General features: G+C 43.9%; 1 protein-coding gene and 1 gene segment (V, D, J or C); one reads left to right on the forward strand and one right to left on the reverse strand.

Annotated features, from left to right (window-relative positions):
• Nucleotides 1–1,656: 1,656 nt before the first annotated feature.
• On the reverse strand, nt 1,657–2,578 carry LOC121645185. The segment is given in 2 exon segments: nt 1,657–2,128; nt 2,413–2,578. Coding segments are annotated over 2 exon segments (426 nt in total).
• A 35,984-nt stretch (nt 2,579–38,562) lies between these two features.
• Nucleotides 38,563–50,757, forward strand: LOC121645013 (zinc finger protein OZF-like). The gene is made up of 3 exons (XM_041993286.1): nt 38,563–38,594; nt 42,257–42,432; nt 49,598–50,757. Exons 1-3 carry the CDS (start codon nt 38,563–38,565, stop codon nt 50,755–50,757), a joined length of 1,368 nt encoding a protein of 455 aa, XP_041849220.1.
• The last annotated feature ends 21,332 nt before the right edge of the window (nt 50,758–72,089 follow it).

Raw genomic sequence — 72,089 nt, forward strand, 5'->3', positions numbered from 1 at the left:
CCAGCATTTTTTCTTGCCTTTAGATTCCTGTGAAGGACCCTGTTTTGGCCCTCGGGTCCCCTTTTGCCTGATTCCAAGTCGGACTTTTCCTGCCCTTTGCTTTCTGGACATTAACCCTGTTTTGGAAAGACCTCTGAGCCCTGCCCGACCCTGATAAGTAATCTGACCTCTGCCTCTTTGTGAATGGCCCATGCCTGTCTGAGTACTATGCCTTTGGACTGTGGATCCCCACTGTTTATGTCTGGAATTGTTTTAGGAGTTCGTGTTCCACTGCAGCTCAGGAACCTGCCGCCAGTCTCTGTCGGACTTCATCTGGATTATTCCCTGCTTTCTCCCTGCTTCAATAAACCATCCCTTGTTTCAATCTCCATCACTGTGTGTGTCCTCCGTGATAACTCATGACACTAGTCTTAACTTCCAATCACACATAAAGAAAATGACCAAAAGAATCAAATACAACCTGGTAAATTATTATTAGATCGTTTCTCCCTACGGACGTAGCCTAAATATTTATGCATGCTCTGATGTTTTCACACATCTCGTACTGCATCACCTGTTGGGAAAACATCAGTGAATCTGCCATCAGACCTCTAGAGCCACCATACAAACAAGCTATAAAAGTGAGTATCCTCAGTGAGAGGCCACTAGCAGTACGGGTCGGTAATAACACCTCGAGCAGCATCACACTGGACCCAGGAGCCCCGCAGGGATGTGTGCTCAGTCCCCTGCTCTTCACCCTGCTGACCCATGACTGCACACCAACATTCAGCACCAACCACAGAGTGAAGTTTGCAGATGAGACGACTGTGGTGGGTCTCATCTCAAACATGGATGAGACAAACTACAGGAAGGAGGTCAGCCATCTGTCCATGTGGTGCAGCAATAACAGTCTCCTTTTAAATGTGGACAAGACAAAGGAGATTGTTCTGGACTTCAGAAGAGGCCACACCGAACCCCCCCACTGACCATCAATGGTGCTGCTGTGGAGAGACTGAGCAGCACCAGGTTCCTGGGGGTCCACATCTGTGAGGACCTGTCCTGGACAGCCAACTGCACATCACTGGTGGAGAAAGCCCAGCGGCGCCTCTACTTCCTCCACAGACTGAAGAGAGGGAGAGCCCCCCCACCCATCATGTGCAGCTTTTACCGAGGCAGCATTGAGAGCATCCTGACCAGCTGGGTCACTGTGTGATGCTGCTGTTGCCACACAATCACCTGCTTGTGTATTTTGGACAGTTTTTCTTTTCTTTAAATGATTCTTTGTGTTTTTACACCGTGGGATGGAGAGAAACGTCCTTTTAGATTCCTGTGTATGTACTCACATACTGCAGAAACTGACTATAAATTCAATCTTGAATACGTAACCATGACACCTGAGGAAACCAATCAGTTCCTCAAACTACTTAGAAGTCTTAAATACATAAAGGCCTGGATAACTCAGAGTTTTCTCCTTCCCCTAAATAAAGGAGTAACAGTAACCTATAAAAAAACCCTTTTTTATTGAAATTAGAAAATATCTCATTTTGGTGTTTTAATGCAGTAAAATCACTAATTCTTTCTCTTAATTTTTCATTCATCATTATGTATTTACTATTTTCTGATGCTTATACTAAAGTAATAAACAGTGTAACTTCATTAGAGTTAAATGATGTAGAAAACAGTGATGTTTACTTTATTTACACCTGTACAAAGAACCCAGACTGAATCCTGACAAACCATAGAAGTGTAACAGTGTGTGAGGCCCTCTAGTGGACGTTGTGGAGTATTGCGTTGTCTTTGCTCCAAAGGTTTTTGTACAGAGTTTTGCTGTTTCCTGTCACTGTGGGCTGCAGAGCACAGTAGTACACAGCAGAGTCAGACACATGAAGCTTCTGGATCTTCAGAGGAACTGATGATTTGTCTTTGATCTCAGCATCAAATCTGTTTTTGCTGAACTCTGGATCATTATCTTCTGATGTTGAGAAACGTTTCAGCATGTACTTTGGAAAACTATTTACTTCTTGTTTGTACCAGAATAATCTTGGAACTGCATCACTGGTAGTAAAATTACAGCTGAGTGTAACATGGTCTCCTTCAGCAGCAGTAACATCATCTCTTGGCTGGGTCACTGTGTCTTCTCCTTTACACTCTGAGGAAGAACAGAACATGCAGAGGAAGAGATGAATCAATAAAGATGATTGATTAAAGGAGAAGAATGAGCAGCTTTAAAGAGTTCTATTCCATGTAGAATATATGTCATTTCCACTCATCATTGTCACTTTGAAGCATAGAAGGTGTTTTTACAAGGTAACAAATGGCAGCAGAAATGATGTGCTGTGATTTTCTGTAGAATGAACATTAAAAGCTCTTCATGTACAGCTCAGTAATGTGTTCAAGTGTTTGAAGAGGAAACATGTTGAGTTTCTGTCTTACCAAAGAAAAGAGCAGCCAGAATAATCCACAGCCAATGTTCCATCTGTACAACAAGGTTTCAATCAGCAGGAGAAACTAGCTGATGTTCAACATTCAGTCTGACAATTGTTCTCTTCACAGCAGCTCTTCTTATTGACAGAAAGCTTGAACACAGTGCAGAAGTAGAGCCCCGCCTACATCATCATGTGGCCTCTAGTGGAGGAAAAAGTTCACTTCAACAGGGAGGAAAAAGTCAAAGTCAGCTTTTACTTTTAATTCTGCAGCATCTACAGGACAAATATAGAAATTAAATTACGGTTTTCTCAAACCCTATGCTCGAAATACAAGAATGTAAACCAATAAACAAACAAACAAACAAGTACTATCACTAAGTAAATAAACATGATAATAAATAGAAAAGGAAACTTACAGTCAGTGTTTATATGTTCATGGTTACAGATTAATAAAAACAGACTGAGTTAGAGTCTGGTCTGGTTAAACTGGTTAAAGTGGTTAAACTGGTTAAAGTGGTTAATCTGGTTAAAGTGGTTAAACTGGTTAAAGTGTTTTTGTTCCTGAGGGGGTAAAAAGTGATGATGGGGGGCGTCAGAGTCCAGTGTGGGTGGAAGGGGGGCCGAGCAGGAGGAGAGTTCAGTATCCTGACAGCCTGGTGGACCAAGCTGTCCCTCAGTCTGCTGGTCCTGGTCCTGGTCTTGGTCCTGGTCCTGAAGTCTCCATCCTGATGGCAGCAGGCTGAAGAAGCTGCTGCTCTCATGATGGTAGTCATGGAAACAGGAGGACGACTTCTTCAGGACAGGGATGATGGTGGTGGTTTTGAGGGATGTGGGGACGACAGCCTGGCTCAGCGACATGTTGAAGATGTCCATGAAGACATCCGTCAGCTCCCCGACACAGTCCCTCAGCACACGACCAGGTCTGTTATCAGGACCAGAAGCTTTGCGAGCATCGATCCTGCTGAGTGTCCTCCTCACACTGTCCAGCATCAACACCTGTTCTCCAGGAGGGGGTGGAGACTTCTGTACAGGTGTGCTGTTGTGTGCCTCAAAGCGAGTGAAGAAGTGATTTAGCTCGTTTAGCAGAGAGGTGGAGCTGTCACAGGTCTGCAGGGGGTCTTGTAGTCCATGATGGTCTGTATCCCTCACCACAGGCTCTGTGTGTCTCTGCTGTCTCTGAAGTGATGAGCTTTCCTCCTGCAGTCCTGCTTCTTTACCTCTCTGATGCTGCATCACTGGTTGGTCCTCGCTGTCCTCAAACCCTCCTCATCTCCTGCTCTAAAGGCAGCGTTCCGAGCCTTCAGCAGCCTCTGGACCTCCCCTGTCAGCCTTGGCTTCTGATTGGCCCAAACAGTGATGGCCTAAAGTTCTGTTACATCATCAGTACACTTGGTGATGTAGGCAGTGACGACGTTGTTGTACTCCTGGAGGTCTGTGTTGTTGTTGCAGGGGGAGTCCTGTTTAAACACAGTCCGGTCTGTGGTGTTCAACAGTCCTTAAGTACCTCCAGGGACCCTTCCAGCCACACAGGTACCTCTCTGAGAACTGGTTTGGTGACTTTAACCAGTGGTCTGTATGCTGGCGTTAACATGACAGTGATGTGGTCAGAGAAGCCGAGGTGTGGGAGGGGAAGGGCCTCGTAAGCTCCTCTCTGGGTGGTGTAAACTAGTGATGCGCGGGTCGGCTTTTTTTCCGACCCGCGGGTCCCGCTCTTTTAAAAAAATTGGACCGCACCAACCCGCCCCGCACCTCCGCTTCTATTTTTTTAACCCGCCCCGCCCCATTAAAACACATGTTATGATATTGACGAATGCTTTTATTTAGTCTGAGAAAGGTGCATATGGTCTCCTAAATTGGCACTGGAACCTGGCAACACAAAATGTATTTTCATTTGAACGTTAAGTCTATAAACATAAATAGGCAAACAAATAAAGTGTTTTAAAGCGTTTAAGTGTTATAAAGCCAATGCTGCTGCTGTTGTCTGCACTGATTACCTCGTTGAACCTGTCCCAAACCTGTGATTTAGCCATTTGACCCTCTTTCTTCTTTTTAAGGACGTAAACTCCCGAACGAATGTTATTCAACACTTCTTCCATCTTTTGTTGCTTGTCTGCTTGGCGCTTTCTGCACGTAGCCTGCGTAGCCTACTACGCGCCTACGTGGACATTACGTTACAAAACGTGACCTGTGTTTAAATAACTGATAAATATTTTGTCTTACATATTATAGTAACAAAATGTAGACACTGATTAAGGTCTTTATTTTCAGTTTGACAAAAAATAAAATTAATAGATAGAACTAGATATTTCAGAATATTAAACCCCACCAACCCGCCCCGCAGTGAAGCGAAAATTCTTTGACCCGCCCCAACCCGACCCGCGGGTAACCCGCGGGACCCGCGGGTTAGGAGGCGGCCCGCGCATCACTAGTGTAAACCCAGAAGAAAACCAGCCGTCCAGCAGCGCCTCAGTGAGCTGTTCACAGCTGACACCTAAAGGAAGAGAAAACTCGTTTCCATCACAGCATTTCTGGCTGTGAATCTGGGGAAACACTGTATTGTTGGGGTATTTCAGAAATACATGTAGATGTGTCAGATCAGATTATTACAGTAATCTGATTACTCCCAGATAGCTGATTTTGATTGTCAAGTAAATGGACTCAGTGTTTTATAAAAATAGTTGTCTGATAAAGTCTCTAATATTCAATAACAAAAGGTGGTGTTACACAATTAGCTGTAAATTAATGGATATTGAATCAGATTTAATCCAAATTGAATAAAAACAGGTCGTTGTGAATGGAGTGGATTCAGGAAATTAGTGATGATACCAGCCCTGTTGGCTGGTAGTTTAGGTTTTCTCCGTTTTCTCTCTGCTTTCCTGCAGTTTCTTTTCAGCTTTCTAATTTCTCCACGCGTTTTGGATTTTCCTCTGAAAGTTTTGTTTTCAGTGGAGCTGCTGAGTCAAAGCCGACTTTAGTCTGTGGTTAAAATGGTTAACGATAAAATGACATGATGCAGGTAAATCTGAGCAGGAGTTTGCTCTAAAAGATTTGCTCGACAGTCATCGGACATTTAAAAGAGCCATGCTGAGCGATGCAGGAAAGTTGGGTTGGGAGATTGTTGATGTGGGTTTTGTACATTGAGCTGTATAAATGTGAAGGAGACGTGTGACAGTAGAAGTGTATGGATATGGAGAGGGAGGCTTATAATGTCTGCTGGTGATGTGCACTGGTATATGATGAGTCAGAGAGGAGGGGCTGACTGGGGAGATGTGTTCTGGCTGGACCATCAATCAGAGAGAGCTTTGCAGGAGTGGAGGGTGAGTTCAATGTTCAAGGTGAGAAGATGAGAACCTGTTTGATTTGGTGTGAGCCGTCGGCTTTGAAAAGGTGTGGTCTGTTGTAGAAATAGGTGAAGTTGTCATGGTATGGAATATTGATGGTGTGACAGTAACCTTTGAACCAGACGTGAAGATGTCGGATGCGACTGATCTCAATGTCTCCAGAACGGGGTGAAGGTAGTGGACCGGAAATTATGCAGTGTTTATTTAACTGTTTGATGTTGTTGATGAGGTTGATGAAATTCATCTTTAACGTCTCTGACTGTTGGAACTTGAGGTCATTTGTGTCTGCATGTATTACCAACATGGAAGCTGAGGGGTGGTGATGAGAGAGTTGGTGGGCGGAGCTGCTAACACCTGAGTGGCAGGATGTGCGGCACCTGTTCACATGGACATGTGGGACAACTGAATCCCCCACGATGAGCATGTGAAGACCAGCTCCAGCTGCCGAGAGTCTCCAGGTAGAGGGACCTGCAGCACCAGAGGGCAAAGCGGTGGCCTCCATGATGGCAGCTGCAGCAGTGGATGCAGGAGGAGAGGGGGAAGCTCCAGCTTGAATGGAGGTGCATTCTTCGCCACGACCACGACAAGTCTCTGCATGTCCCTTTACCAGGAGCTTTCAATGCCTCACCAATGAGGCACGCTGGGATGACCGTCAGGACTCGACCACCCTGGTCAACGCCGAGCCTGCAGCCCAGGTAAACACAGAATCACAGCTGGGCATCCTCCCCTCAGACAACACCTGGAAATGGTTGGATAAAACCAGGCCAGAACCGTTGGAGACTTTCATGGGGCAGCAGACAACCTTCAGACCAAGATGGTGGATGTTGATCGTGGAGCTGGAAGAAGGCTGGGGCGAGGTAGCAGGATCCCAAGGTACGGTGTCCTGGAGAGCAGCTTTCAGTGATGCTGTCGACTGCTATCGCCACGTCCATCAGGAAGTTCAGCTGCTCATTCTTAGACCTCAGGTCTAAAGATGGGATTTATGGATCTTTGAAGGGAGCCGGATTTTAAGGAGTTGTTCTTTTCAAAGAGCCATTCAAAAGACTGGTTCGTTTTCACAATATCTTACAAAATTTCACTATATATAAGAATGACAATCAAAATATGTACCTACAGGGTGTGCAGAATTATTAGGCAAGTTGTATTTTTGAGGAAAAATTTTATTATTGAACAACTACTATGTTCGCAATGAACACAAAAGACTCATAAATATCAAAGCTGAATATTTTTGGAAGTTGGAGTGGGGCGTTTTTAGTTTTAGTATCTTAGGAGGATATCTGTGTGTGCAGGTGACTATTACTGTGCATAATTATTAGGCAACTTAACAAAAACCAAATATATACCCATTTCACTTATTTATTTTCATCAGGGAAACCAATATAACAACTCAAAATTTACAAATATACATTTCTGGCATTCAAAAACAAAACAAAAACAAATCAGTGACCAATATAACCACCTTTCTTTGTGAGGACACTCAAAAGCCTGCCATCCATAGATTCTGTCAGTGTCTTGATCTGTTCACGATCAACATTGCATGCAGCAGCAACCACAGCCTCCCAGACCCTGTTCAGAGAGGTGAACTGTTTTCCCTCCCTGTAGATCTCACATTTGATGAGGGACCACATGTTCTCTATGGGGTTAAGATCAGGTGAACAAGGAGGCCATGTCATTATTTTTTCTTCTTTTAGACCTTTTCTACTTCACGCTTGATTTTCCTCAGTTCATAGAAAGATTTCAGTGAGTGTTTTTATTCTTATGTTTTTAATCATGTAAAGAACTTTGTGTTGCCTGTGGCATGAAAAGTGCTTTTAAAATAAAGTTTGATTTGATTTGATGAATGCAGTGTCAAAAATTTATATATAAAAAGAACGGCTCACAGCTGTGAATCAGTTCCCATCGTTCATTTAAAAGAGTTGTTCAAAAGAATCGATTCTTTCATGAACGTCACATCTCTACTCAGGTCCTCGGACAGCTTCCGGATGTGGTCTTTACGGTTGGTGATCTGTTTGTTTGTTAGTTCCAGGTCTGCCGAGGCAGCCGTTTCAACCCTTCTCTGCTTTTAGGCTAAAACCTTTCTTTATTAAAACTACAGGATTAAAAACCAGGGTTAAAAATAGAGTGGACGTAGAGTTCAGCTCTAAAAAAGGGTTAAACAGGTAAAACCAATAAAACCAGTAAAACTGGTGAAAAGTTTGGCAGAGCGTCCAGTACAGCATCTGTAGCACATGAATCATTAATCAGTCCGAATAAAACCGTCTCTACATTACAATGCCAACTAAAATAACAAGGATCAAACTGGTGAAAAAGCAAGTAAAACCAGTTAAAAACCATAAGAAGTGTAAAATTCAGTCAGAGCGTTTTACCAGCATCATACACAGAGCATTACCCAGAAGTCCAACAAACCCAGTTTGATGCAGTAGAACTGGTTGCAGAGAAGGTTTGTGACAACACAATAGTTTCTAGTGACAAATGAAAACTTTCAGCCAAAGACATAATGAATAAATAAACGTGCGTCCTGTGGCAGCTTTCATTACCACGAGGTTCGCTGTGTTCGCTAACGAGGGCTCTTTGCAGCACACACACTGCAGATGGTCAGAGCTGTATCTGAGCTGATGATGGTCATTAATGCCCTTCAGAGAGCGATGGAAGATGGGGTAGAGGTGGTGGTGAGGGCTCTGAACGCCAGCAGACCCAGAGCACAGCAGCAACAGCCCATCCTACCAAACAGCATTCAGCAACCCCAAATGGACCAACAAAACCACATGCCCCACACCTCTGAAGAGCTTCTACACCTGGTCTGGTTGGAGGTTTTCATGAAACAAAGTTCTTAACAGTTTTGGCTCCAAACACATCTCAGATTTTCTGGCATGTTCTGACTTCTTAGATCATCTGGAACAGTTTTACCTGCAACTTTGGGGACATGTTTGTGTATTTTATGCTCCAGAAATGTGGAAGAATATTGTATATTTTGGGTAAATGGTGACGTCTGTCTTACTCTACTCTCCTAACACTGCTGATTCACTCTGCATCATTGTCTATAAAACCTTATAGGTTTGAGATTTTATTTGTTTGTTATAAGTGGAAATATAAACTCTGCTTTTCAGCGCTCTGCAACCTCTGCTTGGTTTTCTTCATTTTATCTTCTCTATAACACATTTTAAAACATTTTCTATTCTTTCCAAAGCTCTATGAAGCACATTGTTGGTGAGTTTTTCTATTAGTGGCCCAGGTATAGATGTTTTTCACTGGTAATATCCTTCTGGCTAGGTCCAGTAGTAGAGGCCAGGTAATATCCACAAGCTCAGTTCTAGCAGTAGTAGCCTCAGTGGTATCCTGCTGGCCTCGGTCCAGCAGCAGTAGATCCGGTAATAGTTGGCCGGCCCAGGTCCCGCAGTAATAGTATTACCAAGAGTCTGGAACGAGTAAACGTATAAAAAAGTTTATTACAGGAGAAGTATTTAATAAAGAATTACTTGCAAGTAATGAGAGTGGTCGTCCCGACCCGCGTGAAGTGGAGAGAGACTCTGGGGAGACAAGAGGAAAAACAATAGTTGTACATTTCTGTAGAAAGAATCCTCCTTCCTGAAGACCTTGGGTGGACACACAACTCCAAGAGCTGGTGTCAAAACAACCTCACATAGTGTCTCCACCAGAACCAGTCTAAGGGTCTGAGGAAGGACCAGATGAAGGTCATCTTACCCTCGTAGTGAACTTTTAACAGAGCTTGTATATGAAGAGAAGAAACCTTAAAAGAGAATAAAAGCATGAAGAGTAAAAATGTACAATGTAAAAAGTGTAAATGAATATAGTAAAGGAAGTAATTATAGGTGTGATTATAATATTATATATAGAGCATAATAAGTCAAATTTCTTCCACATTGGAAAAAGGGCTTTCATGATGATTTGGAGGCAGTTACATGTGTTTGTAGATGTTCTGCTTCATTTGAGGATTTTAATTGGTTTTTCATTTACTTTAAATGTGTTTTATAAACTCAGTTTGAATGTGTGTTTGTACATTTTAACTGTGCTGTTAAACTCTTTGAAAAGAGATTTTTAGGCAAGGCAAGGCAAGGCAAGGCAGTTTATTTGTATAGCACATTTCATGTACAGGACAATTCAAAGTGCTTTACATAAAACAAAGACATTACAGATATTTAGAATAGTAAAAGGCATCAACACATAATCAACACATAATCACAATAAAATAATAAATTACATTAAAATGATTAAAAGCAAGATAAGTTAAAAAAAAGTTACCGTGCAGATTTCATGCATAGGCGCATGAGAAAAGAACAGTTTTTAACCTGGATTTAAAAATGTCTACATTTGGGGAAAGTTTAATCTCCACTGGCAGTTTGTTCCATTTGTTTGCAGCATAACAGCTAAATGCTGCTTCTCCATGTTTAGTCTCAGTGAAGCTTGTAATGGTTAAATAAGTAATAATATAAATATTAAGTCCTATTTTTTCTTTTTTAGGAACCCTAGTAATTAACCTAAACTAAAATCTTTCTTCATGTTTTTCATTTGTCCCTTTATCCCTCCAGAGGTACCACATCAATATGTCTACAAGGTGGATGAAGCTCTTCAAGATGACCAGCAGCTGTGCAACCAGAACTCAAACCTGGACCAGGAGCAACCAGAGTCTGCTCGTATTAAAGAGGAAGAGGAGGAACTCCTCAGCAGTCAGGAGGAAGAGCAGCTTTGGCTGAAGGATGAAACTGTGAAATTTCAACAGCTCATCCAGGGGAATCCCGAGGCGTTCCCAGGCCAGCCGAGAGATGTCGTCCGTCCAGCATGTCCTGGGTCTTCCCCGCGGCCTCCTCCAGATGGGACATGCCCGAACACCTCATCAGGGAGGCGTCCTGGAGGTATCCTGACTAGTAGGGCTGCACAATTAATCCGATTTTGGCCACAATTAAATTCACCTGATCGTCAACGATATTTACATTCAAAGTGCGGCTCTGCTGCATCTCTGATCACGTACATTCTCACCCTGTAGTTTGCCAACCACCAGGAGGCCAACGCAAGGCCAAAGCTTCATTAAGCTGCCTAAATAACAAGGGCGCAGTAACACACCCCTTTAACAGCCGGCAGCTGGTTGTACTCAGTGCTGCCAACTAGGGCTGCAACGATTCGTCGACATGTCGACAATAAAAATAGTCGTCAACGAATTTAGCCGTCGACTATTGTCTGCAAAAAAAAAAAGAAACTACAGAGTGAGACATCGTCTTCTTTTTTTTATCTCTGCTGAGAGTTGCGCATGCGCAATAAAGTCCGCCAGAGGAAAAATATGGTGGCGAACTAGGGAGCAAAACGGTGGCCGAGGACGTCAAAAGTCTGGAACAACTTCACGTTAAACTTATAAAATAAATTAAATACATGTGAGGTTTGTAAAGCGGACCTTGTGTACGACAGAAGTATGTCTGCACCGCTCGAACACTTAAAGAGGAGGAACGTCGGACTTACATAACAACCTCATGCAAGATTTCAAAGCTGAAAGGGAAATAAGATCCATTTATAATAATCATGAGATTCATATTCCGATTGGTCGACTAGTCGTTTTAATAGTCGGTCACTAATCGACCATCAGAATAGTTATTAGTTGCAGCTCTATTGCCAACGTAGCGACTTCATCACTGTATTTAGCGAGTTTTCATTCACCTCTAGCCATTTTTTAAAAAACGACTAGCGACAAATCCAGCGACCCCCCATCACCTCCCACCCAGATGCGGCCAAAGAGGCATCCCCCAAGATCAGCAGCCCCTCATCAGCCCAGCCACCCCGGTTCCTGGCCCCCAGGGCAACCAACTCCCCCTATACACCCCCAGCGGCGCCCCAAAGGAAGAGGGGTGTGTCACCATTGTCCTCCTCTTCCACCTCCCCGCTCATGACTGTTTGTGGTGAGTGTGTTTTTTGCAAGTAAAACTGGGGGGCAGTGACCATATTGTGCTGGGAGCAAGGTCATGTTAGTAGTCACGCCCTCTACACACCACATGACATGCCCCCCAGAAGTTGTTTGTGTGTTATGTTGGTGTTTTGATGTCTAAGTGTAATTTAAACCCAGAGGCGAGTCGCCACAGGGTGCAGCTAAGGAAGCCACTTGGGTGGTCCCCCCCGGCTACACCCCGCATGACGTGCATGCCTCCCACATCCCTATGTGTGTGTGTCTATGTGTATATGTAAGAGAGATAGAGAGAGCGGGGAAGAAGAGGGGTCCAGTGATGTAAGTCCGAAGAGAAGAGAACCTCCCTCCGGATGGTGAGCTGCTAGCAGCACTAGGCACCCCCATTCCCCAGGAGGCCCCCCAGGACAAGACAGGCCAGAGGCAGCCGCTCCCCATGACCAGGCCACGCAGAGACTGCAGCCAACGAGCCTCCACCGACCCCAGAAGACACCCACCCACTAGACACCCAAGGGGAAAGGAGAGGAGCGGAAGCAGAATAGCGGGAGAGCCCAGATCCACGGCGCACCACCCCCAGGCCCCCCCACAGGGTCATGTCATCCCTCCCCACCCCACCTACTCACCTATGATCTTACACACTCCCACTCATCCTAGCACATGCATACGCACACACCCACACAAACATCCAAAGCATAGACACACACACAACATACAAGCATCACTGCCTCACACCCCAGCACCTCCCCCCATAATCCCCCAAATCCCACTCAGCCCTCTTTCAAACCCCTACACCCCTCCTGCCCCCAGGCCATACCCTGGGTCCCAGGGCGGCAACCAGACACCAGGGCATGCACCAAACCCCACCATGGCAGCACATCCAGGCAGGCCTAGACACCCGGCACATGCGGACCCCACCACCTCGGAGGGAGGAGGACCACCCCCAGGCACCAGAGCCCAGAACCCCTGCCCCAGAATAGCCCGGCCGCCCGGCCCAGGACCGACGCCCACCGACCCAGGCGCCACAAAAGATTTATCTTTTTTATTCTATTCTATTTTATAAATATTTAGCTTATTCTTATTCTTCCTATTCTTAAAGGATGCAGGTACAGAATACACATTTCACTGTACAATTGTACTATGTATAACTGTGCATGTGACAAATAAACCTCTTTGACTCCCCGCCACGAGGCGACTCCAACCGCTGGCCCCCACAGCCTATGACAGGGCCGGACCCAGAGCCACCCCCATCACAGAGCAGCCTGGTCCCGCACCACGGGCAACCACTAAGAACCCGCAACCACCAGTCACTCCCGGCCATTTTCCAACCCCCAAAGCAACGAGGTCACAGTCCTCCACCTACCTACACTAAGTGATGGAGCTAAGCACAGGTGACCAGAGGGAATGAGATTCAGCTAAATGGTTCTTTGAGGAGGCAGACATTGTCTCACTACTGATGTGGTCAACTAAGAGATTCCTAAACTGCTGAAAACACAGATTATTTTTGTTTTTCCAGTTCACTAGGACAGTTTTCTTTGCGATGCATAATGCTGTGCGTATCATGTGTGCAGAGTTAATTGCCATATTAATGTCACCCAAGTCACCTAGTAGACACAGTGCGGGGTTTGCAGGAATATTACATTTAAACCATGTTGACATGTCCACACATACCTGAAGCCAGAACCTGTGGACAGGTGTGCAGGACCACAAGGCATGGAGATAGTTGTCAGGTGTGTTTTCATTGCAGTGTGTGCAGATGTTTGATTGTGACAGACCCATCCTGAACATCCTTTGTCCTGTATAATGAGTTCCATGAAGAATTTTGAATTGTATCAGTTGCATATTTGAATTTTTAGTCATTTTAAAGGTGTTTAAACATATTTGTGACCATTTATCTTTATTAAAGTTACTGGATAAGTCACCCTCCCATTTTGAAGTTGGAAGACAGATTGAGTCTTCTAGTTTAGATAATAGTCTTTATGTTTTTGATAATAGCTTTGGGGCATTGAGATTCATGAATTCTGCCACCCTAATAGGTAGCTGTAAGTTTAATTGATTAATGGTATATTTTTTACATATAATAGATTTAAGCTGGTGATATTCTAAAAATGTTTTGCTACTGATTCCATATTGTGAAGTGAGAATATTAAATGATAAGAAGTTTCCATTTTCTATTATATGTTCTAACTGTTTTATTCCTTTATTTTTCCATTGAGTAAAATTGATAAGCTTTTTGTTTTGCAGGATGTCAGGTTGTTCCAGAGGGGTGTAAACTTACATGGAAAAAGTGAGGATTTGGTTATTTTTAGAAAATCCCACCAAGCCACTAAGGAGGAACTGATATTGATGCTTTTAAAAGACTTATGTGTTTTGATGGTAGAGCTGATGAATGGCAGATCAGAGATAAACACATCCTCACACAATGCTTGCTCTACATCTAACCATGGTTCATCCAGACTGCTAGGTTTAAGCCATTTGGAGATAAACTGCATCTTGTTAGCTAAGAAAACATGATTAAAGTCGGGTAGCTCCAATCCGCCTCTATCTTTAGTCTGTTGTAAAGTTTTTAGACTGATACGTGATGGCTTGTTTTTCCATAAAAATTTTGATATATGTGAGTCCAGTGACTTAAATTAGTTGGAGGATGGTTTAATGGGTATCATTAAAAACCGATAGTTTACTTTAGATAGAACCATCATTTTAACTGTAGCAACCCTCCCCATGAGTGATATGGGTAAGCGCCTCCACCGTAAGAGATCATCCTCTATTGTTTTAAGTAGCTGGACATAATTTAGCTTTGTTAGTTCTGATAACCTGGGGGAAACATTTATGCCTAGATATCTAATGTTTCCAGACTGTATTGTAGTATTGGGTGTGTTTTGTAGGTCACAGTTAATGGGCATAATAATAGTCTTAGACCAGTTAATAGAGTAATCAGATATTGATGAGTACGTGTTAATAAGTGTGATTGTCTGGGGGAGAGATGTCAGTGGGTTCTGGAGGAAAAGTAATACATCATCAGCATAAAGACTTATCTTATGTTCTATATTTTTGGCATGGATTCCTTTAATCTCTGTATTTTGTCTTATGGCAGCAACTAGGGGTTCAATAAAAATAGCAAAGAGTGATGGAGAAAGCGGGCAGCCCTGTCTGGTGCCTCTCTGCAAACAGAAGCTTGGAGAGGTTTGATCATTGGTCTTCACACATGCATTTGGGTTGTTATATAATATCTTTATCCAATCTATGTAAGATGACCCAAACCCAAATTTGTTTAATGTTGCAAATAAAAATTTCCAGTTTACTCGGTCAAACGCTTTTTCTGCGTCTAAAGAAATGACTGTGGATTCCAGATTATGTAGAGTAGAATAATCTATGATGTTAATTAATCTACGCATGTTAGTAGAGGAAAGTCTACCTTTAATAAAGCCTGTTTGGTCAGGATGTATTATTAGAGGGGTTATTTTTTCTATCCTTCTGGCCAAAGCTTTGCTAATTATTTTGAGATCTACATTTATTAATGAAATTGGACGGTAACTGGATGGAAGTGTCGGGTCTTTACCTGGTTTTAATAGTAGAGTAATATTGGCTAGGTTCATATTTGAAGGTATTTTATGTTTTTCCTTTATTTCTAATATTATATTGTAGAAAGTGGGTGCCAACGTTGTCCAGAATTCTTTGTAGAATTCTGCTGGGTAACCATCTGGACCTGGAGCTTTATTGTTGGACATATGCTGGAGAGCTTCATGGAGTTCGCCAACTGAAAGGGGGGAATCCAAGACCATTTTATTTTCATGTTTTAATTGAAGAAGATTGATGTTACCAAGAAATTTAACAATATTGTCATCTGTTGTAGTTAGTTGTGATGTATATAATGTTATATAGAATTCTTTGAAAGTGTTATTTATCTTGTCAGGGTGGTAGCTGATGTTTCCTTCTGGATCTCTGACAGAGGAGATGGTTGTTTTCTCCTCATTTGTTTTTAACTGATTAGCCAGGAACCTTCCAGATTTGTTGCCATGCTCAAAATTCTCCAAGCGAAGTCTTTGCACCAAGAATTGCGTCTTTTTATCTATTATTTCATTAAGTTCAAGTTTAGCTTTCCTTATAGCATTTAGTGTGTGTTCTTCTGGGGAGACATGGTAAGCTCCTCTAAGGATTTAATTCTGAGTTCTAACTCTGAAATTCTCAAAGTTTCCTTCTTTTTCTTATGAGAAGAAAAGGAAATATTTTTCCCTCTCATTACTGCTTTTCCTGCTTCCCAAAGAACACTTGCTGAAGTTTCTGGCAAGTCGTTATTTTCTAGATATAAGGACCATTCTCTTTTGAAGTAGCTGATAAACTCAGGATCTTTAAGTAATGACGTATTAAATCTCCAGTTTCTAGTTGCTGGTTTATTGCTCTTACTTCTCCGAGTGAATGATACTGGTGCGTGATCACTAATGCTAATAGGATGGATTCTGATTTCTGACATGTCATTCATCAGCGAGCTGCTAGTTAAGAAATAATCTAATCTAGAATAGGAATGGTGAACTGAAGAGAAGAAGGTGTATTCTCTTAGTGTGGGATGGTGAGAGCGCCAAGCATCACAGAGACCAAAATCCTTCATGTACTGTTTTAGTTTCTGAGGATTTCCAGACTTGATGAGCTCCTGTGGTACTTTGTTTGTCCAGTATAATGTTAAAATCACCTCCTATAATTAGTGTGTTATCTGAGTGACCATAGAGGTGAAGAGGGAGTGAAAGAAGAAGGATCATCTACATTTGGACCAGATATATTTGCGATACATAACTTAACATTTTTAATAGATAATGTAACTATTATAAATCTGCCTTCTGGATCTATGATTGTATTATCTATGTCAAAATTTAACCTTCTATTAATAAGAGTTGCTACTCCTCTCTGCCTAGAATTATAACAAGCTGAATACACGTGTGGAAACTGGGTTGTTGAGAGAAGATCTATTGTTGAATTTGATAAATGAGTCTCTTTGAGTAATATTATATCTGCTTTCATTTCCTGCAAAATGTTTAACCTCTTTTCCCTTGTGCCAGCTCCACGCACATTCCAAGTGACAAATGTGAGTTCGTTCATGAACCAACCACAGAGATGAGGCTATATGCATATTACTGAAGCATGTGTGCGTGCATCCCACTGCTTCTCTGCATGCATGTGTGTCTGCCAGCTGGTTGTGACAGGGATGTATGTGCGCTTGTGCTGTTCTGTGTGTGTTCCTGTGAATCATGAAAAGTGCTGATGTGTATATAATAAAATGACAAGTATTACCGTTAACCGTTAAAGGGTCGGAGAGAAGAAGTGTAAAGAGTGAAAAGAGCGACAGTGCCAAATGAAAAAAGTAATTTAAAAAAACTCATCTGTGCTGAGAACAGTGTAGTGGAGACGGGCAGTGGATTTACTGTTAACTAAATTATCTTTTATGGCAGTTTTAACGATATAACATGATCTAGTGAGAAAACAGGAAAATTAAAGCACATACCAAGTCAGTAGAGCTACGGAGTGATGTCCGGGTCGCGGTACAGCTGTCCATTAATAAATAATTTATCCACCGCGATGACAGCGCGAGCGCCTTCAGTGATGGATTTCCTCCTTTTTTTTTTTTTTTTTTTTTTTTTAACCTGTCTTGTCCAGCATCGTTGCAAACAGAATGATTGTCTGGCTGCTGTCTGGTGCTGGGCAATTTTACTCTATCAAGCAGGGATTTATACTACATGTATAAAGTCCCTCTTGATGACATGAAAAACTTTATTAAATCAGACTCTTAATGCTGGACTCGACCGGAGGGGACAGAGAGAGAGAGAGAGAAAAGAAAGGAGAGAGAAGAGGGAGGGGAGAGAGAGGGACAGAAAGGGTGTGGGGAGTGCGGGTGGGGACTTAAAACATTATACAGAAAAACCATGTAATCCATACTACTTGCAACATATATAGCTAAGATCATCCTGGCCAGTAGGTCATTACACAACTAGTTGATAATAGTAACAATAATAATAATCACAATAATAGTAATAATTATAATAGTAGTAGTAATAATAATAAGAGTAAGAGTAATAATAATAATAATAAGAACAGAAATAATAAAAAAAAAAAGAAAAAAAATATGATAATAGATATAAGTGAAACTGCTGTATTCAAGAACACGCGCAGAGAAACCTGTGTGGATATGCTGGAGAACTTGGCCACACGGCGATGCAAAGACTGTGTGGAGACGTTCAGGGAGGAGTGACCATGCAGAGTGATCATGCAGATGCCACCTCACCTGAACAGAGGCCAGAGTCAGGCCAGCGGTCCCGAGACCCAGGCCACCAGCCCCCCCGTAGGCCACAGATCCCGACCGGTCCACAGAGACGACCACTCGCCCGCCCAGGAAGGCAGCAGCAGGAGACCCCAGCAGGAGCCGCTCCGCGGACACAGGGCACCGGCCCCGGCAGGCCGAGGCCAGCAGTCCCCGACCCCCCCGGGCACCGGCCGCCCGGGACAGACGGGGCAGAGGGCCCGGGCCCAGGAGCGCAGGGACACCCCCCACCCCCACAGGCCAAGGGCCAGCACGCCACCCGGGGGGACCCGGCCCGCCCAGACGGCCACCGCCAGAGGCCAGCCCCACACCCCAGCGCCCAGCCGCACACCCCGAGAACCAGTCCTGCCTCCCCCCCCAGACCAACACACACAAACACACACACTCTCCTTCCACTCCTCCATTCATCCTCCCACACATACACCATCCAACCCTCACATACTCTGTCCTCCCACACACACACACCATCCTTCCACCATCCATCCTTCCACACACACACCATCCTTCCACCATCCATCCTCCCACACACTCACCATCCTTCCACCATACACTCTCCCACACCTACCCCATCCTCCCACACACACACATCATCCCTCCACCACTCATCCTCCCACACATACACCATCCTCCACCTTCACACCTCCCACACACACACACACACACCATCCTTTCACTACCCATCCTCCCACACATACATCATTCTCCTACACATACACCGTCCTCCCTCTCCTACACCAAACATCCACCTTCACGTACCCCATCCTCCCACACACACACACACCACCCCTCCATCACCCACTCTCCCAAACATACACCACTCCCCCACACACACACCATCCTCCCTCCCATACACCATCCATCCTCCTGCACACACACCATTCTTCCACCATCCATCCTCCCACACACTCCCCATCCCTGCACCATACATTCTCCCACACATACCCCATCCTCCCCCACATACATCATCCCTCCACCATTCATCCTCCCACACCCACACCACCCCCCCTCCCACACACCACACATCCACCTCCACACACCCCACCCTCCCACACACACACACCATCCCTCCACCACCCATCCCCCCACACACACACCACTCTCCCACCCACACACCACCCCCCCCCCCACACATACACACACACACACACAAACACCATCCCCCCACCACCATCCTCCCGCCACCCCACGCCGCGGGGGGACAGCCCCAGCCAGGAGGCGAGGAGACACGAGCCAGGCCCCCACCCCGCCCCAGTCCCCCACTCCCCACCCCCAAAACAGCACCTTCCCCCCAGGGCCAGCAGCCAAACCCCCCGGGACAGCCCGCCCACGCCCCGGGCCAACGCGACAGGCCACCCGGCCCGCCCCGCCCCCGGGCCATCCATGGAGACAGGATGGATTTCCTCCTGATGGGAAATAGAACTTTCCGTCGGTCCAGAATCTCTCTGGGATATCATTCATTTTCTCCGAAGTTGGTTCCCTCCCCCTCCCCCCCGTTTCCTCCGGGAGCTTCAGGTGGGTTTTGATGAAGTTTTTTCACCCTGGTCTCGGGGTCCTCCTCCATCTGCTCTGGAATCCCTGCAAATACCAGGTTCTCTCTCATGCTCCGTGCCTGCAGATCGATCACCGTTTCCTTCATCTTCTTATTTTCCTCCGAGAGACGGGTCAAGCCCTCGGTGAGGGATTTTACCGACTCTCTGAGACCGGCATTTTCTACAGCCAGAGTTTCCACCTGCTTCTGGCTGAATTTTAATGATTCACGTAGCACCTGGAACTCCTTGTAGAGAATTTCTACCAGGCTCAAACGCGCATCAAAACTACTGAGTTTCTTATCTATAGAGATCAGAACATCTGTTGAGTCGTTCCCCGGTGGTGAAATAGCTCCAGGTGAATCCTCATTTCGCTGTCTCTTGGCTTTGGCTTAGGTGGAGGGGGTGGACGTGTTGTTTGGTTCCCCCATGACGATTCTGTCGTAACAACGATCTATAAAATCTGTCAGGCTGGCCAAATCCTCCCCGCTGTGCTCCAGAGTGTACCTTTTAAAGACACTATTTTTCTACTTTAAAGTATATTTTGATTAGGCTGGCACAAAATACAATTGAATGAAAGCATAAATGTTTGGGCGCGCCAAGTTTGAATCTGACGTCTACCCGGAAACTACGTCACCTAAAGCATTAGCGTCACTTAATGGTAAATGTATTTGTTGCATTATTGGTCATCTATAGTAAATTAAAGTTTAATTTTTCACTAAAATTGTTGCCACATAGTTTGTTTATAATTAAATAAAAACACCTGTTTTTCCAAACAAGGTGAATAATTGTGATTAATAATCGTGATTAATAATCGTGATTACAATATTGATCAAAATAATCGTGATTATTATTTTGGTCATAATCGTCCAGCCATACTGACCAGATGCCCGAGCCACTCCTGGAAAAGAGATTTTTAGTCTCAGTGAAGCTTGTAATAGTTAAATAAGTAATCATATAAATATTAAGTCCTATTTTTTCTTTTTTAGGAACCCTAGTAATTAACCTAAACTAAAGTCTTTCTTCATGTTTTTCATTTGTCCCTTTATCCCTCCAGAGGTTCCACATCAATATGTCTACAAGGTGGATGAAGCTCTTCAAGATGACCAGCAGCTGTGCAACCAGAACTCAAACCTGGACCAGGAGCAACCAGAGTCTGCTCGTATTAAAGAGAAAGAGGAGGAACTCCTCAGCAGTCAGGAGGAAGAGCAGCTTTGGCTAAAGGATGAAACTGATCAGTTTTCAATACCGGCTGCTCATGAGGAAGATGGTCACAGTGATCCAGAACCAAACAGGGACCACATTCCCTCTTACAGTCCTCCTGCAGACCAACATTCACCTTTAGAGGAAAGCATGGTTGAAGACTCAGGACCAACAACGTGTGCAGATACACAGCCTGAAAAGAGCTGTCTAACGGAGACAAATAAGAACGTAGGAGAGTCTTTTCTGTTAGAAAGTCATTGTAATGAAAGAGATGAGAAACAACATTCCTGCAAGTTCTGTGGGAAACAATTTAAAATTGAAAGTAAGTTAAGTGTTCATCTAAGAAATCACACAGGAGAGAGACCGTACTCTTGTCAAAATTGTGGGAAATGTTTCAGTCAAAAAAGGTATTTGGTGAACCACATGACAACTCACACAGGTGAGAAGCCGTATTCTTGTCCAACATGTGGGAAATGTTTCAGTCGAAATTCTCATTTGGTGTACCACATGACAACTCACACAGGTGTGAAGCCATTTTTTTGTCCAACATGTGGAAAATATTTTGGTCGCCAGAGTACTTTGGTGCGCCATATGAGAATTCACACAGGTGAGAGGCCGTATTCTTGTCAAACATGTGGAAAATGTTTCAATCAAAATGATCATTTAAAGTACCACATGAGCTCTAACAGAGGATGTCAAAAGACACCTTCTAGATTTGTTAACCTAAAATCCCTTGAAAGACAAAAAACAGTCCACAGAGATGAGAAACAACATTCCTGCAAATTCTGTGGGAAACGATTTAAAATTAAAAGTCGGTTAATTGTTCATGTAAGAACTCATGCAGGTCAGAAGCCATATTCTTGTCAAATATGTGGGAAATGTTTTAGTCAAAATTGTTATTTGTTGAGTCACATGAGGATTCACTCAGGAGAGAAGCCATATTCTTGTAAAACATGTGGGAAATGTTTCACTCAAAGTAGTTATTTGGTGAACCACATGAGAATTCACACAGGTGTAAAGCCATTTTTTTGTCCAATATGTGTAAAATGTTTCGGTCGCCAGGATACTTTGATGCGCCATATGAGAATTCACACAGGTGAGAAGCCGTATTCTTGTCCAACATGTGGAAAATGTTTCAGTCAAAATGGTCATTTAAAGTACCACATGAGCTCTAACAGAGGATGTCAAAAGCCACCTTCTATATGTGGGAAATGATTCAGTCTAAATCACGTGTCAAATTTAAGACCCGCGGGCCACATCCGGGTCGTGAATGAACTATCTTTGGCCTGCATGATCATATCTAATCACTATTAGAGCTGGCCCGCTGATACAGCACACGTACCACCATAATACTACAAGTCCCACAATGCACTGCTAGTACGTTTACAATCACAGGCCTGCAAACGAGTACCTCACCGATTCTCCAGAAACCTGACGGAGCTGCTCACTTTTGTCAACAACCCCTCTCCCCAGAAAATGGCTAAAGGAAAAGTGGACTTTGTAAACAGAGAATATGTTTGTGGATGTAAAGGACAAAGCTGTGTGTCTTCTGTGTGGAGACAGAGAGGCTGGAATGAAGGAATACAACGTAAGAAGACACCTTGAAATGAAGCACCACCACAAATACAAGCATCTGGAAACAAAGACTCCAGAAGTAGAAGAGATATTAACCCTTTAGACTCCAGAGTTTTTAGAAGTTTTTAAGGGAACCTGAGAAGAAATGTTGAATATGAACCAGAGTTTGAGTAGTAGTAGAAGTAAAATTACACATCTAGGTTCATATTGGTAGCCGTATTAGACACTTAAGCTATGATGCATTTACATACATACATACATACATATATATATATATATATATATATATATATATATATATATATATATATATATATATATATATATATATATCTACAGAGAAAACTCATTGCAGCTACTTGTATCAGTGATTTTGTTCTTTCAGTAACTACCCACAACTGGTGACCATAAGGTGAAGGGTAGGAACGTAGATCAGCCAGTAGATCTAAAACGTCACCAACAAACTCCTTCTACACCAATACAGACTGATGCAGAGTCTGTATCGATCTGCCTGTCAATCTCACGCTCCATCCTTCCCTCACTCATGAAGAAGATAAGAACTCCTCCACTTGGGCAGGACCTCATTCCTGACCTGGAGAGGACACCCTTTTCTGGCTGAAGACCATCGTCTAGAATTTGGAGGTGCTGATTCTCATCCCAGTCGCATCACTCTCAGCTGTGAAGCACGCCAGCGAGAGCTGGAGATCACGGACTGAAGAAGCCAACAGAACCACATCATCTGCAAAAGGAAGAAACTCGAGAGGCGTCCTGAGTTCACCAAACTGGATCCCCTGAACACCTCAGCTGATCCTAGACATTCTGTCCATAAAAGTAATGAACAGAATTGGTGACAAATGGCAGCCTTGGAGGAGTTCAACCATCACAGGAGACGACTGATTTACTGCCGGCGATGTGGACCAAGCTCTGACACCGGTCTTACAGGGACCGGACTGCTCGTACAAGAGGGTCCGGCACTACTCCCAGAGTACCCCCCACAGGAGTCCCCAGGAGACACGGTCAAACGCCTTCACTAGGTCCACACAACACATGTAGACTGGTTGGGTGAACTCCCACGACCCCTCTAAGACCCTGAAGAGGGTTTAGACCTGGTCCAGTGTTCCAGGACCGGGATGAAAACCACACTGCTCCTCAGTCCAGGGTTCATTTATTCAATGGACCCTCCTCTCCAGGAGCCCTGAATAGATCTTTCCAGGAAGGCTGAGGAGTGTGATCCACCTGACACACACTCACAGTACTCTATAAAAAAGATGAAACCTTTGTCATTGAAATTTTTGAAATATCTCAGTTTTGATTTTATGATGCAGCAAAATAACTAATTCTTTCACTTCATCTTTAATTCTTTATCATTTGTCCATACACATAGACAGCTATGACCTAAATGCATATTTTATTAACCCTTCCTCCATTATCCACACTGTATGTTTGTACATAGAAAGCCGGATACTGTCGTAGTTCTTTCAATTTAGTTTATTTTTATTTACTATATTTACTACTTAATCTGTTTTTCTGAAGTTGATCTGTAGTAACACACAAATAACCCTGTTGTGGGATTAATAAAATCATAAATCTTAAAGTCTCATTTTATCTTTTCAATATGTATACACTATCTTCTGATTCTTGTAGTAAAGTAATAAAATATATATTTTATTAGAGTGTAATGATGTAGAAAACAGTGATGTTTACACTATTTAGACCTGTACAAAGAACCCAGACTGAATCCTGACAAACCATAGAAGTGTAACAGTGTGTGAGGCCCTCTAGTGGACGTTGTGGAGTATTGCGTTGTCTTTGCTCCAAAGGTTTTTGTACAGAGTTTTGCTGTTTCCTGTCACTGTGGGTGTGGAAGTATTAATGCATCAGAGTTGTAATGGAAAACAACAGGTGTACTGTCCTTGGTAAGCAGAATATTAATAGTATGACATTATAACATGATATCAAAATGATGTCGACCAGTCAGCCCTAAAAGGCTGTGTGTGTGTATACAGAAATAGAGTCAGGGAGACTATATAAGCTTGGGGAAATGCATGTACGTGGTCTTTTGATCCTGAAGGGGTGTCCCCCTGTTCGGCCGAATAAAGCAAGATCATTAAGACCTCTGTCTGCAGACTCTTAATATCAGCAAGCCCTTTTGATAAAGAATTTATCTACAACATTTGGCGAGCCAGCCAGTTAACCGCTGGGGCCGGACGTGTGGACCGCTTTGACTCACCGCTTAAGGAGGTAAGCCCCATTTTGACTCCTTCTGGGTGGGGTGAGCCGAAGCGGGGGGCCCGTCCTGGCTACAAGTTGAACTTAGTTATACAGCTGCTGTGACTCTGCTGACAGATAAATTTGTGTGCACACAAATAAAATTAGTTTGTAAAAACAGGACCTCACCAGGATTAGTCTGGGAGGGAGGTCAGAAAAGGAGAAATATACAGGGCTCATAAGATTGCGAGCTATAGGCTGGTCTTATAGGGAGTCAGTTTAAGGTGTTTGTAGAATCTCTGAGGACCCCACCAATTAGTGGGAGGGGGGTCAGTTTTAAGGTGTTTGTAGAATCTCTGAGGACCCCACCAATTAGTGGGAGGGGGGTCAGTTTTAAGGTGAATTACACAGGGCTCATAAGATTGCGAGCTATAGGCTGGTCTTATAGGGAGTCAGTTTAAGTGGGTGTGTAATATTTCAGGGCTCTATCAGAACTCGGGGGGTAGACTGGACGCAGGCCCCTTGGAATTTTGAGAGGAGAGTCAGATAGTGGTGAAATAGTTAATTGGCACCAAAAATAAGTAGTGAAAGTGTAAAGTAAAAAAGTGAAGTAAGATGTGAAGGCACCGATCGATCCGTTTCGAGTTCAAATTTAGTAAAGAGTTAAATACAGGGCTCATAAGATTGCGAGCTATAGGCTGGTCTTATAGGGAGTCAGTTTAAGTGGTTTGAGTAGCTTACGACTAGGATTGTAAGACAGAAGGGTGCAAAGATCAATCAAATATCTGATCCCAAATTAAACAGAGCCATAAGTGAAGGATTATAGCTCTGTAAACCCGGGAAATCTGCGTAAAAGGGGCTTAGCGCAGCACAGCTGTGAAAAAACCGTTGTTGCAACATTAAATAACGTACGTAAAGAGAAAAAAAAAAAAAAAAACTGTCTTCTGCCTCCCCTCAGGGAGAGCCGAGGCGAAGGGGTGAGCTTGTGTGTGAAAGTGTGGCTAAATGTGGAAAGGAATGTGTGTGTGTAGGACTGAGTGTAATTGGAGATTGAAGCAGCTGCTGGGGATACTGAAAAAACTTGTGCATGAGCATGTAAGAGGCCTCTGTGTGCAGTGAAATGCATGGTGTTGTGAAGAGATATAAACATGAACTGTAGTGCATAGATTGACTCGTTCACCCAACTCACAAGATAGTGATCTGGTGAAATCTGACACTAAGCTACTTGCTGACGTGCATAGACACAAGCACTGACAAAAATAAAATAGTGCTCTTCTCTTGTGCAGCTACAAGGATGTACTCTGTTCTATTCTTACGTCTGTTAAAATAAAACCGCTGAACTCTTTTGGTTTCCTTCCAACAGAACAGGACTCTATTGCGCCACCCATCGGGTTGAGACCGAAACAGAAAGCACGGAGGACGGAGCTGCGGCGCACCCAAGTGGATTTCGTTTGAGTCGCATGAATTTCTTATTATATCAAGAGCAGGTGGTGACTAAATGACGACACCGGAGGCCATAGTTTCTGTTCAATATCCTCACAGGATAAAACAAATTCAGCACATGTCTCAGAAATGGTGCAAAAGAACAAAAAATTTGAAAGTCTCGTGGCCTGCAACAGGCAGCTTTGACCCACAGATTTGTGAATTAATGCAACACCGCATTGAGGATTATAAAGCGGGAGATACTTCTAAAAGACGGCAAAAGAAGCGAGAGCTTGAATTGGAAATTTTAAATTTATTTAAAAATAGCAAGCCAATTAAAAGAAATGTCAAAACCATGGTGTCATATACAGATAATCCAGGGGAAGCTGAAAACTGTACTAATGCCGAACTTTTTCCCACATTGGCAGGAACAATAAAGATAGATGGAAATTTTAATCTCGATAACCAGCAAGGGCTGATGGAAGCCCTTCCAGGGGTACCAGCTAATGCTGACATGTCGGGAACCGTAAGTAACATTCATGACAGGTCATCTGTTGCTTCAAGGGTCGCTGAGGTAGCACCTCCTGTTCCAGACCCACTCAACTCCAGACAGAGGAGCCTGTCTTTACCACCAAACACTGGAGAAGCCCAGGCCCAGGTCAGACAGCGTCCGGCCTCTGCCCATTCTCCCCAAAGGCAGGAAACTCCTCCCCACATGACAATCCCAAAACATTGTAGCACGCAGCGACGTCAGTCTGGAATTATTAATTGTTATCAAGATCGAACCGAATTGGTTCGAAAGGGCAAGGCTGAGGACAGTTTTTGGTTAAACTTAGGGCCCCGTCAACAAGATTTACATCGTGAGTTGGGACGGAGCCAGATAGTTGAGATGGAACAGGAAATAGATGACTTAAATGAGGAGGTGGAGGGGGCGACCTCGGGGGGTGGGACTTCCATGCCTGCATGCCTGCAAAAGCCCGGCGCGTCCACAGGGGTCTCCAGGGATGAGTATGACTTAAGATATAGGCCAAATATTAGACCTCCTGATAGATTCACAGGTGGAGAATTCCCAATCCTGATTAGGGGAACGAGGGCCGATTATCACCCTTGGCCGGCTCGGGACTTGACAGGTTTGGTCTCCGGGCTCCCACAGATCACCGCAGGAGGGGGCAAATGGGTTAAAGTTTTTGAATCAAACACGGCCGGATCACTGCTTTCACTAGGCGACATCAAGGCTGTCCTCACACAGGTTTTGGGGTTGTCTAAGATGCAACAGTTTTTCAAAGACAATGAACTGGACTGGATTTTGAGTGAAAGGGCAGATGGAACAGAACTGGCTGCCTATAAAGGGGTGATTTGGAAAGGAATACGCACCAAGTACCCTAATAAAATTGATGTTGATGCTTTAAAAGGGGAACCTCTGAAAGACGACCAGAATCCAGCAGCATACATCGATATACAGTTCAAAAGATGGCGCCTAGAGACTGAAAAAGATGTGGAAAATGATCCTGTTTTGCTCACTCTTTTCAGAAATGCAGTGATCACATCGATGCCAAAGGACGTCACCAGGCGCCTGGAGGACGTTGTTGGCCTGGCGTCCATGTCCTCGCAGCTGTTCCGTGATCATGTGATTCATGCAGTAATGCGATACAGAAGAGATCTAAGCAAGACTTCTGAACAGGACCTCCAGATTCAAAGGAAACTGACTCAGATGCAACTAAATGATTTGCAAGGCAAGCTGAAAGAAAAGACTCAAGCTGTTGTGTTCACAGATCCAGGTGCGGGTCAGACTGCTGGAGTTCCTGAGTCAACACAGGCCGCCAGTGGTCCCCAGCCGTTCCGCCCTTCATACTCAAGGCTTGGTACTCCCTCGTCTGGGGCGTGGCAGGGATCCAACCGCTGCTGGTATTGTGGAATGTTTGGACATTTTGCTAAGGCTTGCCCACGGTTTATGCCCCTCTCGGCAGGTGGTCCTGGAAGAAACGGAGTTGTCCCCAGAAGAGGTGGAGGTGGGGCCCTGGGTGGCACTCGGCCAAGACCCTCTCAGTTTTAGGGGGGTCCCGGGAATCCTATGGGTGAAGGTTCGTACCCGTTGATCCTACACACACGCACTGACCCCATGATAAATGTGAAAGTTAGGGATCAACAGGTTTCTACGATGATCGACACGGGAGCTACTCACTCATGCATACAGGAACACCTCGCCAAGAACCTTCCCCTGTCAGATAACTTTGTCAAGACAGTAGGATTCTCGGGAAAAAGTCAATTGGTTCCTATTACTGCTCCCGTTAAAATAAAAGTAGGAAATGATGAAATTAAAATACCCATTTTGGTTTCAGACCAAACACCCGTCAATTTATTAGGACGAGATGCACTTTGTAAACTTGGGCTCAAAATTTTATGCTCCCCTTCGGGAATATACGTGGAAAATATTGGATTGGATTTACAAATGACTGCTCAAGCAGAACCAGCAATTGTTTATTGGTTGGGAAACATGGAGGGACCCGTGGGTTCAGTGTTGGAAAAATGGGGAACATGCGTAAGGGCCCAGGCACCGAGAGGTTTTCCTCCAATCTTACCTCCTCACTGTACAATGTTTTTTGATCCATCAGCCAGCCCAACCTTTCAGGATAGGTGGGAAAAGGAGACGGAGGGTGTAAAGGTTGAATTGGAGGCTCCATATATCCTGATTGGAGGCCAAGGCGCAGCATTAAAGGTAAACCACAATACTTTTATTGATAAATGGTACTGTGTTACTCAATCCTTACCACACATTACACTGTTGGTAAACCCAGGGTACCATTCCAGGGACCTCGGTCCGATGGTAAGAACCGCAGAGCACTTGACATGGAACAGTACAGAGAACCCGTTAATTTCTCTTTCAGATGATGGATCAGTGCTAAGGATTAGGTGTGATCTATCTATACAAGCAACACCTCAGATGGTGGTACTCCCAGGAAAAAATATAATGATGGCGTGTAAGACCAACCCCCTTGGATTTAACAATGGTCTGGTAACTGATATGTTGACACAGGTTCCAGACCAACTGTGGTCCAGACATGAGACGGATGTGGGACTGGCAGTTTCAGCCAGCCCAGTTACTGTCAAATTAAAACCAGGTACAGTGTTACCCTGGCGGCCACAATACAAACTTAATCCCGCAGATGAAGAAGGGATTGGAATCCTAATTGATTGGTTGTTGAAAGCAGGAGTGTTGATTGAGATTTCTAGTCCTTGTAACACCCCGATTCTTGCTTTCCTAAAAGCAGATAAATCAAAGTACCGACTGGTCCATGATCTAAGGGCAATCAATGCCATCCTGGAAGATGTCGCTGCAGACTTCTCCAATCCACACACACTGTTGAATGCCATCCCTGCTAAAGCTAAGTTTTTCACAGTAGTGGATCTTTGTTCAGCATTTTTCAGTATCCCTCTGGCAGAAGAGTCACGATATCTGTTTTCGTTTACCTTTAGAGGTCGACAATACAGCTACGCCAGAATGCCCCAGGGACTGACAAGCAGCCCCGCGTGGTTTGATCGTGTGGTGAGTCAGGATCTACAGGAGCTGGGTTTGAGCGGGGTCCTAATCCGGTATGTAGATGACATTTTGATTTGCTCAGACACCATTGAAGATTGTCAGCGCGACTCGATCAAGGTGCTGCAGAGACTAGCAGAATGTGGACACAAAGCTTCTCGAACAAAGCTGCAGTTCTGTCAGTCTCAAGTGGAGTTCCTCGGTAGAGTAATTTCCCATGGAACTATAGCCCTGTCTCCTGACCACCTCAAAGGCATAAGTCAAGCACCGCGTCCACAGACTTGCGCGCAACTAATGACCTTTTTAGGTATCACAGGATTCAGTGCGGAGTGGTTGGAGGATTATGCAGTAAAAACGGCACCGCTCAGGGATCTTCTGAAGTCTTCTGAAGCTAGGATTTTGAGGGGATCTTTGGAGTGGACCACGGAAGCACTGTTGGCTTTTGATGTGCTTAAGCAGGAACTGCAAAGTGCCCCAGCCTTAAAAATGCCGGAATATGATAAACCTTTCTATCTTTACATTTCAAACAGATGCAGCATGTATGCAACGGCTGTATTGACACAGGATTCATGTTCTGGTGGAAAGAAACAACCCATTGCTTATTAAGGTACAAAACTGGACGACGTAGCAAGAGGGTGGCCCCCGTGCTACCAGGGTCTCGCAGCAGTACACATGGCGTATGAAAAGGCGTCTGCAATAACTAAGTCATATCCTGTGGTTATTTTTACCCATCATAAAATCACAGAGTTGATCAATCACAGTAAACTTGTTTTAACACCAGCACGTTGCCTTCAGTACCTACCACTGCTCACCTATCCAGATGTAACGATTAAGAGGTGTGAGACCACAAATCCTGCTAATATGTTACCTTTTGATTTCGAAGGTGATACACACGAGTGCGTCGCTGAGACCACAAGGTACACAAAACTGAGACCGGACTTGGAATCTGAGCCATTGAACGATGCACAGGTCACGTATTATGTGGATGGGTCATGCTTTCGAGACCACATGGGAACTCATGCAGGCTACGCCGTGGTGGAACGGCAGGAAGGGACGTTTGCAACTATAAAAGCTGAACAGTGTTTACAACCTTGCTCTGCACAATTAGCTGAACTATACGGACTTGCTAAAGACTCCTCTGCTAATATCTACACAGATTCAGCATACGCTCACGGAGTCTGTCACCTGTTTGGAGCAGTTTGGAAACTGCGCGGGTTTCAAAAATCAGATGGTAAACCTGTTCGGTATGGGAAACAGATTATGAAGTTAATCTCAGCCATGATGCTTCCACATCGATTGGCCATTATCAAGTGTCCTGCTCATCGAAAAGACAACTCCATCACCACGATGGGAAACAATACGGCAGACGAAGCTGCAAAGCACGCTTCAGGTTTCAAGGTCGCCGTCTTGGCCCCAGCTGTGAAGTTGGAACCATCTGTCACACCCGACGATATCACACTAATGCTAGCGCGTGCCAGCGCAAGTGAACAAAACATGTGGGAAAAAAGAGGTGCTACAAAAGATGGGCGAGGGTTATGGGGGTCACATACAGGCCTGATTGTCGCTCCAATCTCACTTTTGTCTCTGTTGATTCCAGAGTGTCATAAACCAGACCACTGTGGGCGAGATGAGGTGGTGCATCGGGTACAACAACAGGGTTATTGGGCGCCGTACCTGCAGGCATTGGTGACGGATGCGCTAAATCGGTGCGAGATATGCTCGCAAAATAACATTCGAAAAGGTATTGTCACCCCCACAGCGCGAATTCCTGTCCCGGAAGGCCCGTTTCGTCATCTGATTTTAGATTTTGTGGACATGTTGGTCCCGGTACACGGTAAGCGCTACCTTTTGGTGGTTTTTGATCATTTCAGTCGTTGGGTGGAGGCCACTCCGTCAAAAGACATGGGGGCGGGAACAGTCATAAAGTTCCTGGTCCGTGAGGTGATCCCTAGGTTTGGCTTACCATCCATCCTTTCATCAGACTCGGGACCAGCATTCATCAATAAAGTCTAAGAGGGCGTCCTGCGTCAGCTGGGAATCAAAGTCCGCCATGGGAGTATTTACACTCCCTCCAGTCAGGGAGGGGTGGAACGAGTGAATGGCACGCTTAAGGCAAAAATTAATAAGATTTGTGCATGTACGGGTTTACGGTGGCATGACGCATTACCGCTGGCCCTAATGAGTTACCGCATGCAAGCTCATCGGGTCACACATTTGTCTCCTCATGAAATGTTAACAGGTCGTCCCATGCCGGGCCCCCAGTTTCGGGGTCCTTTCAAAGGACCCCCGCTGGAGCAGTTGGAGAAGGAGCTGCACAGTTACATGAAACAGTTGTCTGCTATCCATAAAGCAATTTATTTTCAGGAAAAAGCAAACGAGCCCAAGCAGGTCTCGGTGGAATCGGGTCCAGTGGTGCCCGGGGATAAGGTGTACATCAAGGAATTTCGGAGGAAGTGGAACACTCCTAGACGCCGAGGTCCCTACACGGTAGTCCGAGCCACCCCGACTGCGGTCCAGGTAGAAGGAAGCTTCGCTTGGCACCACCTGAACCATTGTTCATTGGCAACTACGACCAACAACTGCAAAACGGGCCCTGGGGACTGGTCGGACTGTGCAGCGTTCTCAAATGACCAGCCCCCCAGAAGGGGAAGTATCGCCTGGCATGCATCTGACAAAGATAGTCCTATCAGGGCAGATTCAGAGTTGTCGCCCGATGATGTTTTGTCTGAAGTTCCTGTGGTTTCTTCTGTTGTTCGGGACAGTAATGTGGACATGGGCAAGTCAGCCAACCCGGACCCGAAGCAGCAGCCACTACGTCGTCCCATCACCAGGGCCTTCTCAAGGGAACAGAGGGGCGCCAGCTCAAAGACGGAACGCCGACCTCAGTGATCAGGGGAAGTACGATCCACATGCCAAATGCCATTATCAGTCAGGTCTCTTGCCGGCATGCACCCGCACACATCTACACACTACCCGTGACTCGGTATTTCAGACAGATGTTGCCCTTATGGCACAACGTCGGCGAAGGGTAAGATCAACTAATGGGAAAAATGTAGAGGGGCATAACATTCCAGTGAATCCTGGGATGGATAATAAAAGCGGTGCTCAGGGAGGAGAGGCTTTGGGGTCCAGGCTAGACCCTCTGGATACAGAGTTAAGTGTTTATGTCACTACAGCTGCAACTGCCAAAGAGTGGAGATTTCCTTTTGTTAAAGAGGGGCCCACTCCCCCTCTAGCTGTGGTTCCTGCCCAGGAGCCGGACAAGGTTGATCCTGTAGCAAACGCTGCTGCAAGCCCACAGGCAGAGATAGGTAACCGTCAGCCAGTACCAGGAGGACTGGGATATGAACACTTAGCACATATAACATCATTAATGGTTGACCAGGTATGGGCTGCTGCATGGAACACACTGGAAGGTCTGTTGGAGATTGGGAAGGTTGTAAGTTTGTACCAGACCACAGATAACACCCCTGTTGTGAATAAAGTTGATTCTATACCTGAACCGCAGCCCACCGCGGTTATCAATGGCCATCCTGACAATAAGGTGGTTGAGTCATTCACTCTTCCCCCTCAAGGGTTAGATACTTTGGTAAATAGTTATCATGATAAAACATTAAAGGGGGGGGAGGTCAAGGATGTCAAGGGGCAACCGGAAGTACGAGGGTTTAGACCTAGTGAAGATTACTTATGGAAGGAAGCGATGGCCAACACTTGGTATCGCTGGGCTTGGCTGTCAGTAAAGGAAATGACATCGGAGGAATGCATATGGTGCTCAAAGGCGCCTGGAGCCCCTCCGGTTGTTGTCCCAGATAAGTACAGCTCTTGGGAGTGTGCACAGGAACAGCGCCGAGTGTGCGCAGGGAAAGCGTTCAAATCTACAATGACGAATGCTTTCTTCGGGCTCCCAATGTGTGGTATAAAGTGTAGATTACTTTATGGGGCCCAGAGGATGCATGGTTACCTGAATAAATATAGGGGTTACAAGATCCAGGAATTGTGTGAACCTTACCAGATGGCAAATACCGCCATGGCCCCTCCCACGGCCTACAAGGTGGACTATAACGCCACATACGAGTGTTTTGCCAGCGGAGGATTCCTCCGGCTAAATGGGACAATGGTGGGAAACACGACGGTAAGATGTAATGTCACATGGGTACTATCATGGTTTCCAGAGTCTGGTATGCCTTCTCCCTTCATAACTAAAGCAGTATGGTTTGAAAACCCGGAGCCCCCACATCAGGACTGTCAGAATATGTCAATCACGGTTCCAACCCTGTTTTGGTTCGGAGACCAATCACATGCGGTCGCTGATGGTTTTTGGTTGTGCGGAAACGACCTGCTACGTAGTACCCTACCCCCCTTTTGGGTAGGATTGTGTACTACTGTTCGATTAAAGGTGCCAGCCATGGTAATATATGACGGCGTCAAAAACATGCTTAATTTAAAACAAGACAAGGGCACGCTGCATAGGGGTAGGCGTCAGGTCTCAGGCACCCATGGGGTATATCGGGACGCCATTGGAATCGCTAAAGGGATCCCTGTAGAATTTTCGGCCAGGGATGAGGTAGTGGCCGGCATAGAATCTATATTACCATGGATCACTGTGAATAAGAATGTTAACTGGATAAATTATATATATTATAATCAGCAGCGGTTGTTTAACCATACCATCGAGGGTCTGAGTGCACTAGGAGAACAGTTACATGAGACTAGCAGACTCGCGTTACAAAATAGACAAGCATTAGATTGGCTTCTGGCAGATAAGGGAGGGATATGTCAAATGTTCGGGGAGGACTGTTGCACTTTTATTCCAGCTAACACAGCGCCAGATGGTTCCTTTACATCTGCCATGGACGAGATAATACGGGTGGGGAGGGAGGTGCGAGAGCATGCTGGGAAGAGCGACTGGTCTCTTAATTGGTTGGACCAGTTAATGGCTGACTGGAAAAATGTGTTGATAAAGGTGGGAGTTGGGTCAGCTTTGGTTCTGATCCTTCTTTTCTTGTTTGGCATGTGCATCGTTCCCGCCCTGAGGAAAGCATGGAGTACGAGTCTCAAGAAACAGACCTCTGTCATCATGGCTGCCCAATTGGTCCGTACTGAATTGGACCTGTGACGTCTCAATAAAACTGCAGTCGGTTGGACGAAGGGGCGGTAGCCAGAAAAGGGAAGGCTGGTGACCCAATGCTCCTGTTTGCCTCCGGACTGGAAAAAGACTCTATCTTGTGTTATTCACGTGTGGTTTTTGTAGTCAGTAATCTTCTGTAATAGGTTATCCTTGTGAAAAACGATTGTAATGGAATTTCTTTGTTGTGTGTGTATGGTTTTTTTCTGTCATAGTACTTAGAAGGTCTCCTGCAGGGGTTCACTGGCCTACCTGTGCCTGAGTGTCAAGTAAGATCAAAAGTTACCGGTGCTCGCCAATGTAAACCAATAAACAAACAAACAAACAAGTACTATCACTAAGTAAATAAACATGATAATAAATAGAAAAGGAAACTTACAGTCAGTGTTTATATGTTCATGGTTACAGATGAATAAAAACAGACTGAGTTAGCATCTGGTCTGGTTAAACTGGTTAAACTGGTTAATCTGGTTAAACTGGTTAAAGTGGTTAATCTGGTTAAACTGGTTAAAGTGGTTAATCTGGTTAATCTGGTTAAACTGGTTAAACTGGTTAAACTGGTTAATCTGGTTAAACTGGTTAATCTGGTTAAAGTGTGTTTGTTCCTGAGGGGGTAAAAAGTGATAATGGGGGGCGTCAGAGTCCAGGGTGTGTGAAAGGGGGGCCGAGCAGGGAGAGAGTTCAGCATCCTGACAGCCTGGTGGACCAAGCTGTCCCTCAGTCTGCTGGTCCTGGTCCTGGTCTTGGTCCTGGTCCTGAAGTCTCCATCCTGATGGCAGCAGGCTGAAAAAGCTGCTGCTCTCATGATGGTAGTCATGGAAACAGGAGGACGACTTCTTCAGGACAGGGATGATGGTGGTGGTTTTGAGGCACGTGGGGACGACAGCCTGGCTCAGCGACATGTTGAAGATGTCCATGAAGACATCCGTCAGCTCCCCGACACAGTCCCTCAGCACGCGACCAGGTCTGTTATCAGGACCAGAAGCTTTGCGAGCATCGATCCTGCTGAGTGTCCTCCTCACACTGTCCAGCATCAACACCTGTTCTCCAGGAGAGGGTGGAGACTTCTGTACAGGTGTGCTGTTGTGTGCCTCAAAGCGAGTGAAGAAGTGATTTAGATCATTTAGCAGAGAGGTGGAGCTGTCACAGGTCTGCAGGGGGTCTTGTAGTCCATGATGGTCTGTATCCCTCACCACAGGCTCTGTGTGTCTCTGCTGTCTCTGAAGTGATGAGCTTTCCTCCTGCAGTCCTGCTTCTTTACCTCTCTGATGCTGCATCACCGGTTGGTCCTCGCTGTCCTCAAACCCTCCTCATCTCCTGCTCTGAAGGCAGCGTTCCGAGCCTTCAGCAGCCTCTGGACCTCCCCTGTCAGCCTTGGCTTCTGATTGGCCCGAACAGTGATGGTCTTGAGTACTGTTACATCATCAGTACACTTGGTGATGTAGGCAGTGACGACGTTGGTGTACTCCTGGAGGTCTGTGTTGTTGTTGCAGGGGCAACAGGATTCTGTGATCTACAGTATCAAACGCAGCACTGAGATCCACCAGAACCAGGACTGATACTAGACCAGAACCAGGACTGATACTAGACCAGAATCAGTATTCAACCTAATGTCATTTAACACTATGACCAGAGCTGTTTCAGGGCTGTGATGAGGTCGGAAGTCGGACTGAAATTTATCCAGATTTCCACTTTCATTTAAAAAGCTGGTGAAATACAACTTTCTCAGTAATCTTGGAAGTAAAAGAGGTTAGAGACGGTCTATAGTTGTTCATTATAGAGGCGTCTAGTCCTTTTCTTTAGGAGGCTTAATAGCAGCTATCTGTAGTAACTTGGGAAAGATGCCTGATGCCAGCGAGCTGTTAACTATCAGTAGGAGACCACTTTCTACTGAGGTACAAACTCTCCAGTATCGGTACCAGTATGATTCTTCTCCTGAGTGCTGATTTATAATACAGTCTAGCTAACCTGCTCTTGTCTCCCTGGAGTCCTGTGTAACACAAACATGATGTTGGCCCTTGTGACATTCTGGGATAAACTTCTACAGGTGGAGAAAATGACCACCGTGTCCACATGAATTCATCTCATCATGCTGCTGATGATGCTGCTTTCACAGGGGTGATACCGGAGCCGTGGCCTTCAGGGTCCAGTCGTACAATCTGCTTATTTTCTAATAACTTGTTTTTCTAGATTACAGGAACAAGCAGGTTTTATGATGATGCTGGTTTACTGGTTTTAAAAGTGATGAAGATGATTTCTGAACCTCAGTGTAATGTTAGGGTGCGTCAGTGTGTGTTTTCTAAACTTTTGCTTTTACTACAACCTAGGGGTGTCTATGCTCATGTGGGACCAGCAGCTCTTATCCTTCCTTCATTTCCCACTTGTGTTGTTTATGAGTTTTTTTAATCTGTGTGAATTTTGACCCTTGATGTGATTATAACTGTGTGAAGGTGTTATGGTAAATTTATTTATGCTTTGTGTGATTAATAAAAAAACAAGTTTTTCTTTTAATCAAAAGAGGGGAAATGTGGAAGAAATTAGACTTATTATGCTCTATATATAATATTATAATCACACCTATAATTACTTCCTTTACTATATTCATGTATAAACTGTATTTACACTGATTGTTACTATATTACACTTTTTACATTGTACATTTTTACTCTTCATGCTTTTATTCTCTTTTAAGGTTTCTTCTCTTCATGTACAAGCTCTGTTAAAAGTTCACTACGAGGGTAAGACGACCTTCATCTGGTCCTTCCTCAGACCCTTAGTCAGATCTGCTGAGTGAGAATATCAGCTGGAATCCAGTCAGAGTGTTTGCAGCTTCATGTTTTCTTGTTGGTGTGGATCTGCTGCTCGTGTGAATCCTCCCACAGTGTTTCATCAGAGCTTTAACAGTGTGTGAGGCCCTCTAGTGGACGTTGTGGAGTATTGCGTTGTCTTTGCTCCAAAGGTTTTTGTACAGAGTTTTGCTGTTTCCTGTCACTGTGGGCTGCAGAGCACAGTAGTACACAGCAGAGTCAGACACTGCAGCAGAGGAGATCTCCAGATCCAGTTGTTTCTGTTCTTTAATCACTTTAAAAGACAGTCCAGGAACTGAAGGAGATATTTCTCTTCCTGTTCCTGCGTGAGAGATCAGGAATTCTGGTGGTTTTCCTGGATATTGTCGATACCAGAAGAAATAATCAGTACCAGCAGCTGGTGTTTTAGAGTAAGTGTAGGACAGAGTAACAGAGCTTCCTTCTAAACTGGACTCTTCATTCTTGACTGCAGTGAGTTCTTCACAGCTGACACCTAAAGGAAGAGAGAAGTCAAATAACTGAAGAAGATGCAGAAAATCCAGAAATGGATGTTTTAAAGAACCAAACAAACCTGTTAGAATGACTAGAAACAGCAGAGTGAATCCAAATGTCTGCAAAGACAGCATGTTGAATAAAGGTGATGTTTGTGGTTTGTGTGTTGAACTGTGTTGAATGTGGAAGTTTGTGTCTCTTCTATAATTCAGTAACAGCTCAGCTCCTCCCTCAATCTCTCCGTCTCCTCTTTCATCTGTAGTTTCTCTTCTCTCAGTTACTCTTCCTCCTGGTTAACAGTCTGGCTGCTTCATCTTCATCACTCTGATCTCAGGAGCTTAGATGTGTTATTGATGTAGAACAGGGTCCTCATTTATTCATCATGTTTATGCACAGATCTGTGCATGTTTAGTGCACGAGGACATTTTCCTGCAAAGTGTTGAATTTACCAACTTGTTGTGATTCTTGGAAATGTTCATGTAAGATCAGCTCTGACCATTCATACACACATATTCTAGTAAGAAAGTAAAGTTTATTTATTGAGTCCTTTTACAGTCAGAAAGAGCTGCAGGTAAAGAGTGAAACAGACCCGAAAACTGAGTCCCATCATCACCAATAAAAGATCAAATAAGAGACAATAAAATAAAAATACGTACCTACGAGAGCTGAAAAGAAGCAAATCACAGCCAGTGTTTCCATGTTTCCAGAGGAGAAATGGTGGACCTGGAGTTCAGGATGAATTATCTGTGAGAGGTTTTGTGTTTGGTCTGATGTTCACAGCTGCAGTCAAACAGTAGGAGGAGACTCATGAACCTGAGCTGCTTTTCTGCTCAGCACAGTTCTAGTTTTATCTGAGTTAGTGCAGCATTTCTGTCAGCTCAAACCAGTCTGACATGAAGACTGATTACCACAGAGCTCTACAGCCTGGAGAGGAGAAAGTGTGTCATCCTGCAGGTGTCTGAAAAAAGCTGAGAGAAAACCATAATGACTTTAAATTATTACCTCCACCAAAGTAGAGGTCATGTTTTCAGCAGCGTTGCTTTGTCTGTTAGCAACATAACTAAAAAAATGGACAGATTTTAATTAAATTTTCTGGAAATGTCAAAAATAGAAAAGAAACAAGAGATTAGATTTTAGGGGTGATCTGGATCAGGATGCAGGATTTTCTTCTTTTTCTAGGGATAAGTTTACCATCAGATTCTGGCTCAAAGTTAATGTCTAAAATCACTGGGAACACATTACAATGGCTTGGTGGAGGTCTGTGGTCTCTGAGTGATTTTAGGTTTTATTTATACATTCAGATTAGCTCTCAAACGTCTTGTAATTGGACAAAGATTAAATCCCTATAAAGGGTTAAACATTAGTTTCTAAGGTCATGGGTGTTATTAATTAAATCATATTTAGGTAAGTACTACGGTTAAATTATATTTAAGTAAGTACATTTAAGTAAGTAATGTTTCCAATACAAAGCGGAATAAAAGGTGGACTTCCTCTTCTGCTGCCGGAACTTCCCAGTGTGACACCAACCGGAAGTAAACAAGCCGCTAGCAGCATCGTTAGCTTTCCTCGTGTGAGGACGGAGCAGGAAGACGGTTGTGTTGTCGTCTCTCAGCTGAATATTTCAGTGTTTCAGCAACAATGTCTTCAGTTCAGCATCTGAGAGAGTTTATCAGCGAGCGACTAACTGCTGCTGCTGAAGAAATATTCACAGAGTTTGAAAAAACCATCGTCCAGTACGAAGAAGAGATCGATCGTCAGCGCAGACTGCTGGATATCACCTGGAATCCACAGATAAAGTTAATCAGAACAGGTATGAAACACTGGGATGGTCTGAATGAACTAACACATGGACTCATGGAGGATCCTGATCAGAGCTCTACGGTACATTTAGTTTAGATTTATTTGCTTTATTTGTCAGGGACCATGTAGAAAACCTGATCCACAAGGTAAAGATGCTCTGTAGCAGATTCCAGCGTTCTCACTAATTCCCATCTGTAGTCCACGTGGCAGCATTTAGTTTTAGACTGAGAGGAAAATGATGCTGCAGCTGCAGTTTCAGGCAGAAACACTAAGAGAGACGCTGAGATGCCACTGTGGGCTGGTTGCAGACGTTTCACATCTCTACCACCCCAATGCAGATATTTGCAGGGACGTAGTTAGCAGGAAATAATAGAAGCTTTTCACTGTACTTCAACACTTCTTTCTTTCTACGTTTTTACTGACATGTTTCTGTAGTTACCGTCATGTGTTGCTGCTACTAAGAACTTCATGGGTAAATCCAGAGTAATTATGAAGCTGTTGAACAGTAGTTTCCTCGTATTTACCCATTTGAACTAGCTGCAGTTACCGGGTAAGTAAGTGAACTTCACATGTTCTTACTGGGTAAATACCTAAAACTGACTGATAATTTGGTCCTTTCAGGAAAAAAAGCTTCATTTTCATCTTTATTTGGGGAAGATGATGTTCCCATTTAAAATGAGTGTGTTTTGTAGTGATGGGACTTATGGTTCTTTGAAACGAGTCGTTCATTCGGGAGTCGTCACTTCAAAGAGTCGTTCAAAAGACTGGTTCTTTTATGTTTTACATTATTTTAAAAGAGCAGTGTTTTAATCCTAAAATAAAACATTACAATTTAAGGCATATTAAACATATTAAACTTTTCCATGCAGCAGCCCACCTGTGGAGGTCTGTTTGGTCCAGCAGGACCTGCCAAAGATTTCATGCAGTAAAATAAGCCAACAAGCAGATTTCCAGCCAGATAAACACACTGATGAAGTCACAAAGTCTCCTCATCAGCTTTAACCTGGACTAAGAAAATGTTCCTCATTGGCCCAGTTTACAGCTGTTTCTGAGCTGGACCAGGACAGATGTGGACAGATGTGGACAGATGTGGACGGTAGCCTACGTGTACAGACTAGTTTAGCTGAGCAGCAGCAGTACTGAAATATCCACCTGTCACTTTAACACAGCACATAAAATGAAGTGGTATTTTCTCTGTGGTAGCAGGAAATCCCATATAGACCCTGTATGTCCAAGGCTGGAATAACCAGTAGCTTTTATGTTTGGGCTGATGGGAGATGGAACAGTACAGCAACAAACCAGGTGGTTGTTTGCAGTTGCACCAAAAACCATGTGATATGATCGCTGTGACACCGTTCCAGGTCACATTATTGGTTTTCCTTTACACTTTACAAAAAGCTTCCCGATCGTTCCCCATGACCGGCTAAAGCCGGTCTTTAAATGCCGGGTCAGCGAGCCAAAGTTGTGGGACGGAACGTGGCTTGCTAGCATCAACATACTAGAGCTGTTCCGACACCACGCATGCACACAACAGGTCGGACAGCAGAACCGATCGAGGCTTTCAATGCCGGCCCAGGTCCTGCCGTCCTGCTCACACGTATATATCAGGACTGGATGTCGTCACTAATTTCCTGAATCAATTCCATTCACAACAACCTATTTCAATTCAATTTCGATTAAATCTGATTTGATATCGATTCATTTATACCTGATTATGTAACACCACCTGTTTTTCTTCAATATTAAAGATGATCTCAGTTAACTTTTTAATATATAAAACACTGAGTGCATCTACTTGACAATCAAAATCAGTTATCTGGCAGTAATCAGATTACTGTAATAATCTTATTTTATTTTAATAATTAAAATAATAACATTGGTTTGTCAAACCCAGCCCATCCATCCGTTCCCCCATCCATCCTTATCCGGGGTCAGGTTGCGGGGGCAGCTGCCTCAGCAGGGAAACCCAGACTTCCCTCTCCCCGGCACATTCACCAGCTCATCCAGGGGAATCCCGAGGTGTTCCCAGGCCAGCCGAGAGATGTAGTCCTTCCAGCATGTCCTGGGTCTTCCTCGGGGCCTCTTTCCGGTGGGACGTGCCTGGAACACCTCACCAGGGAGGCGTCCAGGAAGCATCCTAACCAGATGCCCGAGCCACCTCATCTGGCTCCTCTGGATGTGGAGGAGCAGCGGCTCTACTCTGAGCCCCTCCCGGATCGCCGAGCTTCTCACCCTATCTCTAAGGGAGAGTCCGGCCACCCTGCGGAGGAAACTCATTTCGGCCGCTTGTACTCGCGATCTTGTTCTTTCGGTCACTACCCACAGTCCCCAAACTGAGAAAAACTACCAAGAGTCTGGAACGAGTAAACGTATAAAAAAGTTTATTTTTTAGGAACCCTAGTAATTAACCTAAACTAAAATCTTTCTTCATGTTTTTCATTTGTCCCTTTATCCCTCCAGAGGTTCCACATCAATATGTCTACAAGGTGGATGAAGCTCTTCAAGATGACCAGCAGCTGTGCAACCAGAACTCAAACCTGGACCAGGAGCAACCAGAGTCTGCTCGTATTAAAGAGGAAGAGGAGGAACTCCTCAGCAGTCAGGAGGAAGAGCAGCTTTGGCTGAAGGATGAAACTGTGAAATTTCAACAGCTCATCCAGGGGAATCCCGAGGCGTTCCCAGGCCAGCCGAGAGATGTCGTCCGTCCAGCATGTCCTGGGTCTTCCCCGCGGCCTCCTCCAGATGGGACATGCCCGAACACCTCATCAGGGAGGCGTCCTGGAGGTATCCTGACTAGTAGGGCTGCAGAATTAATCCGATTTTGGCCACAATTAAATTCACCTGATCGTCAACGATATTTACATTCAAAGTGCGGCTCTGCTGCATCTCTGATCACGTACATTCTCACCCTGTAGTCTGCCAACCACCAGGAGGCCAACGCAAAGCCAAAGCTTCATTAAGCTGCCTAAATAACAAGGGCGCAGTAACACACCCCTTTAACAGCCGGCAGCTGGTTGTACTCAGTGCCGCCAACTAGGGCTGCAACGATTAGTCGACGTTAGTCGACAATAAAAATAGTCGTCAACGAATTTAGCCGTCATCTATTGTCTGCAAAAAAAAAAAAAAAACTACAGAGTGAGACATCGTCTTCTTTTTTTATCTCTGCTGAGAGTTGCGCATGCGCAATAAAGTCCGCCAGAGGAAAAATATGGCGGCGAACTAGGGAGCAAAACGGTGGCCGAGGACGTCAAAAGTCTGGAACAACTTCACGTTAAACTTATAAAATAAATTAAATACATGTGAGGTTTGTAAAGCGGACCTTGTGTACGACGGAAGTACATCTGCAACGCTCGAATACTTAAAGAGGAGGAATGTCGGACTTACATAACAACCTCATGCAAGATTTCAAAGCTGAAAGTGAAATAAGATCCATTTATAATAATCATGAGATTCATAATCCGATTGGTCGACTAGTCGTTTTAATAGTCGGTGACTAATCGACCATCAGAATAGTTATTAGTTGCAGCTCTATTGCCAACGTAGCGACTTCATCACTGTATTTAGCGAGTTTTCATTCACCTCTAGCCATTTCTTAAAAAATGACTAGCGACAAATCCAGCGACCCCCCCCCCCATCACCTCCCACCCAGATGCGGCCAAAGAGGTATCCCCCAAGATCAGCAGCCCCTCATCAGCCCAGCCACCCCGGTTCCCGGCCCCCAGGGCAACCAACTCCCCTATACACCCCCAGCGGCGCCCCAAAGGAAGAGGGGTGTGAGGTGTCACCATTGTCCTCCTCTTCCACCTCCCCGCTCATGACTGTTTGTGGTGAGTGTGTTTTTTGCAAGTAAAACTGGGGGGCAGTGACCAAATTGTGCTGGGAGCAAGGTCATGTTAGTAGTCACGCCCTCTACACACCACATGACATGCCCCCCAGAAGTTGTTTGTGTGTTATGTTGGTGTTTTGATCTCTAAGTGTAATTTAAACCCACAGGGTGCAGCTAAGGAAGCCACTTGGGTGGTCCCCCCCGGCTACACCCTGCATGACGTGCATGCCTCCCACATCCCTATGTGTGTGTGTCTATGTGTATATGTAAGAGAGATAGAGAGAGCGGGGAAGAAGAGGGGTCCAGTGATGTAAGTCCGAAGGGAAGAGAACCTCCCTCCGGATGGTGAGCTGCTAGCAGCACTAGGCACCCCCATTCCCCAGGAGGCCCCCCAGGACAAGACAGGCCAGAGGCAGCCGCTCCCCATGACCAGGCCACGCAGAGACTGCAGCCAACGAGCCTCCACCGACCCCAGAAGACACCCACCCACTAGACACCCAAGGGGGAGGGTGAGGAGCGGAAGCAGAATAGCGGGAGAGCCCAGATCCACGGCGCACCACCCCCAGGCCCCCCCACAGGGTCATGTCATCCCACCCCACCTACTCACCTATGATCTTACACACTCCCACTCATCCTAGCATACGCATGCGCACACACAAACATCCAAAGCATAGACACACACACAACATACAAGCATCCCTGCCTCACACCCCAGCACCTCCCCCCATAATCCCCCAAATCCCACTCAGCCCTCTTCCAAACCCCTACACCCCTCCTGCTCCCAGGCCATACCCTGGGTCCCAGGGCGGCAACCAGACACCAGGGCATGCACCAACCCACACCATGGCAGCACATCCGGGCAGGCCTAGACACCCGGCACATGCGGACCCCACCACCTCGGAGGGAGGAGGACCACCCCCAGGCACCAGAGCCCAGAACCCCCGCCCAGCCTGCCCCGGAATAGCCCGGCCGCCCGGCCCAGGACCGACGCCCACCGACCCAGGCGCCACCAGTGGCCTCACTCCCCGCCACGAGGCGACTCCAACCGCTGGCCCCCACAGCCTATGACAGGGCCGGACCCAGAGCCACCCCCATCACAGAGCAGCCCGGTCCCGCACCACGGGCAACCACTAAGAACCCGCAACCACCAGTCACTCCCGGCCATTTTCCAACCCCCAAAGCAACGAGGTCACAGTCCTCCACCTACCTACACTAAGTGATGGAGCCAAGCACAGGTGACCAGAGGGAATGAGATTCAGCTAAATGGTTCTTTGAGGAGGCAGACATTGTCTCACTACTGATGTGGTCAACTAAGAGATTCCTAAACTGCTGAAAACACAGATTATTTTTGGTTTTCCAGTTCACTAGGATAGTTTTCTTTGCGATGCATAATGCTGTGTGTATCATGTGTGCAGAGTTGGTTGTCATATTAATGTCACCCAAGTCACCTAGTAGACATAGTGCTGGGTTTGCAGGAATATTACATTTAAACCATGTTGACATGTCCACACATACCTGAAGCCAGAACCTGCGGACAGGTGTGCAGGACCGCAAGGCATGGAGATAGTTGTCAGGTGTGTTTTCATTGCAGTGTGGGCAGATGTTTGATTGTGACAGACCCATCCTGAACATCCTTTGTCCTGTATAATGAGTTTTATGCAGAATTTTGAATTGTATGAGTTGCATATAACCAGATCCTCACATAATGCTTGCTCTACATCTAACCATGGTTCATCCAGACTGCTAGGTTTAAGCCATTTGGAGATATACTGCATCTTGTTAGCTAAGAAAACATGATTAAAGTCGGGTAGCTCCAATCCGCCTCTATCTTTAGTCTGTTGTAAAGTTTTTAGACTGATACGTGATGGCTTGTTTTTCCATAAAAATTTTGATATATGTAAGTCCAGTGACTTAAACTAGTTGAAGGATGGTTTAATGGGTATCATTAAAAACCGATAGTTTACTTTAGATAGAACCATCATTTTAACTGTGGCAACCCTCCCCATGAGTGATATGGGTAAGCACCTCCACCGTGAGAGATCATCCTCTATTGTTTTAAGTAGCTGGACATAATTTAGCTTTGTTAGTTCTGATAACCTGGGGGAAACATTTATGCCTAGATATCTAATGTTTCCAGACTGTATTGTAGTATTGGGTGTGTTTTGTAGGTCACAATTAATGGGCATAACAATAGTCTTAAACCAGTTAATAGAGTAATCAGATATTGATGAGAATGTGTTAATAAGGGGGATTGTCTGGGGGAGAGATGTCGGTGGGTTCTGGAGGAAAAGTAATACATCATCAGCATAAAGACTTATCTTATGTTCTATATTTTTGGCATGGATTCCTTTAATCTCTTTATTTTGTCTTATGGCAGCAGCTAGGGGTTCAATAAAAATAGCAAAGAGTGATGGAGAAAGTGGGCAGCTCTGTCTGGTGCCTCTCTGCTAACAGAAGATTGGAGAGGTTTGATTATTGGTCTTCACACATGCATTTGGGTTGTTATATAATATTTTTATCCAATCTATGAAAGATGACCCAAACCCAAATTTGTTTAACGTTGCAAATAAAAATTTCCAGTTTACTCGGTCAAACGCTTTTTCTGCGTCTAAAGAAATGACTGTGGATTCCAGATTATGTAGAGTAGAATAATCTATGATGTTAATTAATCTACGCATGTTAGTAGAAGAATGTCTACTTTTAATAAAGCCTGTTTGGTCAGGATGTATTATTAGAGGGGTTATTTTTTCTATTCTACTGGCCAAAGCTTTGCTAATTATTTTGAGATCTACATTTATTAATGAAATTGAACGGTAACTGGATGGAAGTGTCGGGTCTTTACCTGGTTATAACAGTAGAGTAATATTGGCTAGGTTCATATTTGAAGGTATTTTTTGTTTTTCCTTTATTTCTAATATCATATTGTAGAAAGTGGGTGCCAACGTTGTCCAGAATTCTTTGTAGAATTCTGCTGGGTAACCATCTGGACCTGGAGCTTTATTGTTGGACATATGCTGGAGAGCTTCATGGAGTTCGCCAACTGAAAGGGGGGAATCCAAGACCATTTTATTTTCATGTTTTAATTGAAGAAGATTAATGTTACTAAGAAATTTAACAATATTGTCATCTGTTGTAGTTAGTTGTGATGTATATAATGTTTTATAGAATTCTTTGAAAGTGTTATTTATCTTGTCAGGGTGGTGGCTGATGTTTCCTTCTGGATCTCTGACAGAGGAGATGGTTGTTTTCTCCTTGCTTGTTTTTAAAATTAGCCAGGAACCTTCCAGATTTGTTGCCATGCTCAAGGTTCTCCAAACAAAGTCTTTGCACCAAGAATTGCGTCTTTTTATCTATTATTTCATTAAATTCAAGTTTAGCTTTCCTTATAGCATTTAGTGTGTGTTCTTCTGGGGAGACATGGTAAGCTCCTCTAAAGATTTAATTCTGAGTTCTAACTCTGAAATTCTCAAAGTTTCCTTCTTTTTCTTATGAGAAGAGAAGGAAATTATTTTCTCTCTCATTACTGCTTTTCCTGCTTCCCAAAGAACACACGCTGAAGTTTCTGGCAAGTTGTTGTTTTCTAGATATAAGGACCATTCTCTTTTAAAGTAGCTGATAAACTCAGGATCTTTAAGTAATGACGTATTAAATCTCATTTCATTCATCAGCGAGCTGCTAGTTAAGAAATAATCTAATCTAGAATAGGAATGGTGAACTGAAGAGAAGAAAGTGTATTCTCTTAATGTGGGATGGTGAGAGCGCCAAGCATCACAGAGACCAAAATCCTTCATGTTTCACAGTTTCTGAGGATTTCCAGACTCGATGAGCTCCTGTGGTACTTTGTTTGTCCAGTATAATGTTAAAATCACCTCCTATAATTAATGTGTTATCTGAGTGACCATAGAGGCGAAGAGGGAGTGAAAGAAGGAGGGATCATCTACATTTGGACCATATATATTTGCGATACATAACTTAACATTTTTAATAGATAAAGTAACTATTATAAATCTGCCTTCTGGATCTATGATTGTATTATCTATGTCAAAATTTAACCTTCTATTAATAAGAGTTGCTACTCCTCTCTGCCTAGAATTATAACAAGCTGAATACACGTGTGGAAACTAGGTTGTTGAGAGAAGATCTATTGTTGAATTTGATAAATGAGTCTCTTGGAGTAATATTATATCTGCTTTCATTTCTTGCAAACGATTAAAAATGTTTAACCTCTTTTCCCTTGTGCCAGCTCCACGCACATTCCAAGTGAGAAATGTGAGTTCGTTCATGAACCAACCACAGAGATGAGGCTATATGCATATTACTGAAGCGTGGTTGCGTGCATCCCACTGCTTCTCCGCATGCATGTGTATCTGCCAGCTGGTTGTGACAGAGATGTATGTGCGCTTGTGCTGTTCTGTGTGTGTTCCTGTGAATCATGAAAAGTGCGAATGTGTATATAATATAATGACAAGTGTTACCGTTAACCGTTAAAGGGTCGGAGAGAAGAAGTGTAAAGAGTGAAAAGAGCGACAGTGCCAAAGAAAAAAGTAATTTAAAAAACGCATCTGTGCTGAGAGCAGTGTAGTGGAGACGGGCAGTGGATTTACTGTTAACTAAATTATCTTTTATGGCAGTTTTAAGGATATAACATGATCTAGTGAGAAAACAGGAAAATTAAAGCACATACCAAGTCAGTAGAGCCACGGAGTGATGTCCGGGTCGCGGTACAGCTGTCCATTAATAAATAATTTATAAAAATAAAAAAAAAAAAAAAAAAAAAAAATAAATAAATAAATAAATAAATAATTTATCCACTGCGATGACAGCGCGAGCACCTTCACTGATGGATTTCTTCCTGATGGGAAATAGGACTTTCCGTCCGTCCAGAATCTCTCTGGGATATCGTTCATTTACGAAGTTGGTTCCCTTCAGTTCGCGGCCCTGGTTCTTCACCTGCTCCTTCTGTTTGAAGCTGACGAACTTCGCTACAATAGATCTTGGTCTGCTGGACCCGGGTTTCCTCCCACCGAACCGATGGACTCTGTGAAAGGAGATGTTTTTCACCATTTCCTCCGAGAGCTTCAGGTGGGTTTTGATGAAGTTTTTCACCGGGGTCCTCCTCCGTCTGCTCTGGAATCCCTGCAAATACCAGGTTCTCTCTCATGCTCCGTGCCTGCAGATCGATCACCGTTTCCTTCATCTTCTTGTTTTCTTCTGAGAGACGGGTCAAGCCCTCGGCGAGTGATTTTTACCGACTCTCTGAGACCGGCATTTTCTACAGCCAGAGTTTCCACCTGCTTCTGGCTGAATTTAATGATTCACGTAGCACCTGGAACTCCTTGTAGAGAATTTCTTCCAGGCTCAAACGCGCATCAAAACTACTGAGTTTCTTATCTATAGAGATCAGAACATCTGTTGAGTCATTCCCCGGTGGTGAAATAGCTCCAGGTGAATCCTCATTTCGCTGTCTCTTGGCTTTGGCTTAGGTGGAGGGGGTGGACGTGTTGTTTGGTTTCCCCATGACGATAACAACGATCTATAAAATCTGTCAGGCTGGCCAAATCCTCCCCGCTGTGCTCCAGAGTGTACCTTTTAAAGACACTATTTTTCTACTTTAAAGAATATTTTGATTAGGCTGGCACAAAATACAATTGATTGAAAGCATAAATGTTTGGGCGCGCCTAGTTTGAATCTGCCGTCTCCCCAGAAACTACGTCACCTACAGCATTAGCGTCACTTAATGGTAAATGTATTTGTTGCATTATTTGTCATCTATAGTAAATTAAAGTTTAATTTTTCACTAAAATTGTTTCCACATAGTTTGTCTATAACTAAATAAAAACACCTGTTTTTCCAAACACGGTGAATAATCCTGATTAATAAATGTGATTACAATATTGATCAAAATAATCGTGATTATTATTTTGGTCATAATCGTCCAGCCATACTGACCAGATGCTCGAGCCACTCTTGGAAAAGAGATTTTTAGTCTCAGTGAAGCTTATTATGGTTAAATAAGTAATAATATAAATATTAAGTCCTATTTTTTCTTTTTTAGGAACCCTAGTAATTAACCTAAACTTAAATCTTTCTTCATGTTTTTCATTTGTCCCTTTATCCCTCCAGAGGTTCCACATCAATATGTCTACAAGGTGGATGAAGCTCTTCAAGATGACCAGCAGCTGTGCAACCAGAACTCAAACCTGGACCAGGAGCAACCAGAGTCTGCTCGTATTAAAGAGGAAGAGGAGGAACACCTCAGCAGTCAGGAGGAAGAGCAGCTTTGGCTGAAGGATGAAACTGATCAGTTTTCAATACCGGCTGCTCATGAGGAAGATTGTCACAGTGATTCAGAACCAAACAGGGACCATACACCCTCTTACAGTCCTCCTGCAGACCAAGACTCAGGACCAACAACGTGTGCAGATACACAGCCAGAAAAGAGCTGTCTAACGGAGACAAATGAGAACGTAGGAGAGACCTTTCTGTTAGAAAGTCATTGTAATGAAAGAGATGAGAAACAACATTCCTGCAAGTTCTGTGGGGAACAGTTTAAAACGAAAAGTAAGTTAACTGTTCATGTAAGAACTCACACAGGAGAGAGACCGTACTCTTGTCAAACCTGTGGGAAATGTTTCAGTCGCCAGTGTGCTTTGGTGCGCCACATGAGGATTCACTCAGGAGAGAAGCCGTATTCTTGTCAAACCTGTGGGAAATGTTTCAGTCAAAATACTCATTTGGTGAACCACATGACAACTCACACAGCTAAGAAGCTGTATTCTTGTCCAACATGTGGAAAATGTTTCGGTCGCCAGGGTGCTTTGGTACGCCACATGACAATTCACTCAGGAGAGAAGCCATATTCTTGTCAAACCTGTGGGAAATGTTTCAGTCAAAATACTCATTTGGTGAACCACATGACAACTCACACAGCTAAGAAGCTGTATTCTTGTCCAACATGTGGAAAATGTTTCGGTCGCCAGAGTACTTTGGTGAAACACATGACAACTCATACAGCTAAGAAGCCGTATTCTTGTCCAACATGTGGAAAATGTTTCGGTCGCCAGGATACTTTGGTGAAACACAAGAGAATTCACACAGGTGAGAAGCCGTATCCTTGTCCAACATGTGGGAAATGTTTCAGTTACAAGAGTACTTTGGTGAAACACATGAGAATTCACACAGGTGAGAAGCCGTATTCTTGTCCAACATGTGGAAAATGTTTCTTTCGCCATGATGCTTTGGTGAAACACATGAGAATTCACACAGCTGAGACAGATAAATAGTAGCATGAAATTACTCATCTAGTTTCATATTGGACGTACTTCTGTGGTACGCAAGGTCTGCTTTACAAATCTCTCATGTCATTAACTTATTTTATAAGTTTTGTGAAGTTGTTGCAGAATTTTGACGTCCTCTGCCTCTGTTTTGTTTCCTGGTCTGCTGCCATATTTTTCCCCTGGCAGACTTTATTGTGCATGTGCAACTCTCAGCAGAGATAAAGAAAGAAGACGATGTCTCACTATATATATATAGATATACATCTATATATCTATATATCTCTATATATCTCTCTCTCTCTCTCTCTCTCTATATATATATATATATATATATATATATATATATATATACATACATACATATATATATATATATTAGGGCTGGGCGATATGGCCTAAAAATAAAATCTCCGATTTTTTATAACTAAATCCGATTTCCGATTTTAATCGATTGTTTTCTTTTCTTTTACAAAACATAAATAAACTTATGAAAAACATTTGTTTATATTGATGAATGCCAGGAAAAATAAAGCATATGTCATAGCTTTTCCACCATATAAAACGACTTCATATCTTATATAGAAATACGCTACACAATGCATCCGTGATCTCTTTCCATCTGGATCCTTATCATACAGGATCCACTGCAGAAATAATTCCCCTGATGAAGGTTGTCTCTTAACGAGGGTTTGTGGGCTAAAGTTGACTTCTGCATCTCATAGAAAGCAGCATTTCTCACTGCAGTTATACAAACAGCTAAATCCCAGGCATGAGTAAAGCGTCACTTCACTGAAATCTGTCAGACAAACACCGTTCTGGTGTGGAGGGAAGGTTACGTCTGGTGCTAACTAACCATGGAAAAAAAATCCCGATTTTCATATAAATAAAACTCCAGAAATGAAAAATTCGATTTATCGATTTTATCGATTAATCGCCCAGCCCTAATATATATATATATATAGATATAGATATATATCTATATATATATATATATTAGTGCTGGGCAATGATTAAAATTTTTAATCGCAATTAATCACATGACATGCTGCGATTAATCGCATCGTTACGCGCAAAACGTCTCTTTCCTTTACAAAAAGGCCTACAGCTATAAAAAAAATAATGCGGTAAGTTTTGGTTTACAAACATCAGGGGTCTCCAACCTGCAACTCTGGAGCTGCAAGTGTCTCTCTGGACCTTCCACAATGCCTCTAAATATGTAGCTAAATGTTTTATGTTTTTCTTTATTTTAAAACCTTAAAAATGGAAATAAAAATGTGGTTCTTCAAAAATAACAAACATCCTATGGTGGCTCTTTATTAAAAATATATATTAACTTGCCTTTTTGAAACGTTTCGTAACATCTGCGTCTCTAAAGTAGTTTTATTTAGCTGTCTGAGGGAAAAATGGCTCTTTGGATTGGAAAGGTTGCAGACCCCTGCACCAAACATAAACAGGTTTAGCAGCAGTTTTCAGATAAAATATTTCTTCATATATAAAACCAAATATTTATGAGAAAGAAGGATGAAATGTTCAGGATTTACTAACTAAAAGGTAAAAAGTCAGCAGGATGGATTTAAAGCTGTGAAGCTGCTTCCTTCTAAACACAGAAGGAACAATATGTGATGAATATCAGCATCAGGTGAACAGACAGAAAGCAGGATGAGAATCTCACAGCTTCTAGATGGTGAGGAGAGAGAAATATTCACAATATGCACAATAACTTCCATCCATGCACCTTCAGTGTTTCATTATCCAGATTTCTGGATATAAATTCTCTAAACTTTCATTTTCAGCCTCCGCTACCGGGAGTTAAGGGTTAACATCTCGTTCCGGGTGTAGCGTCAGGTCTGTAGATGTAACTATAAACATGTGTGGTATCCACAGAAAGTCCAGAATCTCAGCTACCAGCTCAGTGAAACCATTTCTGTCACCACTAAACACACTTAAGACAACAAATTATTTGAAGAGCAGCCACACAAAGTAAAAAAAATATGTAAACACAAATGATGTCTCCCCGTGTCCACCCCACGGCATGAACACGAACAAACGACTCCTCTACTGAAAGCTCACATCTCACAGATCCCACAGCTGGAAGTTTCATCTTAATATGACCAAGATTCAGAGGCAGAAGAAGACCGATTTATGCTTCACGTTTGTAAAAGTCAGAAAGCATGTCTTACCTTTGCTGTCTTGCATAAATTAAAACTGCATTTATTAAAAATAATAATAATAAAAAAGTTTCCCGTCCAAAAATTACGACGTTCTGTCCATCTGCATGTATTTTGACAAAGAGAAACGTCAGTTCTTTTTTTCTTCTTCCTGTTCCAGACAGAAAACATGTCTTTATTTTAATAAACCCGCTCTCTCCTGATCACGTCAGACGCACCGCTGCAGCAGGGAAGAGAGACGTGGACGCCATGTTTCTGTCATCAAAGCCAGCGGCCAGAAAAAAAAATAAAATTAACGCTCGATTAAAAAAATTAACACCGTTAATTAAGCGCGATTAACGCGTTAACGTGCCCAGCACTAATATATCCATCCATCCATCCATCCATCCATTTTCTACCGCTTATGCGGAGTCGGGTCGCGGGGGCAGCTGCTTAAGCAGGGAAACCCAGATTTCCCTCTCCCCGGCCACATTCACCAGCGTTCCCAGGCCAGCCAAGAGATGTCGTCCGTCCAGCGTGTCCTGGGTCTTCCTCTTCCTCGGGGCCTCTTTCCGGTGGGACGTGCCTGGAACACCTCACCAGGGAGGCGTCCAGGAGGCATCCTAACCAGATGCCCGAGCCACCTCATCTGGCTCCTCTCGATGTGGAGGAGCAGCGGCTCTACTCTGATTCCCTCCCGGATCACTGAGCTTCTAACCCTATCTCTAAGGGAGAGTCCGGCCACCCTGCGGAGAAAACTCATTTCGGCCGCTTGTACTCGCGATCTTGTTCTTTCGGTCATTGCCCACAGCTTGTGGCCATAGGTGAGGGTGGGAACTTAGATCGACCGGTAAATCGAGAGCTTCACCTTTTGGCTCAGCTCCTTCTTCACCACGACAGACCGATGCAGAGTCCACATCACTGCAGACGCTACACCGATCCGCATGTCCATCTCCCGCTCCATCCTTCCCTCACTCATGAACAAGACCCTGAGATCTGTGAACTCCTCCACGTTTCAGGCCCGGCGAGAGCACTCCACCCTTTTCCGGCTGAGGACCATGGTCTCGGACTTGGAGGTGCTGATTCTCATCCCAGCCGCTTCACACACGGCTGCAAATCGCTCCAGTGAGAGCTGAAGATCGAGGCCCGATGAAGCCAACAGAACTACATCATCTGCAAAGAGCAGAGACCCAATCCCGAGGCCACCGAACTGGATCCCTTCAACACCTCGGCTGCACCTAGAAATTGTCCATAAAAGTTATGAACAGAATCGGTGACAAATGGCAGCCTTGGTGGAGTCCAACTCATACTGGAAATGATTCCGATTTACTGCCGGCAATGTGGACCAAGCTCTGACACCGGTCGTACAGGGACCGGACAGCTCGTACAAGCGGGTCCGGCACTCCATACTCCCGGAGTTCCCCCCACAAGAGTCCCTGGGGGACACAGTCGAACGCCTTCTCCAAGTCCACAAAGCACATGTAGACCAGTTGGGCAAACTCCCATGACCCCTCAATATATGCCTGACTGTCAACAGGTTGTGAAATAATAAACCAGGCTTTTGAGCCAACAGGCATATCATCTTGAGACTAGTGAGCATCACAGAGCAGCAAACTGTCCTTTAATGCAGTTTAATTTTTTACATTTTTATTATCTTGCTGTTACAGGACGTTTCATTTGTCAAACAAGTAAAATAAATATTTTTTTTTATTTTAATTTTTTTTGATTATTAATGGCAATTTTTAGACTGTTAGTTCCAGGTACAATATGTGCAATAAAGTCATTAAAATGAGTTTTTAATAAACATTGAACCAGGCGGCCCTCAACGTGTTCCAGTTTTTTCATTTTGGTCCACTGTGTGTTTAAATTTGAAGCCCCTGATCTTAGTAATGATTTAAGGGCCTCAACAGAAGTCAGACAGCTGAGAAGCTGATTCCTGTAAAACATTGAAAATGTTTCCTGTAAATTGTGATTCAAAGGGCCACATGAAAACTCACTAATAAAAGACTTGCTTCTTGTCAAATGTGGACGTTTTAACGAAAGATTTTTGTGTGTGTGTTTAGTTTTAGAACCCATTTGCAAGAGCTGAGGATGTCATTCTTAAATAAAAGATATTTAAATATGGGCTCTTCTGTCATCGTCTTTAAGAATAACTTCTGCCATGAGGAAAAAAACATGCTTTGACTGAAGCCTGGTACACACACAACGATTTTTTTAATCTTGTGAGATTTTTTATCTGGTCGAGACCTCACACGTGAAGATAAAACATCGGTTTTGATCATACTGTGTGGCGTTCCTCAGAAATCGGCTCTGAAATATTGAACATGTTCAATATTCCCGATTGTTGGCTACGACACGTTTCGGAGCGGATTATCAGGACGTAACCTCTGACCAAATGATAACTGGACAGGGAAATCTTACGATGATCGGGCGTTTGCCTTCCGAGGTCGGGAAGAGGCCAAAATCGGGACAAAAACAGCCCAAAAATCGTTATGTGTACCAGGCTTTAGAGTTTTGATGCCATTTTACTTTAAAGGTACAGTACATAAAAATGACTGCCATCTAGTGGTAAAGATGGACATAATTTATTTACCAGCATGTTTAACAGTTGTGTGTCCTCATAGCCTGTGTTTGAGGTCCAAAGATGAGAAAATTCTGTCTCGCCTGCTTGCTCCACGTTATAGTGAATGTGTGCTATAAAGGGGTGGCATCCCTCAGTGGGTAGAGTGGTCGTCCTGCAGCCCAAGGGTTGCTGGTTCGAGCCCGGCCCATCCCTACGATAACCCACTGTGAGTATTTGTGCTTAAGTTTGTGGCAGAGGACAATTAAGTTTCCACTCGAAACTTCTAGACTGTTTTGCCGCTAGCTTATAGCATAGCAAGTAGCCGATGCTAGCAAGCTCGGTAAAGGACTATAGGCTGCTGTTCGCTAAATCAGCTGGACCTAGAAGCTTGTAGAAGATCGTTACCGTACTGGACAACGAGAGATTGGACCCAGATAGCGCTCTGAGCCACCCGGGAGCGCTCAGAGTACCTCTGGCAACGTTGGAACAAGGACCAGGAGTTCGTGACCGGGTATGGACCACGCACTTGAACTACCTTTGGAGCTGTGACTGTGAGTGCCGCGCTGTGTTTTTGCTGGAGACGAGGACAACACAGAAAGGAGTAAATCTTTGGAGATTAATAGTCATCTTGCACAAGGTACCTTAACTTTATTTTATTTTACTCTTTGAGTGAAATGACCACTGAGTTTTGGGCCAACCCCAGTGAATACTTGGAAGCCCTAGAGAGCGCGTTTGGCACGGCTGAATCAGGAGATGATCTCTACTTTGCCTTTCGGCTAATGCAACAACAGCCAGGAGAGAAACTGTCTGATTTCTTAAGACGGCTGGAAAGAGCTCTTACTAAAGTTATACAGACGGGAGGATTTCCAGTTGATTGCAAAGACAAAGCTCGCTTGGAACAGCTTTTGAGAGGGGCCATCGCTTCAGACCTCATGCTAATCCAGTTATGCTTACGAGAAAGAAAGGAAGCGCCCCCAACCTTTTTGCAACTCCTAAGCGAAGTCCGTACAGAGGAAGAATATGAGGCTTCAAGGAGAAAGCTTAACGCCTCTGTCCACCCAGTGCAAATGAAGCAATCAGCTGAATCCAGCCATGCAGAAATATAAAGTCTGAAAGCTGAAGTTAAAGAGCTCAAGGCCAAGTTAGCTTCCTGCATGACAAGCTCCCAAGATGTCAAAGAGAAAAGTTACAGTGCTCTACCTGTGTCCACCATACCGCCAAGTGAACACAGCGGTGACACTGAGCTTGCTGCATTAAAGAAACAAGTTAAAAGACTACAACAGAAAGTGGCGCAAAGAGATGCTGTACAGGAAACCTCAGCAAAACCAACTACTGTCACAGCAGTGGAGGCTAAGCCAAAAACTAATCCTCCCTACCGAAACAAGCAACAAACAGATGAGCAGTTCTGCTATAGATGTGGCAAGAAAGGTCATTTCATGGCAAAGTGTCGCAATCCTGAGAATCAGACCAAAGTAATCAGAAAGCTCATCCAAACAGTAAAGACAATGAAAGGTAGTCAAAGTACTGACACAAGTATGAAGCCAGATACCAACTGCAATGTCAAGCAAGGTCTGCTGACTTCCCCTGCTCCAGCTGGAATTCCTGAAGGTCTGACTGGACCACTCAGTGTAGTACCACTAAAAATTAATGGACAGTCCTGTGATGCCCTTTTCGACAGTGGATCTCAGGTCACCATAATCTTTGAATCATGGTACAAAAAGTATCTATCCTCAGTTCCTGTGCAACCAGTCACTGGTCTCGATCTGTGGGGCTTAAGTGAGTCTAATGTCAGCTACCCCTATCGTGGCTATGTTGTGGTCGATTTCGAGTATCCAGCTGAAGTTACAGGCACCAGCCACACAGTAACAGTTCTAGCCCTGATTTGCCCAAGTCCAAAAGAAGAAAAGATTCCTGTTATTGTGGGCACCAACACCAGCCACGTTCGCAACCTGGTAGAACAATGCCAAAAACAGGGTTTTGACATCACCAAAGCCCTTGGCATCAAAGCCAACAGTGAGCAGAAACCCACAATTGCAGGCTCTGTTTCCTTAACCTCAAACGATGATGAGGTTGGCAGTGTGATATGGAAAGGTCCGAGCCCTTTAATCCTGCCTCCTGGAAAAGACCTGCAAGTTTCCTGTAAAGTTGACTTCAAGCAAACAGTTGACAAAGAAATCCTAATGGTTGATTCTTCCCCATTAGCCCCCTTGCCTGGTGATGTGCTACTACAGCCTATGGTGGTTCCCGCTAATGCCGTACAAGTTAACAACTTCAGAATCTTTGTGCAAAACCAGTCTGCCAAAGAGACCATCATTCCAGTAGGGACAGTCATGGGTCATGTGTATCGCACTGAAAGTGTCATATCCATGCCACTCCAAAAGTCTGAGTCTCTCAAGTTTGAAAGCAGCCAGATCAACTTTGGTGACTCCCCTGTGCCGAAAGAGTGGAAGGATCAGCTCCGACAAAAACTGGCTGAACATTCCCAAGTCTTCTCAGTCAACAAGTGGGACGTTGGACTGGCCAAAGATGTAGAGCACACTATCCGTCTGTTGGACCCAAGTCCCTTTCGGCAAAGATCGCGACGGCTGGCTCCTGCGGACATCCAGGATGTCAGAAAGCATCTACAAGAGTTGCTGTGTACAGGCATCGTCAAAGAATCCCGTAGCCCCTATGCATCGCCAATCGTAATAGTTCGCAAGAAAAACGGAACAATAAGGATGTGCATCGACTATAGGCTACTAAACAGCCGGACAGTGCCCGACCAATACACAACCCACTGCATTGACGAAGCACTCGACTCCTTGTCTGGAAGCAAATGGTTCTCCGTACTGGACTTACGTAGTGGCTACTACCAGATTGCCATGGCAGAGGAAGACAAGGAGAAGACAGCGTTCATTTGCCCTCTTGGCTTTTTCCAATTCGAGAGAATGCCACAAGGAATAACTGGAGCGCCAGCGACTTTTCAGAGGTTAATGGAAAAGACAGTCGGAGATATGAACCTCCTTCAGGTCTTGGTCTACCTGGATGACTTAATTGTCTTTGGGAAGTCGCTGGAGGAACATGAGGAGAGGCTCCTCAAAGTTTTGGATCGTCTTGGAGAGGCTGGCCTGAAGATCTCCCTGGACAAATGCCAGTTTTGTCAGACACAGGTGAAGTACCTCGGACATATCGTGTCCGCCCACGGCGTCTCTCCCGATCCACAGAAAATCGAGGCCGTTACCACTTGGCCACAGCCTCAAGATCTGAAGGCTCTGAGGTCTTTTTTGGGTTTTAGCGGGTACTACCGGCGGTTCATCGCCAACTATGCCGCCATCGTAAGACCACTTACCGAGCTGACCAAAGGATATGCCCCAACCCAAAAGAGCCGGAAGAAATGCCTTGATCCCAACAAGATCTACCTGAAAGAGGCAGAGCCCTTTGGTGAGTGGTGGGATGACTCCTGCACACAAGCTTTCCACCAGATAATCCACTGCTTGACCCATGCACCGGTACTAGCCTTCGCAGATCCAGCAAAGCCCTACGAGCTCCATGTGGATGCTAGCTTCAAAGGACTTGGAGCAGTCCTCTATCAGCAAAAAGAGGATGGTTTGAGACCGGTTGCATTTGCTAGCAGGAGACTGAGCCAGCCTGAAAAACGGTACCCGATACATCAGCTGGAATTCCTGTCACTCAAGTGGGCAGTGGTGGACCGTTTCCACGATTATCTGTACGGAGCTCGTTTCACGGTACGTACCGATAATAATCCATTGACGTACGTGCTCTCAACAGCCAAGCTCAATGCGGTGGGGCATAGATGGCTGGCTGCTTTGTCCACGTATGACTTTGATGTCAAATACCGACCTGGAAAGCACAACATTGATGCGGATGTTCTCTCCCGACGCTTTCCAGAGGCAGACCCAGCCACTGAATGGGAGACCATATCTGAGTCAGCTGTGCAGTCAATCTGTCAAAGAATATGAGGGTCCGAACCCTCAGATAGTTCTACTCGGTGTGTTGACCAAATTGGAGCTTCCCCAGAATGTGTTCCAGATATCTATGCCTTCCCACTTTAAATGGAGCTCCAGTCATTGGAACACGTCCCAAAAGTGGATCTTGCAAATGCCCAAAAGCAGGATTCGGTAATCGGACCTGCCATTCAAGCACTCCAACTGAGCCAGTGGTCAGATATCAGTCCTGAGGTATCCTACCTAAAACAGGAAAAAGACAAGCTGACCATACAAGATGGATTACTCTATAGCATCACCAAGCGACTTGGAGGTGAAGAGGTCACCCAACTTGTCCTGCCCAAGCAATATCATGGCACTATACTGAAATCTGTCCATAACGAGTCAGGACACCTTGGCATTGAAAGGACCATTGACCTACTGCGTAAAAGGTTCTTCTGGCCAAAAATGTCACAGGATGTTGAGCTACACATCAAGAACTGCGGTGAATGTGTCACGCGCAAGTCTCCAGCCCAGAGAGCTGCCCCGCTTCACCAGATTTCCAGTAGTGGTCCTATGGATCTGGTGTGCATCGATTTCCTCTCCATGGAGACAGATTCCAAAGGCATGGGAAACGTCTTGGTGGTCACAGATAATTTTACGCGCTATGCTCAGGCATTCCCAACCAAGAACCAAACTGCACAAACGGTCGCCAAGACCCTAGTTGATAAATACTTTGTCCACTATGGCCTACCAGCCCGTATTTATTCCGATCAGGGCCGCGATTTCGAGAGTCGCCTGATCAAGGACCTACTCAACATTATGGGGATAAGGAAGTCGAGGACGACCCCTTATCATCCTCAAGGAGACCCGCAGCCGGAGAGATTCAATCGCACGTTACTCTCTATGCTGGGAACTCTTAGTGCGGAGAAGAAGAGACAGTGGAGTCAACATGTACCTTACCTGGTTCATGCTTATAACAGCACAAAATGTGACGCCACTGGCTTTTCGCCTTATTATCTTCTGTTCGGCCGAGAAGCCAGGCTCCCGGTAGATCTGTGCTTCGGGACATCCCTCGACAAAGCTGTGGAAAGTCACTCTCGCTATGTGTCTAAGTTGAAGGAGGACCTGCATCAAGCCTACAGGTTGGCCTCGGAAACAGCAGACAAAGTTCATCAAAAGAACAAGAACAGTTATGAAAAAAGAGTTGGCTTCCAGTCCTTAGAAGTTGGTGACAGAGTCTTACTCAGGAACTGGGGCTTGAAAGGAAAACATAAGTTGCAAACAAGATGGAGTCCAATACCTTACAAAGTCGTTGGGAAAATGCCAAATCTCCCCGTCTACCAACTGAAAAAAGAAAGTGGAAGTGGAAAAGTGAAGACAGTCCACAGAGACCACATTCTGCCTATTGGACAACATGTGAGATTGCCAATCTCCAATGAAGACAAAAACTGTAAAAAGACAACATCCAAGTCCTCAAAGCCGCCACTAGTTGTGCCTGAGCCCCAAGTGTCGCAAGATACCGACTCATCTTCAGAGTATGAGTACTATGAACCTCAAAGACCATACTACCCAAGAGAAAGGGTCCAAGAAGGCATAAGGCATGCTCTCAGATCTCAAGAAATACCACCAGAGACTCTCATCACTGACCAAGAGGATGATAAGGAGGAAAACTCCTCAAATGAGGAAAATACAAATGAAGAACGACAAAGGGAGAATGTGGTGGAGCCTGATAGGGATGGGGAACCTGAGACCGATTCAGAAGAGATCAGTCAAGAAGAGATCATTCAAGAGGACTCGGAACCAGATGACGTGGATATCCATGAGCCTGCCCCCGCGTCGGAGATGGACCCCAGAACCCTACGGTCTGCCAGAGTCCCAAAATTAAATACGCCCCATAACCAACTGGCTAAAACTCTGGACCTTAGGTCTAAGAGATCTGTTAAACCTGTAGTACGTTTAACTTATGATGAGCCGGGAAAGGCTAAAGATCAGCCAATCACAATCATTCATAGAGGGGTTGTGATTACTATTGGACAAGGTTAATGTGCCCAGTACACATAGTCTGGGGGTCATGCTACTTCCCTGGTTTAGAGTTCTTTGGTAGTCTGTTGGGGACACCAGACGTTTAGAGGGGAGAGGGTGTAGCCTGGACAAAGTCTGAGGTGCATTTAAGTTCATGAAGTAAAAGTAAGTAAATAACTTAGTTCATAACTACATAAATAGGTTAAAAAGGAGTAAATTCATTTCCTTTTCTTTTATTAAAAATGCTCATGTTTATCTTTAAAATGTGACTACGATGTTAAAATAACGCTTTTATTTTATATATGATATGTGTGAGAAGTGTATTTTCCTATGCAGAGATAGTACTTGAATGTAACTCGAGTTTGGAGAGGGAGCGCAATGCGAGAATCCGAGAGAGATCCGGTTCGGCCGACTATGAGTCAATAGCTACCGCTAAAAGTTTGTTTGTCTTTGTAATATAAAAGTAATCTGTGCCGTGGTATGTCCCTACGATAACCCACTGTGAGTATTTGTGATTAAGAGGACGATTAAGTTTCCACTCGAAACTTCTAGACTGTTTTGCCGCTAGCTTATAACATAGCAAGTAGCCGATGCTAGCAAGCTCGGTAAAGGACTATAGGCTGCTGTTCGCTAAATCAGCTGGACCTAGAAGCTTGTAGAGGATCGTTACTAGGGTTGGGCGATTGAACGAATGTATCGACCATCGACGATAGGCTGAGCCATTCGACGATCGTTTATATAAGAGCGATATTAAGAGAGATATATATATGTATGTATGTACATGAGCCAACACGTTTAGTTAGCTACAACGCAGGCGCACGCTGTGGCTCGTGCAGCAGGTGTCGGGAGTTTTTTTTTTTTTTTTTCCATCATCCAGCCTCTCTCCATACCTGGTGCTGCCTTCTTTCAGAAGTCTCGTGCACACGCGCACACACTAAAGGACCGTGCATAACCTCCCACCCCGCCTGTGACCTGCCTCCACCAATTTAGGCTACTCAAACTTAACAGAAAGAAAAAATGACAGAAGTAGGCTACTCGGAAATTAATTACGTTTATTTAATCAATAACCACAATGGTGGGAATCAAAGACCAACTTCTTTATTTTCACCTATAACTGTAGCCTATTTATGGGGTCTTTACAGTGATTCAATTTTTCAAACTCGGCCAAGTGAATGAAACAATAGATTAACCTAAAACAATAGAAAATAAAATTAACTCCTTGGGCTGGGAGCATGTGCGCTTCCATTAAAACAATAAATAACCACAGTGGTGCAAAAAAGATTCTGGCTTCTTTTTTCGTTTAACCTAGTAGCCAACTGCATTTACAAGATTTCTGTCTTAAACTCAGTCCAATGAATTTTTGTCTTCTAAATTGCTTCAACAGGTGTTCAGCGCGCAAAAAAGTTCTGACGTCACGTCCGCGAATATATCGCCTATCGCCATTTGCTGGACTGGCGATAGGCGATTGAAAAAAATTTACATATCGCCCAACCCTAATCGTTACCGTACTGGACAACGAGAGATTGGACCCAGATAGCGCTCTGAGCCACCCGGGAGCGCTCAGAGTACCTCTGGCAACGTTGGAACAAGGACCAGGAGTTCGTGACCGGGTGTGGACCACGCACTTGAACTACCTTTGGAGTTGGAGCTGTGACTGTGAGTGCCGCGCTGTGTTTTTGCTGGAGACGAGGACAGCACAGAAAGGAGTAAATCTTTGGAGATTAATAGTCATCTTGCACAAGGTACCTTAACTTTATTTTATTTTACTCTTTGAGTGAAACGACCACTGAGTTTTGGGTCACTACGTTCACAAGCGTTGATACAGGCCTGCTACGTAGTGTTAACTTGGGGTTTGCCGGCTTTAGGATTAGTGAATAACCATTTCTATAAGCTGTATTGAAACGGTGAATTTTAAGTGACACACTGTGTGTATACTTTTGAGGTCTGAGCAGAGAAGAGCTGCTCTGTCTTTATTGTGTTTAAACCCTATTTTGTTTTATTTTATTTACTACTATTCTGTGTTAATTAAAGAGGGATTATTGTTCATACTTCATACCTTGTGTAAAGTCGTGACTGAGTATTTGCCTCCTTTATACACCTGTACCGTAGTATGTGGTGCTTAACTTTAATACAGTGCAGAGATCCAAAATATTACTTAACATTTGAGTAAACACAGTACGAGAGTAAAAGAACCCAGAGCCCACTCATATAATTCGTGAGTAATAAAAGGGCTACATATAAAAGAAGGATAGTACACAATACAACAACTAGCACTTGCTTTCACAACCCACTTCTACCAAAACTATATAGAATCATCATTAACAGAGTTTGTGTCAGTTGCAGTTTACACAATTTCAGATTAACGGATTAACACATAAGGAGCAGTGTGGAAACAGCATTACAAACACTGGCAAACTGTTTGGAGGTGAGTATTGAGTAGAATTCTGAAATGACAATAGGATGTTATTGACCTCAAAGATGCAGGTAAATGGTTTCCGTCATTAGGGGCCAAATAGGAGAAGGACCGCCAACCTGCCTCCTTCCTCACTAATGGAACAATAAAGGAGAGATTTTCAGACTTTCTTAAAGAGTAGGAGGACGACAAAGGAATTAAGAAACATTTTAGATATGGAGGCAAGTCAAAATAAGCACATTTAAAAATAAATTGAAACCAATGGCAGGGTCTTCTCCCGTCAGGCTGTAACCAGTTAAGTTTCTCATATAGAGTACAATGATGAGTTCTATAAGGACATCTTAAGATGAATCTGCAGAGAGTATTAAATAAGATATTTAATGGTTTAAGATGTATATTATATGTATTTTGATAAATTATGTCAGCATAATCAATAATAGGTAATATTAACTGAGAAAATTTTCTTTTTTATTTCTTGTGTGAAACAGTTAGATGATCGGTACAAAGGCATTAAACAAGCAAGTGTACGTTCTTTTGATTATGTAGTCAAGATATTGTTTAAATTTGAGTTCTTGGTCTAATAGAACACCAAAGTATTTAACAGTAATGTTGATGTATCTTGATCAGGAGATGTGGAAAAATTGGCTTTCAGGCAAAAACGTCTCTGGACGCTGACTTGAATAATAAAAAGAAGTTTATTACAAAAGTTCAGACATCAAAACAGATTTCTGCAGCAAAATCTGGAGGTCCCAAAGCCAGAATGAAGACCTAAAGACCTGATGTGTCATTCTGTCTTATATAGGGTTTAAACAAAGAAAATTCCTCAGTCCTGTGTCCTCCAATCATAGAGTTTGCCTATAGGATGCTTATTTGCATGGAATGCATGTTCTTGTGTCAATCCAGTCTGTAGGACAGAGAACCTTATATGGTAAAGACTTAAGTGTGTACCATACAAATGCTATGCTTAGATACCTCATTATCAAGAGAAGCTTTATACCCATAAAACTCCTCGTGACAAAGCAAATTTGTTCGGCTAAACTCAGCAGCCAGACCATCATTCTGCTGCCACCATGCTGGACAGGACAATTTAAAAAAGCTGCTACTGGTGCAGCTTACCTGCTACTTTGGGGACATGTTTGTGTATTTTATGCTCCAGAAATGTGGAAGAATATTGTATATTTTGGGTAAATGGTGACGTCTGTCTTACTCTGCTCTCCTAACACTGCTGATTCACTCTGCATCATTGTCTATAAAACCTTATAGGTTTGAGATTTGATTTGTTTAAGTGGAAATATAAACTCTGCTTTTCAGCGCTCTGCAACCTCTGCTTGGTTTTCTTCATTTTATCTTCTCTATAACACATTTTAAAACATTTTCTATTCTTTCCAAAGCTCTATGAAGCACATTGTTGGTGAGTTTTTCTATTAGAATAATTAGTGTTCGCAGCTGGAACCACAGAGACTCTGATAAAACAGGAATGAGCAGAATCCATCTGATATGAAGCTGTGGTCTGAATACCACTTCCCTCCTCTTTGAAGAGTAGTCAGATATCTGTGTTCAGGTTTTTGTACAGCCTCTTCTACACTTTGTATCACTGTGTTTCTAGAGCACAGTAGTAGAGAGCTGTGTCTGCCAGGGTTAGCTCGCTGATGGTCAGGCTGGTTGTTGTAGACGATGTTTCTGAGGAATATCGCTGATCAGGAATGTATTCATCACCACTCGCTGATTTTGCTCCTTTCAGGAGTATAAACTGAGGAGCCTGAAGGTCAGAATGATGTTTGTACCAGTGAAGCCAAACATTGCTAAAACTTGTCTGATATCTACATGTGAGTTTGAGAGGTCGTCCTTCTCTTCCACTGACTTCATCTTGTGCAGGAGAGATTGTGTCTGCAGCTTTTAGTCCTGGAAAAAGTAGAGAAAATGAAGCCATCAGACTAACATTGTCCATGAGGCTGAGAGGAGAAGACAGTGGAAAATGTCTCCTGTACAGTGTTACTCTGTGGACATTCACAACTAAATCAACTGTAGAACTCTGTCAGTTCAATTTACAAGATGATCCAAAGATGATTTTCATTCTATCAGAGCAAAGAAAGCAGAAAAGTAGTGAAATGCAGTCTGTATATGTGGTTAATGCAGCAGCTTCAAGCAAACTTTAATCCCTGTTCTTAAACTCACCTAGAATGTGAGATAGAAGCAAAAAGAGGTAAAGCAACATGTCTTTGGAGTTCTTAAAGCCAGACACACAGCAGATGAACAATGTTCTTCCACTGCAGTAGAATGAGGAAGAAATAATGTCATTGGATGAGCTGAAGTTCAGTGGGCGGGGCCATGATGTTTTCAGTTCAGCTCAACCAATCAGATTGTTTCCTGCTTCCACAGCAGCTCTGTCTCTGTCTCTGATCTTTACTGCTTCATTTCTCTCTTGTCTTTGTCATCAGTCCAATAACTCAACAATCAGAGCTTTAACAGTGTGTGAGGCCCTCTAGTGGACGTTGTGGAGTATTGCGTTGTCTTTGCTCCAAAGGTTTTTGTACAGAGTTTTGCTGTTTCCTGTCACTGTGGGCTGCAGAGCACAGTAGTACACAGCAGAGTCAGACACTTCAGTGGTGGTGATCTGCAGATGAAACTTCTTTTTCTCTCTTTCATGTTTTAAAGAAAACCTTTTCTCTGTAGTATCTGAATATCCTGCAATGACCAGCTGTGGAGGGGAAGTGGACTTCTGTTGGTACCAGTAGAGATAAGTTACAGAGCCTGAATAGTTGCAGGAGAGTGTCAGGTGGTCTCCTTCCAAACCCATCCATACTTCTTTAAATGGTGTCAGTAAATCCTCAGAGGATCCTGGAAACAAAGATAGATTTCACCATCATGTTTGCATTTTAATTCTGCATCTTTAAACTAGTTTATTTCTATTAAAATAGAAGACAAGCGTCATGAAATGTTTCTTTGATGCCTCTTCACTTACATTTAGCTCCATCTGTTCATGACTTACCAGTTTGAAAGGAGACCATCATCATCCAGATGAAGAGCAGCAACATGATTTTCACTTGTACTGAATGAAGAACAGAGAGAACACAGCAGCTCTTCACTTCCACCATGAAGCCTTTCACATTCACTGGTGGAGCTCCTCCTCTCTCTGTCTTCATCATCATCATCATCATCATCATCATCATCATCATCACCATCATCATCATCACCATCATCATCATCATCATCATCATCAGGCTGAAAGAGGAATCTGCAGAAACCTGATTCAACCAGGAGGAAAACAACTTTTCTGAACTGTGCTGGTGGAGAAATGTGTTAGTTAGTTAGTAAAATAGTTTTTGTAGCTTTGACACACAAACACTGTAAATCAGTTCTTTATTTTAATCTGAGACTAACAGATATGATATGAACGTTTCACCAAAAAGAGCTTTTAAGGGCCAGAATCCATGGTAGGAGATACTTCCTTAAATAAGTGAAGATACGGAGCATTTCAGGTGCATATGGAGAAGGATGGCGTACCAGCTGATGGACGGCAGAAGATACTGCATGAGGACATCGTGTCCGGACACCAGAAGCGTCTTATTTTCAACACATACATGTTCCGAATATGACCTGAGGTCACGTCTGCAAATATCTGAGGTCAACATATTGCACACGGCCAGAATCCTGCAGCATCTGCAGGGTTTATTTCTGCAAGTCTTCCAAGAGTCTGGACCATTTCTGATGCAAGTCCTGAGTGGCTGAAACACGTCTTACATGGTGATTTACTGGCTCAAGATACTTCATGAGCACATGTATTACGTCCGGATAGCAGACATATTTTAGTCATGTTTCACTTTCACATATGACTTGTTAACATGAGTTAGCTATGCTCTTATGTTCTACCAGCTTTTAAAACACAACGCTACCATGTAGTCATGACGACAGAAACGTTTTGGATGTGGAACGTGTTCTGCAAACATTTACAAAAACATGCAGGTGAAAAGTAAAGTTCTTTTAACAGCAATACAAAAATACATTTCTACTCAGCCAGTTCATCCTAGTATACAAGTTTGACCAAGACGTAGCATCCATGTGTTTGTACTCAAGGATTACACAGGAAAAAGTGGGAGGGGCATCAGAACATCTGACCCCGACTATCCCAAAGGTGGAGCTTGACGCGCTGCAGTCCGTTGATTGGTTGAAAGAGGAATCACTTCCTGTGCAGCTCGTTACTAAAAACAAACAAGGAGCGAATCTGTCCGTCCGTCTGCGTACCCGTCTTCTGCGTCCAGCCGCTATGACATCACACTATTACCTGGCTGATGTGCATACTGGATAAAGGTACATTTGGCTGTGGAACTGTTGCAGAGACCAGAATTTACTGAAGCAAATCACCACGGACGTGTTGGTGGAAGCAGCTGAAGTCTACCTGACAGCTCCTGAGCATCACCAGCTTAAAAAGTGGACGAGAACGGTCAGAAGACGCCGTCCCTCGAGAGGCGAGGACAGCAGCTCTTCATTTTCTCACCACGTAGAAATGCACCAAGTCCTGTTTTACATCACCAAAAGCAAACCCTGATTTCATCCTGTAGGGGGCGCTATGAGCCATTTTTACCCACAAAATCCAGTTTTTATAGAAACGTAAAAATGACTCATTTTATCAACAGATGAAAGAAAAAGAAATCTTGTTTGTACAGCGGCTTTAAAACGTGTCCACACCTCTGTTAAATGGTAGGATTTTTTTATGTTAAACACACACAATGAAGAAAAGAAAGTAAAACACGGGCTGCAGCTCCAGGTAATAGTCTATAGAGACACATCCACGACTCCAGGACACGTCGGGACCAAGCTTCCCCTTACTTGGCCACCAAATGGCTCCTGCGGTTAACTCACCCAGGGTAACACCAAGCTGATCAGCTGTCCGTCCAGCTGTAAAAAAACCTAATTGAGCAAATAAAACTGCCAACAAGGTGGAAGAAATTAGACTTATTATGCTCTATATATAATATTATAATCACACCTATAATTACTTCCTTTACTATATTCATGTATAAACTGTATTTACACTGATTCTTACTATATTACACTTTTTACATTGTACATTTTTACTCTTCATGCTTTTATTCTCTTTTAAGGTTTCTTCTTTTCATGTACAAGCTCTGTTAAAAGTTCACTACGAGGGTAAGATGACCTTCATCTGGTCCTTCCTCAGACCCTTAGTCAGATCTGCTGTGTGAGAATATCAGCTGTGATCCAGTCAGAGTGTTTGCAGCTTCATGTTTTCTTGTTGGTGTGGATCTGCTGCTCGTGTGAATCCTCCCACAGTGTTTCATCAGAGCTTTAACAGTGTGTGAGGCCCTCTAGTGGACGTTGTGGAGTATTGCGTTGTCTTTGCTCCAAAGGTTTTTGTACAGAGTTTTGTTGTTTCCTGTCACTGTGGGCCTCACAGCACAGTAGTACACAGCAGAGTCAGACACTGCAGCAGAGGAGATCTCCAGATCCAGTTGTTTCTGTTCTTTAATCACTTTAAAAGACAGTCCAGGAACTGAAGGAGATGTTTCTATTCCTGTTCCTGAGTGAGAGATCAGGAATTCTGGTGGTTTTCCTGGATATTGTCGATACCAGAAGAAATGATCTTGTCCAGTTGGTGTTTTAGAGTAAGTGTAGGACAGAGTAACAGAGCTTCCTTCTAAACTGGACTCTTCATTCTTGACTGCAGTGAGTTCTTCACAGCTGACACCTAAAGGAAGAGAGAAGTCAAATAAGTGAAGAAGAAGCAGAAAATCCAGAAATGGATGTTTTAAAGAAGCAAACAAACCTGTTAGAATGACTAGAAACAGCAGAGTGAATCCAAATGTCTGCAAAGACAGCATGTTGAATAAAGGTGATGTTTGTGGTTTGTGTGTTGAACTGTGTTGAATGTGGAAGTTTGTGTCTCTTCTATAGTTCAGTAACAGCTCAGCTCCTCCCTGAATCTCTCCGTCTCCTCTTTCATCTGTAGTTTCTCTTCTCTCAGTTACTCTTCCTCCTGGTTAACAGTCTGGCTGCTTCATCTTCATCACTCTGATCTCAGGAGCTTAGATGTGTTATTGATGTAGAACAGGGTCCTCATTTATTCATCATGTTTATGCACAGATCTGTGCACGTTTAGTGCACGAGGACATTTTCCTGCAAAGTGTTGAATTTACCAACTTGTTGTGATTCTTGGAAATGTTCATGTAAGATCAGCTCTGACCATTCATACACACATATTCTAGTAAGAAAGTAAAGTTTATTTATTGAGTCCTTTTACAGTCAGAAAGAGCTGCAGGTAAAGAGTGAAACAGACCCGAAAACTGAGTCCCATCATCACCAATAAAAGATCAAATAAGAGACAATAAAATAAAAACCTAGTTAAAATATAAAACAGTTAAATCCTGTTTGAAGAAGAAAGTTTTTATCTGCTTGTCATGAGAGTCTCTGGAGTCCAGTAAATGTAGTTGTAGTGGGGAACTCTTCCACAGCCTCGGTGCCACGGACTGGAAGGATCTGCTGGTCTTTAGTCCTTTACGGGGAACAACTAACAAATTCTGAGGCTGAACGAAGGCGGCCAGCAGCAGTGTCATTTGTAAGAAGCTGAGATAAATAACGTGGAGCCGGGCCCTTTACTGCTCTGTGTGTTAATAGAAGAGTTTTAAAACAAAGCCTAAAATCTGCTGGAAGCTGAAGGAAAGAGGATAGAAAAGGGGAGATGTGAGCCTGTTGCTGATCTGGCTGCAGCATCTTGTTGAGTTGGAGGCGTGAAAGAGACGATTTGTCCTGTAAACGTGACACAAACGCATGAAGAATGTCTCCAGTTTAGCTGAGGAGACCATATGTGGCAGTTTAGAAATGTTCCTGAAGGAAAGAAGCAGCAGCCAGATTTAACATGCGAGTCGAAGCCCAGAGAAGAAGCAGATATCACACCAAGATCACAAATACTGGACTCAGCAGATGGACAGAAAGAGGCCAGAACCAGACCGGTTTTAGTATCTAGTTCAGGAGGAGACAGAACCGAGCTCTCACACAATGTTCTCAGCATCATCCTCTCTCATTTAGTAATCTTTTAGAAAGAATGAAAGACATGTGCAGCTTCACTGGTTTAAAGACTTCTAAAAGACACCTGTGGCAGACAGGTGAGACCTGATCATCCCTGATCTGCTGACATTAGAAGACATTTCAGACTCTGCTCCTCTGTGAGAACGTCTTCAGAGAACTGATCTGTTCACTGAGATCCCAGAGTAAATTCTGATCAGAGGCCACTTCCCAAAAGAGATCCTCTCACATTCCTGCTGGGATCTGTTACCATAGCGACGAGTATCCAGGTGGGGTTTAGTCAGTGACATGAGAGAGGAGGCAGGTGGGACATTCCCTGACCATCACTGTGCTGCATTGTACCGCTGGATGTGTCTTTTCTCCAGACCATAATACATTCATTTCTCCTGAACCCGACTGGAATCAGACGGGACTGCAGCAGCGATGTTGGGAATGTGTGGAAGTTACGTCACATCAAGTCACCTCCATCTCTACAGAACATCTAAACCACCCAAGGCCAGCCGAAGAAGTGGACAGAATGAAGATCACAGTGTGGTTTGTCTCTCAGTGTCTTGTCGTTCCAGCTGTAAGTCATACAGGAAGCTAGAATTATCTTCCAATCAGCTGAAAGACATCGTAGTTTTAACCTGGACCTACATGGACTCTGGTCTGAGGCGGTTTCACAAAGACCCAATGGGGGACAGGCTAGGATTCTCTTTGTTAGCCGGCTGAACTGATCATTGTTGGTTTTCACAAAAGCAGAGAAAACAAACGTTCCCTCTGAGATTCGTTCTGATCATTCAAACCTGGTTAAAGTTCGTTTCTTCAGGTCAGACTGGGGGCTGCCCAAACGTAGAGCGGCTCAGGTGGTAGAGCGGGTCGTCCAATAACCGGCTGCGGTTCGGATCCTGTATCATCACAGTCCCAGACACTTCATACACTTTTCCTCCAGTGTCGGCATCGCTGGAGAGTGAATGAATAAGAGATTCATTAGAAAATGCTCTGGGTGAAAAGTGCTGTATAAATCTGATCCATCACTAGTCATGTGAGACGGATTAGACTTGGACACTCTGATAAGGCTTGATGAAGCTTTACCTTCACTCCATTCTACTTTTATTAAAGTCAGACACTGCAGCAGAGGAGATCACCAGATCTACTTGTTTTCTGTCCTTCTTCAGTTCTACAGTCAGTCCAGGGTATGGAGGTTCTGCTTTCACCACAGTTGGACTTGTTGAATCAGTGATGAG

This window comes from Melanotaenia boesemani, chromosome 8 (genome assembly GCF_017639745.1).
Source record: "Melanotaenia boesemani isolate fMelBoe1 chromosome 8, fMelBoe1.pri, whole genome shotgun sequence".
In the NCBI taxonomy this organism is placed as follows: Eukaryota; Metazoa; Chordata; class Actinopteri; order Atheriniformes; family Melanotaeniidae; genus Melanotaenia; species Melanotaenia boesemani.

Coding starts and splice junctions, on each gene's coding strand:
- LOC121645013 (XM_041993286.1), top strand. CDS start 38,563: ATGGTGGACCTGGAGTTCAGGATGAATTATCT. Junction 38,595..42,256: donor GAGTTCAGGATGAATTATCT/GTGAGAGGTTTT, acceptor CAGTCAGGAGGA/AGAGCAGCTTTGGCTGAAGG. Junction 42,433..49,597: donor ATCAGGGAGGCGTCCTGGAG/GTATCCTGACTA, acceptor TTATCCCTCCAG/AGGTTCCACATCAATATGTC.